The sequence below is a fragment of the Megalobrama amblycephala genome, linkage group LG5 (genome assembly GCF_018812025.1).
Source record: "Megalobrama amblycephala isolate DHTTF-2021 linkage group LG5, ASM1881202v1, whole genome shotgun sequence".
NCBI classification, from domain to species: domain Eukaryota; kingdom Metazoa; phylum Chordata; class Actinopteri; order Cypriniformes; family Xenocyprididae; genus Megalobrama; species Megalobrama amblycephala.
In genome coordinates, this window is record NC_063048.1 from 22,461,814 (window position 1) to 22,519,556 (window position 57,743).

General features: G+C 36.4%; 1 protein-coding gene and 1 long non-coding RNA gene across 2 annotated transcripts; one reads left to right on the forward strand and one right to left on the reverse strand.

Annotated features, from left to right (window-relative positions):
• Nucleotides 1–3,382: 3,382 nt before the first annotated feature.
• On the reverse strand, nucleotides 3,383–36,608 carry chst15 (carbohydrate (N-acetylgalactosamine 4-sulfate 6-O) sulfotransferase 15). Its single transcript, XM_048191262.1, has 8 exons — nucleotides 36,448–36,608; nucleotides 10,840–11,673; nucleotides 7,863–8,202; nucleotides 7,447–7,590; nucleotides 6,646–6,802; nucleotides 6,335–6,491; nucleotides 4,456–4,603; nucleotides 3,383–4,294 (listed from the first exon to the last, which is right to left on the reverse strand). Exons 2-8 carry the CDS (start codon nucleotides 11,266–11,268, stop codon nucleotides 4,110–4,112), a joined length of 1,560 nt encoding a protein of 519 aa, XP_048047219.1. The 5' UTR covers nucleotides 11,269–11,673; nucleotides 36,448–36,608; the 3' UTR covers nucleotides 3,383–4,109.
• Nucleotides 36,609–39,834: 3,226 nt separating this feature from the next.
• Nucleotides 39,835–41,073, forward strand: LOC125268219. Its single transcript, XR_007184838.1, has 2 exons — nucleotides 39,835–40,222; nucleotides 40,851–41,073. It is a non-coding gene; the product is annotated as an uncharacterized LOC125268219 (long non-coding RNA).
• The last annotated feature ends 16,670 nt before the right edge of the window (nucleotides 41,074–57,743 follow it).

Here is a 57,743-nt window from a genome sequence, read left to right on the forward strand (position 1 = left end):
AGTTGAAGTCGGCCGCGTGCCGCCATCTTGTAGCAGAACTTCACTTGCGTTAGCATCCCATTGACTCCCATTCATTTTGGCGTCACTTTGACAGCGAATAACTTTACATCTGAGGCGTTTAAAGACTCCATTTGTCCATTATTTATTTCTAAAGATACACGACAATGTATAAAGGGCTCCATTACCTTCTATGTTACATTATGGCCCCGTAGAAACAGTTTTTGTAAAAATAGGCTAACGATTGCGTCATAACCACTCGACTCTCTGTCGCACAGTAGAGAAATTACCGTACAGACAGGAGGAGAAGCTCGCAGGCAATAGTATGCATTAACTTAATATGGCGTACTGGCGTTACATTTTAAAATACTATACAAAATAATTAATCAGAATACTTACTCCTGCTCACTCACGCCAAAGAACTCCCCGCTCAAGCTCGCCGTCTCTGCAAGATTAACGATGGCAGTTTGTACGCACAGCTACTAGAAGATTTACATCTGTCAGACAGGTTGCTGACGTCATCAAGCTTAGTTTGAGTCTGCGTGTCAGAAACGGAAGTGCTAAAAATCGCTAAAAATGGGCTTCACTTGTCTCAATTGAGTTCCAATGGGGTCGCTGTGTCCATTTCTTTTACTGTCTATGTTCAGAACTCTATGGGTGACGTCACGGACGCTACGTCCATATTTTTTTTACAGTCTATGGACAGAACACGTAACACGCATGACGTGTGTTGTGTAGACGCCCCCGTCGAGAATACCAAGTATGTTTTGTTTATGGCCCGTCCAACTACAGTACAATTTTTGAATAGGAAACTTGTCTTTACGATCATTTCTCACCCAAAAATAAACATTCTGTCATCATTAGGCCACTCACCAGTCAGTCCAGTTTCTTCACTGGAATGGCAATGAATGCATTGTCATTCTAAAGCCATACTTTTGAGCAACCAAAGGAAATGTATCGTGGTTCACTTAAAATCTGGCATAGCTTTCAAATCTTGCACACTATAACACACGCATATTTAAATTATCCGCCACAGCAGTGAAAACGTATTCTATGTATGTCTACTATTGTATAGTAAGCAAATGAGTCAAATGAGTAGGCTATGTCCAAATACACAGTAGTGATGGGAAGTTCGGATCATTTTACTGACTCTGACTTTTGAGTCTCGTTCAACAAAATGAACGAATCTTTTTTCGAGTCATTTCGTTCATTTTAGCAAAATGTAATTAAAATATTACGTGTTACTTCCCCAACACATCTACTACTTATGCAAACATTGATCCCACTACAAACAATACAAAACTACAATGCTATAAGATTCAGAAATTATTAATTCATTACCTGGGTCTTCAGTTTATGACAAGCTTATTAAGCTCACCTCACCTCTTGTCTGACAAGTCTTCGGGTTTAAGTCATTCCTTAATGACATGACAGGCAGTCCCATGCTAAACCAATGCATTCTGAGCCGGAAAGAGAACTGATTAGTTCATTTCAAAGTCTTTCGGGTTTTGAGTCGTTCCTTAAACACGTGACAGACCCATACGCTATTTCTGACATTTCTGTCACTGTTTTTGTTACTGTTTCTTGAGGATCTGTGGTGTGTTATTATAAATAAATAAAGCCCTGTTATAAATAAAATATTGATTAATTTATCTTTTTGACTGTCTATCTGTAAATAAACACTAGGCTATATAATAATATAATAATCCAAGCCTACAATACAAAGTATTTATAGCCTAGTTTGTTCATTTTTACTCCAATTTTGAGTTTGCTGTTATAATAATTGCTTTTCCTAGGCAGACTTGACATATTGGTCTAATATAAGAAGATTGCTCAAAAAGGACATAATGACATAAATTAAAAGCAAATAACATTTTGAATTTGAATTATTAATGTTAGTTTAAAACATCAAGGTTATGATAACTTCAGCTTTAACAGTTGTAACACAAACTCAAACAAAACTGGAGAGTTAACGTTATTTACTAATAAATATAATGTGCTTGGGTCACACAGCATAGTGTATGGGTATGTCACGTGATTAAGGAACGACTCAAAAACCCGAAAGACTCATAAAAAGAACTAATCAATTCTCTTTCCGGCTCAGAATGCATTGGTGTATGGGTCTGTCACGTGATTAAGGAACGACTCAAAAACCCGAAAGACTCATAAAAAGAACTAATCAATTCTCTTTCCGGCTCAGAATGCATTGGTAGCGTATGGGTCTGTCACGTGATTAAGGAACGACTCAAAACCCGAAAGACTCATGAAATGAACTAATCAATTGAATCATCAGGTGAACTACTTCTAGCAGTACAGAACCTGTAGAATATTGCACATGCGCGACTGAACGAATCACCCCCCGAGACGACTCGTTCTTCCCGAGTCACATTAAAGATTCGTTCAAAATGAACGAATCATTCAAGAACGACACATCACTAATACACAGTACTCACGAATACGTGTTCTTATCAAGATGGCCGCCGCGTGCCCGTGAACTCCACGAGGCCGTAGAGCGTTCAGGAACGCCGCCCTTGCGGCCACGACGTCACCTCTGCCGATAACGCAGTGATACCCATCGTCTATCTATATTCTTCATTCACAAACAAAAGTGGCTTAAATCTCCCTTAAGCTTTCCTCTTTTTCTTGCTGAATTTAACTCCTTTATTTTATCCCTCAGACTTCTATAAATAACAAAAAAAGTAAAAAATTTTGGATGCATTATGATGGTTTATATAAAGATGTGATTTAACCTAATTAATGTGTTCTTCTTTTCTTTATTATTTCATATTGATGTATGCAAACTCAGGATATTTGTTTTCTGTTCTTTTAATGTATGATTATTCATTGTAACAGACACAACCACATTTTATTCCTGTGAAAGAGATTTTTGATCTCAGTGAGTGTTTTCCTGGTTAAATAAGGGTTAAATAATAAAAATAAAAAAATAAAAAAATATTTCTCTGATCCTGTATGTATATTCAAATTTTGCAATAAAAAACAAACAAAAAATCTATCTATGCGGCATTGCATCACCAAAGTGGATTTGGAGAAGGGCCGCAAAGGGCATCATATGAATCATAATTGTTGATGTTCCTAAGCCCTTCATCCTCCAGCCCCATCCGAAAATAAACATTTAATTATTTTTTAGTAGATTTTCACCAGCAACCATTTTTAAAAGCTCTTAACATTCACAGTTTTTGTTAGGGTACTTTACAAATAATCTTACACCAACATTTCTGAAATATAGCATATGACCGAAAACTTATTGTAATCTACTGACAGGCCGGGAGAAGTGTTTTATTAAGTATTCATTAAAATTAATTAAAAGTGTTAATTAGTTTCCATGTATATTATCAGTGACTTCAGTGTATCTAAGACACTTACATAAAAATATTTTTCATTTATTTTTGATTTATCTTACTATTACCAGTTCATGTGACAAATTGAGTTAAAGAAACACTATTTATTGCAATTCAATCAGAAGATATCAAAGTTGAATTAAGTGGGAATGGATGTATTCTTGCCCTTGTCTCTGTACAGTCACAATAACAGATTACAACATTAAAATTACATTACATTGACACCAGATGTCATTCACCCAGTACAATGTCCACGATGGCTTTTGTGTTCTGTTTCCACAATCCTTTATATTGTCTTTTATATCTAGTTCTGACCTTTCAGGCAACAACTGGCCCTCTCACATTTTTCTCAGAGCTAAACTCTTAAAGCTGTAACAGCCACATTGACAGCACTTTTATTATTTAATATTAGTTGTGTTTAGTGTATATTAATTCTGACTGCTGCCTTTTCTGTTTATTTGTTGAAACACCTTCCAGATCCATATGAATTGTCTTTCTCAGTGGTCATTCTGACCAAATACCCTCTGAGTATCAAAGTGCAATAATGAAAGTGTCCAGCACCAAATAACCAAAGAAAAAATAAAAAAATAAAGTCAGTGGTATCACTATATAGAAAAAGTTTGCTTTAATTTAAATTCTGGCCAAAGGTGATACCAGCCACCCAGTACTGGCCTAACAAATCTAATAGTGTTAAATTTGTATCACTTTGTCTATTACAATTATATATGTCTGTTCATTCCCTCTTCCTCAGGGCTACGTCCAGAGAAAGGCAGAGTCCTTTAGAACCAGTGCCAGGCGCTGGTTAAACGGCCTGTAGAAGTTCTGCAGGATCTCCTTGGTTATGGATAGCATTGGACCAAGATTTCGATTGGCTGGTCGTCTTGTGTTGGAGGCAGGGCTCTTCGTGATGTCTGCTTCCTTCTGCAGAGTTAGAGGACCTGAAGGGTCGATGAAGCACAAACCCACGGTCATTGAAATAATAAATTCTTGCACTTATTTGCACATAATGACAAATTTATGAAGACTTCAGGAGGTTAAACAAACAGACACACGTTTTCGTACTTTATGTATGTAGAAGCATGAAAACTACGTAACTTACCCAACTGAAGAAATTCAAAGACTCTCCGCATTGTGATTTTCCGGTTGGCAGCATGATCCTCCAGTCGTAGGATGAGTATCTGCTCTCTGCTGAAAACACTTAGCCAGTCTAGCAGGTACATGACATACAGTCCCACATGAAGCCTCACCTACAAAAAGGAGAAATACAGTGCCACTATGTTTTTATATAATACTATAATTTAAGAGCCATCTGTGGCCCCCAGGGAAGTTAGTTGAAGTGAATGCATGAGTTTCATGTGTTCCCCCAACAGAGGGACCCAAAGGTTCAGTATAACATTTAGCAGTGAGACAATCCTTCCTTTTTTCCGTTTTATAACAGATTTTATGTACTGCTATATATCACGGTGATATAGTTACTATATATTGTTAAAAATAGCTTCTGATGTAAACATCAGGTATACTTTGTATTTAATATATTATATTATAATACCAGGATTAGACAACATTCTTTTTCAATTTTCAATTCAGAGACAAATTTCAACTATTTTGCTTGATATGTAGATATGAATAATAATCTTATACAAATAAAAATCTATTGATTATATATTATATTCTGGGAAATGCTGTAAATAGGTTACTATGGTCCACAAAATGACAATTAATTTAGTTATAGTGAAATAACAATTCAATTGATACCTTCAGAATATAACAGACATTCTCAATTCGATTGGTGGCGCAACAATGGTGCAACAACCCTCTATTTGCATTTATTCATTGTTGGGTAAGTTACTCTTTTAAAAATGTAATACATTACTAGCTACTACTTACATCTTCAACAGTATAATTAGATTACTGGACTAATTACTCTCTCTAAAAAGTAATGCATTACTTATAGGTTATTACTAATAACTTTCTAAATCCAATATCAACCTCAGTTAGTTACAAGGATAGACATGAAACTGCTCTTTTAATATAATAAATAATATAAAATTGAATAAATTATTCTTGAACTGACTAAAGTATTTAAATGCAGAATGTTAAAATTAAAAACATACATTTTAACATTAAACGTTACATTTTTGATGTTAAATCCACTATTATTTTATGTAGAATTGTTCTATATAGTATTTAATGCAGTTACATCCAAAGTACCTAATTAAATTACAGAAAAATTAAGAGTGATCCATTACTTTACTGTTTCAAGGGAAAAGTAATTAAATAACAGTATATAATTACTTGAGTATCTCTGATTATATTACATCCAATTTACTGTAACAGACTAAGCAGCAATGATGCAGCAATCCATAGTTTTGCTGCTTCATCAACCAGCTTTACCAGCATCACAGCCATAAATCATTCATGACTTTGATCCCCAGATCAGTGCAGCAAAACAATGTACTTTTCAAAACACATTTAGTTTTTTCTAAAACTGCTTTCATTTCACCTTCCAACAGCTTTCTCCAGAGGTGAAGATCATCTACTGGCTGCACAGCTTTGGGGAAGAGCCAGAACAGCTCATCCCCTGGTGGGTATATCTTATCTACAAGGCTGCACCTGGTGGCTGAACCAATTACATCATATCACACTGAACGAAATCTGACTCTGACTCACACCAGCCGCCTTTGGTGGCCATCCCTAATGAGAATTACCAACTGTGATGCTTTGGGGAGAAATATCCATCTATCGTTCAGAAGATAACATTTTAAGGAGTTGAAAGAATTGTTTTAGAAACTTGACAACCCCTGTTTTCAATTCACTTTCAGTGCATCATTACTACATCTCTTTTAAATCACACAGGTTTGGAACGACACGAGGTTGAGTAAACGATGACGGAATTTTCATTTTTAGGTGTACTATCTCTTCAAGATAGCAATATCATATTAAATATTCACATCTGAGGTGATTCATGTTGCACTCACAGGCATCAGGTTGTTGAGAGTGGTGTTGTAAATGCAGGAACGGATGGACCTCTCAGCCAAGCAGCCCTCAAACAGATGCAGCGATTCTGATACTCGCTCATGAAAATCCTCCACAGATTTATTAGCCATGCCAAAGTACAGATAGTCTGAGTAAAGCCTGCTCTCTCACACGCAAATACACACAGTGGACAAACACAATAAAAGGTAAGAGGACGATATAAAGAGCATCTCTCACACAGTAGTCTACTGGTTATGATATCTGAACCAGAGAGATAAATATACCTAATCTTATTTGAAAAGTGGATTAGTACCTCTCTACTGGGTCTCTGAGCATCACAATGAATCTGGCATCTGGTTGGACAGCATGAATGAAGTCTTGCACCAGAATAGGAGGCTCCACCCCCTTTCCATTGTCGTAGAAATAAACCCAAGCGTTATTGTCCCACATTGTTGATGCGCTCGCTTCACCTGTCAATCAAAAATGTATATGAAATTATTAAAGTTTATAACCCTGCTTGATCCCAATCAACTTAATATTTCATTTGAAGACAGGAATAATCTGATGAATGATATTCGTTATTCTTTTTGACTGTGTTGTAATTTCCCAGGCCTCTAATTTTATTTTAATACTTCTGGTATGAGTCATAACAAGAGGACAGACCTTAACTATAACATCTGGCACCCCTAATGAGAACGTCTGTGTTTCTAGATGATGTGAATTTAATTGGAGATTTGTTTGCCTCTTTCAGCAGCCACATCAAAAACTATAGGCCTACAATACCTAAAACTGGGGTTCATGAGGGAACTGCATGGAGTTTGTGAGTTGATGGAAAGCTAATCATTAATTGAATTGTAAAATAAATCATTTTAAAATAAAGAAAAATATTTATTTGTTTACTGTACATGCATGTCATGTGACATCAGATAACCATGAACGTGCCGATGTGTTGTTAAATATTTGAAATATTATCTTAAAATCTCAGGGGGTACTTTAAATAAATATTTTATGTCAGAGAGACTCAGCTTACAAATAGTTTGGGAATCCCTGCCTTAAAGAAAGGGCCTACACAAGTAACTAAACCTAAAACACAATTAAAATGAATAAATATTACCAATTATGCTGTCAACTTTTTTGAGGCTTTTGGAGGAGTTGCTCATCAAGTGATCTTGAATCTGATTGGATGCTTGGTCAAAAAGGTCCAGGTAGTCATTCAGTGGATAGGGGTTATTAAGACCATTACTCAACGTGATGATACCTTAAACCAGGGGAAAACAAAGTACAATTATTTCAGTTGTAAAAGAGCTTGCAAACAGAATTACAGGGCATCTGTTCTGCAGCTGTAAAATTTGTGAAATAAACTAAATGTGATAGAACCCAATGATCTGTCTAACATTAAGCAGATGCTTCGCATTGTAAGAAAATGGGAGTGATGCGAGGGATGAACATTTTGCTGGCAAAAAGACCAACCAGCATCATAAATTCACATTTTAAACCATAGGGTTGATTTCTCTTTTTTGTGAAACTCACCAAACCTCTTTCGTGTCCACCAGTGTGGTTCCTTCATAGTGGTGAAATGGACCTCTGGATGTAGCCGTAACCGGTCGTAGAGATCTGTGGTGCCGCACTTAGGCTGACCGATGATGTAAAAGAAGGGCAGGCAGCGCAGGCGGTAATATCTACCTGCATGCTGATGCAGGTGAGCTGGAAACGCCCTGCGCAGGTGGTCATATATTGCTTGGAAGCGCTTTGAGTAAAGGGCATACAAGTTTTTCCCATATGGATCGGCTGTGATATTCCCAAAGAATTCTTCATACCAGCAGGGGTTCTTGAGATGGGGGAGAAATTTCCGAGGAATTGCAGTGAATATCTGTGGATGAGAAAGACCAGAAGGCTTATAATAGTAAACTAAGATGTAAGTGTATTTACTTTATATACACTACTATTCAAAAGTTTGGGGTTAGTAAGTTTTTATTGATCTTAATTGAAATTGTATTAATTAAAAAATTAATACATTTAATTAAATTGATCACAAGTGACAAAACAAAAATGGTGTTTGAACTTTCCAATTCAACTCATGAAGAATTACTGATATATCCTTTGACTTTAAAACTCTCTATAAATATACCCATTTTTATAAAAATGATATGGCATTATCATGAGCTATGAAACTGTTTAAATTTGGTTTGGCATGATATTATTTAGTAGGGATTCTGCAATATCAAAGGGTTAGTTCACCCAAAAATGAAAATTCTGTCATTACTCACCCTCATGTCGTTCCAAACCCGTAAGACTTTCATTCATTTTCAAAACACAAATGAAGATATTTTTGATGAAATCCGAGAGCTTTCTGTCCCTCCATAGACAGCTACGTGACTACCAATTTGACACATTAAAAAGTTCATAAAAAGATCGTAAAACTAATCTAGGCTGGGTTTCCCAATAACGATGTATCTTAGCTCTTAAGAGCGCTTTCTATGAGTGAGGTTACGAACGCTCGCTGCAATTCCACGAGCATTTCCCCGAAAATGCACTTAACATGAATGCGTGAGAACGCGTGAGAACGCGTGCTACTTAAGAGTCGCTGTCCGTTTCTCAAGTGCTTAAATATTACCTTATAAAATCGTATCCTTTAACGTTTAACCTAATAATCGTCACCTGATGTGGATTAGAAAATTGTTCTTCTGGAGGAGGTAGAGCGAAACAAAGATGTAATTTTCAGAAGATTTCTTTAAATTATACATAGGCTATATATATATACAGTCAAACCAACATTTATTCAGACACCTTGAACATTTCATTCATTAATACAGTTTATTCACTATAGTTTAAAAAAAATGGAAATAAAATATGACAAGATCTCATAGTTAAACTAAAACTAACTAAAACTAACTTAAGCAAAACCATGGTCAGGTCAAAGTGTCTGAATAATTTTTGGTCCCAAATTTTTATCAATTTTACTGGTAGTCCACTGTATGAAGAGTTTTTGGGTATAATATGTCAGTTTATTTTGCTATCCTCACTTGCTATCCAGTGTGTGTGTGTGTGTGTGTGTGTGTGTGTGTGTGTGTGTGTGTGTGTGTGTGTGTGTGTGTGTGTGTGTGTGTGTGTGTGTGTGTGTGTGTGTGTGTGTGTGTGTGTGTGTGTGTGTGAAATCAAACTGTGATTCAGTGTTTTTGATGTCCATGTGTTTGCTGAACCACCCAAGGCCTAAGGCCCTATGAAATACTGTAGGAATTCTTATGAGTTTTTCCAAGGGTTTCTGAAGTGAATGACTTTTTTTCAACCATAAACTAAATTTTAAAACATAAACATGCATATCAATAGGCCTATATAAAGGGTATATATTAAGGGTGACAGTAGCACAAATTATGTACTTCATCTAGCCAATTTCTACAGGTGTACAGACAAACTTTTTAGTGCAGACATGTTTTATCAGCACTATTCTACATATTTATGTATATGTATTTTTTTTTTCTTCTTAATGATTTAATTTATAAATTCATTTAAACAAAAAAAGAGTATAAGAGAAAAACAGTCAAAACCCTAGCTATGTTATACACATTGCACTTGAATAAAGTTAAAGGTGTAATCTGCCGGTTGTCCTGTGACCTCATAATCCTGTCTTCTTACGATGCACTTAGGGCTTTACGATTACTCCAGAGCACTCGTAGATCTACGATCATTTTCAGGTGCTACTTAAGTTACAATGCTTTGGGAAACAGACCGTAATATTAAGAATAGTCGTACGATCATTTTTACGAACTTCTTAGGCTTACGATGCTTTTGGGAAACGCAGCCCTGTATGAATTGAGTGGTTTAGTCCAAATTTTCTGAAGAGACACAATCGTTTTATATGATGAACAGATTGAATTTAGGCTTATATTCACATAAACATTCATCAGTTCACACGATGGAAGCTCAAGCATGTTTGCTTGATGTGTGCGAGAACCAATGAGGTTCATTCTCGTGTGTTACACAGCACATTTGAGCTTCCGGAAGAGGTTTGTTCTCGCGCATCAAGCAGGTTCGGTTGAGCTTTTGTTTATGTTTGCTGATCAAAGTTTATATGTGAATAAAAACCTAAAACAAATCTGTTGATCATATAAAGCGATCGAGTCTCTTCAGAAAATTTGGACTAAACCGCTTGATTATGGATTCGTGTTAGTCGCGTAGCTGTCTATGGAGGAACAGAAAGCTCTCCGATTTCATAAAAAGATCTTCATTTATGTTTCGAAGATGAACGAAAGTCTGTTGGGTTTGGAACGACATGAGGGTGAGTAATTAATGATAGAATTTTCATTTTTTTGGGTGAACTAACCCTTTAAAGTTCTGATATTCTTTATTTAAAACACCCACACTCAAGGGTTAAATCTTTAATATAATTGCTATCTATAATCTAAAGCTTAAAATTCAAATGTTATTTATGATTTTTTTTTATTAATTGTTAAAAAAAATCCAGTATATTTTGCAATTGTATATAACAATGTAACTCAAATGCACATACGTTTGCCTCTTTCTCTCTCACTTCTCCCAGGTCAGGCACTTTTCTACGACTGAAATCCACTTTGGCCACAATGCTCCTCACCACCTCTCTCACCACTGTGTAGTCAGTAGTGAAGGACAGATTAAGGGGATGCTGTGCCGGACGAGACACTACGGTAAGGTGATACGGTGACGGCGTTAAAAAGAGCCCTTTCTGATCCCTCGTCAAGATGTAGGATGCCATGATTAGAACAGTTACCGTAAGTCCAAAAAGGAAGCTTAAGATTTTGATTTTCCGTACAGACCCGAGTGTCGGCGGGCCCCATGCCTGATGTTGTGCTCTGTTGTTTTCTATGACAGTCCATACACTCGTCCACCTGTTGCTGGGCTTGTTTTTGCAGTACTCCAGGTTTTTTTCAGGGGCGTTTAGAAGGCCATACTTGTGGTCCATTTTTGTGTGTTACATTAGATGTGTTTTCTTTGCATATAAAGTGAATCCCATCAATGTGAGTTATTGTACAAGGTCTGCTCCATCATAGCGCCATAACCCAAAAGATCTGTGTTTTGCCAATGAAATCAACATCTTTCATGCAGCAGATGCTGTGTGGCTTCAGGTCATTGTTTATGATGGGATGTTTGTGGGCATGAAGACAGACAGCGGAATGAGCAGGGCTTCCCGCACACGTGGCGAGGGGCAAGACGTGTGGGAGACGACTGGAGCACTCCTTCAATTTAGCTGCCACAAATGACACAGCGGCAGCGGGGTTGACAGCGCACCAGCACAAACACACTGCAGATTTAGTTGTCAAGGTCATAAACGACCCAACAGCAGCTCAGATAACAGAAAGATCTATTCCTGCAAGACAAAAAAAAACAATAAACCGTAAATACACAAAGTTGATTCATTGATTTAAATCTTGGAGGGTGGATGTTGGTTTCTGTCTTTCACATATGCCAGTAACTCTGTGATGGGGTTTGGATAAGCATCAGAGTAAGAATGGCAGGAAGATCACACAGGCCACAGACTGCGTGGCATATGGTGTGTGTGGGTATGTATGTACGGCTGCACAGTGTATGTGTGTTGTTTGTGTTTTGGAGAGTTTAATCCATTTAGACATGATAGCCTAAGGACATGCCTAATTAAGAACATAGTAGACCAGCTGCATGCTAATAGGTACATTTATTTGACAACCTCCACGCCTTCTCTTTCTCTGTTCTGCTCTCTGTGTCTTTCTTACTTACTGTTTCTTTCATTCCTGCACTCTCAGAAAAAAAGGTACAAAAGTCACTGGGGCAGTACCCATTCAAAACGTACATATTGGTACCAAAAGTGGAAGTATTATTACCTAAATGGTACATATAGACCCTTTTCACGGACTATGATGATAGTTTTAACGGTCATCAATATCGTAAATCCTGCAAAGTTTTTTATAGTTTCATTTTTTTTAAAACGTATGTACATTTATAACACTATACTTAGTATTTATATTACCTTTACATCAAATGACAAAAACCTAGTTAACGCTGCTGTGAGGGTGTTTCTAATGCAGCAGCTATGGGACAGTAAAAATGACATCTTTCTGTATTCTGACTGCCGTTATCAATCGCTCTCTCTATTTTTTTGTGAAAACACTATTGTGGAGTTTTTCTTTTGCTATTTGAGAAAATGGAAACACACAAAAAAAAAAAAATGTATTGAAGTATTCTCTCATTCACCACTAGAGAATTTTACCCAACTATGATGACTTCCGCTTCTGAGAAATGTGGAAAGGGTCTATTAGAACCTTTTTAAAGGGTACTGTCTCAGCTTTTTTTTTTTTTTTTTTTTTTTTTTTTTCAAGAGTGTGGCAATGACACAAATGATAAAAGAAATAGAATTTCAGAGAAAAGAGGTGGCAAAGGGTGTGGAGGAGATGGAAATGCAGGGTTTGACCTGCCCTAATCAAGACCTGAAAACACCAAATGAAGTCAAAAACAAAAGCCTTAGTGTCTTAAGGCCAATTCACAACGCACAGACAAACACCAACAAACACATTTGTTGGGTTTTTCTCTGATCCAGTGTGTTACCCCCAGGGGCGCAGGAGACTGAGCGGAATGCGAGAAATGATGTATAACAGGGCCCTAAATTGTAATGGACTGGAGCTCACGGTTCACATCGAGAGAAATGGGAACGCGGGGGCACCGCGATGCGACCGCAAAGGGACATTTTCACTTTCGCGATCAAAGTTCATAGATATCTCTTTTATAGATGCCGTCAATGCTTTTAACTTTCTAGATGTAATTACCGAAATCAAAACAAGCCAGCTCGCGCGTCAACCTGAGAGATCAGCCTCCTTACCTTAAAGTGTCAAATTTCTCGGTTTCTAAATGACCGGTTTGGCTTGATTGACAAACGCTAACGTTCGGCCACAATTTATATACCATCGACCTGTCCTAAAACGTTAGCACGCTGTGATCGATTGCTTGGAGATCGCGTGTTTATCCGTTCGAGAGCACATTTCCTGTTCACATCTGCGACAAAACAGTTGAATATTTACGAACAAAAGTTCACAGAAACGTGAAAATGGTCTCATTTGAAAGAAAATATCCTAAGCAAAAAAGATGATATATTGTGACTTATTGAAGCAGCCCTTATCAAAAGTGCGGGGGTCGATTTCTGTCTTTTCAAAACTGCGGGGGTCCTGACCCCCCTGTCCCCCGTGCCAACGGCGCACCTGGTTACCCCTGTTGGCGTCTGGAGTTGGTTGGAGTTTTCGCCTGACTGACAATGTTCAATCAGTGTTTGTTGGTGTCTGTTGGGGTAGAGTTATTTTTCATAAAATTCTAAAATCCAACTGCCAACTTGTTTGCTTGGCGTTTGTTGGTTTTTGTCTGTGAATTGGCCTTTAGAAGTTTCTATACATACAGAAGTTGTATAGATAGAATTATTTATTCATACAATTAAACGTTATTTACACTACTGTTTGGGTTGTAACTGTTTTCTATCTTATTATATTTTAAGATGTAAGGTATTCCTGTGATTGCAAAGCTGAATTTTCAGCATCATTACTGCAGTCTTCAGTGTCACATGATCCTTCAGAAATCATTGTATATATGCTTCGGTTTGTTTCGGGTTGTTTTTCTAAAACTAATGGCTTCATTCTTGATAAATATCTGCAAGTGAATATTTAGGACCAGCATGCTCTAATTACTTCCTTGTAATTGTGTGTTTGTATCAAACTCAAGGACACTTCCTTCCCATCTCTTCCTACAAACTTCACAAGTCAAGCTTGGGCACAAAAATGAACAACAAATCATTTCTCCTCAATGTAGACCTATGGCTCGTTTATCGCTGAATATGCAGGGTTGGAAATTCTAGAGCAGGGCTTTTTTTTTTTTAAATCCTTTTATTTTGGCAAATTAAAGGGCCTGCGGGATCCTCTGGTGGACGGTTTGCCTTCATAATTTCAACAGACAGTTCAGGGCTGTTATTTACCGCCTAATTGTGGTTAAATTTACCTTGGGGAGATCATTAACAGAAATGTGACTCTACCGAAGCCCACACAGACCACAGTATTCCATGCTGAACTAATAAATAGATGTGGGTCTCATAAATTATAGATAATTTCCTATTTATGCATGAAAATAAATGGTTTGTATAACGCTCAGAGAGAGAGAGACAGAGAAATAGGGAGAGATTAATGAAAGAAAAAGAGAGGGAAGGTAGTCAAAGGAGGACATGTGCGTTCCCATGGAGATGAAGGCAGGTGTCATTGATCTGTGTTGCTATGGAAAATAGACTCTGGGATTGTTTGTATGTGTACGCTGACCTTAAATGACATCCTAGTGACAGATTGTGTGCCCTGAGTCACGTTGATTGAAAATAATTGAGGTCTCGCTATCTGTGCCGAAAATAAGAGTTTGAGGTAAACCGTAGCAATGAGGACCTTCGTCGCTGTCAGCGTGGGTGTTTATTTTAAGCAGAAGCGTTCATTTCTGATGACTTTAACATGGAGTTGGGCTGACGTGTGCTGCCACTTTAAATATATTTCGGAATAACAAACCCAGCTCTAAGTGTGGGGAGGTGAGACATCTGCGTGCGTGTTTTCATTATGGATCTGACTGAAGTAGAGGAGGAGCCCGGGACAGTGAGAGGATGCGTTAGTGTTGAAATGAGCACTCGCTGCGGGAATGCCACAGCAGTCCACAGCTCAATGATTCATTACTGAGAAGCTCCATCATTATGCTTGTCAATCAAAACGACAAGTGAGGAGCTGTACAAAGTGCTTGCCTATTGATGCTTTTGATGTTGTTTATGCAAAACTGGCACAGTCCAAAGCTTCTTACAGGTTAAAGGGATAGTTCACCTAAAAATAAACTATCCCTTCTGTTATCATTTACAAAGTTATCTGTTTTAGAGTGTAATTTGTGCACAACAAGTGTCATTTTAAAAAAAATACTTACAGTTTAGAAACTTTAAAGGCATGGTTCACACAAAAGAATGGAAATAACTGCATCATTTATTCACCCTCATGACGTTTCAAACCTGTATGATGTTCTTTCTTCTGTGAAAAGTGATATTTTGTAGAATGTTTCAACTAGTTTTGTCCATACAATGAAAGTCAGTGGGGTCCAAACAACATTGGACTGCAATGACTTTTATTGGATGGACACATTTTTTTTTTATTTTTCAAATGATCTTCTTTTGTGTTCCACAGAAGAAAGAAAGTCATACAAATTCATTGGTGGTGGTTGAGGAGATTCCCCCTTCAATATGTAAAGCACTTTGAGTGCCCAGAAAAGCGCTATATAAATGTAAGGAATTATTAATTATTATTATTATTATTATACAGGTTAGAAATGACATGAGGGTGACTAAATGATGACAGATTTCACATTATTTTTTGATTGAACATTCGATTTTCAATTTTTCTTTTCAAGTTAAACAAATTTTCATTAGTGCTGCCTATGTCATTGTTATTTTTAGTTTAGTTGTAGTTTTATAGTGTTCTAGTTAGTTAAATTAGATGCACCGATTGATCGGCCAGGGATCGGATTCCGATTCCGAGCCGATCTTTTTTGTTACCAGCGGCACAGGCAATAACGTCAAATGCGCGTTCCTGCTTTCTTCTCTGTCACGGTGAAGTGACACACATCCGCGCGGGCGCCTCTTCTCTCTCACTCGCCTCATTCGCTCCGGTTAAACAGTGCTTACTGCGCATAAATTTTAGTCATTCCCGCAGGTTTCGCGCTCACACCGAAAGCGCGCGCCCCACTGATCTATATTAGTGAAGCGAACAAGCCACGCTCAGTCTCAAACAGAGACAGAAGCCAAACAGACTCACAAGTACCAAAACGAGTAGCATAATGCGCTTAAACTGTCAAATACATACAAAAGTATGTCAAAACCAGCGGCACAGGCAATCTTGGCGAGTATACAGATAAATACAGTCAGTTTTTAATCGTTAAATAGCTAAGAAAGTGAACCCATGTTGTGTGTAACAGTATTGGGTCCGTTAAACACCGTTCATAAACTCTTAAAGGGACAGCAGTCCAATATTCCTGCTGCTGTCTGTCATGTCAATCAAAGAACAAAAGACAAAGAAAATCAATTTCAGCTCTTGACTGAATAACTTTAATGGTAAGAATTGATCTGTATTAATATTTAATAAAGACTACAGAAATTAATGTAACCAATGTAAAATAACACTGAATGTGTCTTTTCTTACCTGAATAGAAACCCAGTTAACCCAAAAAAAACTTCATAGTTTCATAGCTCTCTTTATTCTATTGCATTCATTTAAGCTGTTTATATTTTATTACTGACTTTTACTTTTTTTTTTTTTTTTTAATGAAAATAAAACTTTGCATTGAAGAAAAGTATTTTTTGAAAAGTAAATTTTTGTTTGTATATGTTGTCAATTATAGTTCTTAGAAAGAAAATAGGAATCGGCAAAAATCGGTATCGGCCGATCACACTAACAAAAAATCGGAAATCGGAATCGGCCAAGAAAAATGCAGTCGGTGCATCTCTATTAATTTTTATTTCAATTTTAATTTTAGTTCTCAAAGTTATGGCTAACTGGTAGGTTTTTATTTATTTTTTTTTAATCCAATGATTTTAAAGTTACATTTTCTTGCATTTTCATGTTAAATGCAGGCAGGTTATATATGTTTAAAGTGTACAATTAATTGTAATTATTTTAGTATAGATGGAGACATGAAAAGTCAAAACTTCGTCGTTTGTCCAAAAAAAAGTTTTTATTGAAACCAAGCTCAGAAAACGACTAGTTATTATGTCACTATGCGACAAAAGACCCCCCTCAGCAGAAGATCAGAAGGGATCTTCTACATCATTTCCTGTTTAGCCCCCCGAATCACGCATGTCGTGAAGTAGTAAATACGAGAGAGACGCAAACACAGGATTACTCCAGCAACAAAACAATAGAGATGAGAGATTACAAAACATTTTGCAATGCCATGCTGTGGAAAATAACAGTTTTGCATTGCCTTCATTGTGATCCTAACATTAAGAAAGCATGGATGAACTTTATTTTTAATGAAGTTCCAGATTGCATCAGTAAGACATGGTTCATGTTCGCTTAATTTTACTGCAGATTCATTTTTAAAACAGTTCGACACAGGCTTTTCAGAGAGACTGAAAATAAAAGATGATGCAGTACCGACTATATTGGATCATAATGTCGCAACACACAAGTGTAATGTTTTAACCATGTGTCACTATTGCTTTGTCTGTTACAGATCATTTGATATCTTTACTAAGAGTCTCTACTTTTACTTTACTGAGAATGATGAACAATGGATATAAGAATGACAGTGCGACAAACAATGGTCATTAATTCATAATTTGTTTACACAAAACACTTGAAGTAAACTTTAAACTTATGTGCCACAACCAAGACTTAAAAAGCATATGTAATATGCATAAATGTTTCACAGTTTCAACTATGTAACAAGATGAACACCTTTCTATAGCGTCTTCGTTTCAACACTAATATAATATCAAAAAATACAACACTACCACACAAATCCATAAGGAATAAATATAAATATTTATTTATATTTGAAAATTATTTTAATTTGCAAAACTGTTACCCATTTACAGCAATGGGCGTTTACTTCCAAGTCTTGAATGTGGTACGCCTATCAAAATGGAGTGTTTCAAAGAGAGGGTCAAAAACAGGATAGAAAATAGCCTAGTACTTGTAAATTAGGATGTTTTTAACATTTAGGATGTTTAAAAATTAACATTATAAGCGGACCTCAGAGAACATTATAAAAAAGTTTTAGAAAAAATGCAGTTCATGACCCCTTAGCACTGTTTCAAACAGGTTTTTTAGTTTAGTTTTATTTATTTTTTTGTGAAAGCCATGGTAACCCATACTCTGAATTTGTCCTCTGCAATTAATCCATCCAAGTTAGTGCACACACACATTAGCAGTAGTGAGTAGTGAACACACACACCCGGAGAAGGAGTCAGCCATTTTGCTGTGGCGTCTCGGGAGCGATTGGGGGTTAAGTGCCTTGCTCAAAGGCACCTCAGTCATTTCCTGCCGGTATTGAGAATCGAACCCGCAACCTTCGGGTAGGGCTGGGACAATAAATCGATGCATCACTCAATTCTGAGATTTTCCGAATGCATCGCAATTCCTTCTCAAAACAATTATGAGCTTAGTTAGTTTTTAACAGCAGATGCCACTCGAGGCTAGTTTTAACCAAACGCTCAAATGCTCACAAAGAGCTCTGAAGAGCGCTTGTGCGTTCGACTGAGTCTGAGAATGTACTTCCACGTCAGAATGATTTTATGATGCGAGATTAATGTAAACAGTCCACTGAAAACCCACTTGTAATTGTAAACCTTTTCAAACTTTATGAATTATTATTTTATAGAAGGTTCAAGTGGTGTAAGGTTCAAGCAAGCAGAGTACAGCTGTTTCTAAAGTACACAGTGACACCTGCTGTTAAAAACTAAGCTCAGAATCAATTTGAGAGGGAATCGTTTTGCATTCAGAAAACCTCAGAATCGATCCAGAATCATTTCTCGATTTACGATGCATCGACTTCCAGCCCTACCTTCGGGTTACCAGTCTGACTCTCTAACCCCAAACTCACACCACTACAACAACAACAACAACAACATTTATTTATAAAGCACATTTAAACACAATGTAGATTGTTCCAAAGTGCTGTACAAAGTCCAAAACAGATCTACACAAGAATAATTAACAAGTTTCCAAATGCTGATTAAGCCATTGTTGCTATGTTGGGTTGGTAATCATACTCTTGAAGTAGTGTTTGGTGTCAGGATGCTGTGATGGGCTGCAGGACATTTTTCACATACGTCTCTCTGAGCCCCCTTCCTCACCCATTTCCAGAGTCATAAAAAGAGGGTGGCAGAACTGTCAAGACCACTGCCTCCGAACACAGAGGCTACTCTGTCCGTGCCAGCCAGTGCCATGACTAACTGATCAGAGTATGCAGAAATGGATCCGGGTGGATGGAAGGGAATGCCAAGGATCCGGGGGGAATGTCATAGCTTAAGCTGCAGCCCACAATACACCACGGGAAAACAATACTTAAGTTGGTATATTGTGAGGAGAAGCATAGCAGTAGGAGGGGCAGAAGATCTGTGGATGCCTGTGCATACACAGTGGTCATAAAAAAATTTGTACAATCAAGCAACACAAAAAAGAATGAATGTCATTGCATTAGATAACAAAATATCAAACCAAGTGACATTTCCGGACAAACATACTTTCAAAGTAAAAGGTTTTGAATGATAAAACAATAGATATACACTGCTAAAAACACTGCTAGATATACACTGCTATCTATCTATCTATCTATCTATCTATCTATCTATCTATCTATCTATCTATCTATCTATCTATCTGTCTGACTGTGTCTGTCTGTCTGTCTATCTATCTATCTGTTTGTTTGTCTGTCTGTCTGACTGTGTCTATCTATCTCTCTATCTATCTATCTCAGCTCTCCATCTCAAAGAAGACACAGAAAACAAAATGCTCGCTATCATCTCTTCCTGAGTTAATCTAAATTCTCCTCTAATACACACACGCTCAAAGACACACACATACGGACTAACAAGTACACATTCCATTTGTGCAGTGTCAATAGAGGGAAAACATGCAGGGATAACATCTATTCCACAGTCAGTACAAGTGAGAGGAAATGAATGCATGCAGCAACCATAGAGATGGATAATGAAGCTCAGTGAGGCCGATTCTGAAATGGCATCAGTCAGTTATATTAATATATTGATTACATCAAACTGAATAATCTGTAATGGATGTACTTGATTATATATTCATTGAAGTCACCTATTCAAAATAATACTCTCACTCATCATGAAAGGAGAATCAGGCTTATTATGCGATGATTATTAATGTGTTAAAGCTGGGCTGAAATATCAGGAAATATCCAAAAATGCTCAACAAAAGCATTTTGACAACTACCGTACATAGCCAAATTCAGAGGTCAAAAATTCTTATATTTTTCTTTTTTAAAATAATTTACCACATTTTTCATCAGCTTAACATGAAATCTTATTATTCTGTTTGAATTAAATATTAAAAATATTAAAAAATTAAATATTGTTTTTTTGTTTGTTTGTTTTTTTTTTTAATCAATTTATTTCCAGGTTTAAGTAAAAAAAAAACACTTTTAAACTTTACTGTATTATCTGGCAATGTTTAAACGCAATTATACATAATGTTAGAGAATAGCAAATACTTTCAAATACTTATCATTTAAAGTCTGGTTGCATGTTGCATGTCTTCAATACTAATGCATTAAATTTGTTTCCCGAATGAAAATGACAAGTGTTGATTAAATGCCCTGCAAATGAAATGGAAAAGAAAGACAAAGGACATTATGAGTGAAGGCTCTGAATACAAGGATGTGACATCTGATAAACACAAACCAAAAAAAGCTATGAGAATGACAGTTCAATTAATATAGTCACAGTGTGAAAAACCTCAGACGTTCTAGTCCCCTTGTCAACACTAGACAGCATTTGAAAATGTCTCTTCTGAAGAGAATGGTGAAAATTCAAAGACATATAAAAATATATATGAATTAAGTCAGGGTAAAGGGTTAAGTCATTAAATCAGCGTAAAAATAGAGTAATAAATTTAATAGATATTACCATAATTCCCAGTTGATTGATTGCATTTTGTATTACAAGTTTTCTGAAATGTTTATATATGCAAATGAAGCATTATATTATTAAATATGCACTATTTTAGTTTCATTACATATATTTTCTTTTAGTTTCATATAGAATCATTTCCTTTTTTCCAGCATTTCATATTTCTGTATTCAAAATGTTATATTTAGAACATTAATCTCAGAACTCTATGTAGGCAATTCATTGCAATGTAAATGTTTTTTAATAAATGGTAAGATGGATTTTGTTGATACTGATTTCATTTAATTGGTATAACAGCCCCATAGTTGTTAAATAGTGTAATTAAAATATGATAACAACAATACGTACGTTTTACTTTTTATAAATAATTATAGGAGGAGTGTTTTTTTTTTTTTTTACTTGAGCACCTGCCCTCCAAAATGTCTGTGCATGGCCCTCAATGTTTTTGCCTGTTGTGTCTTGCCTTAAAAGAACAGTTCACCCAAAATGATGCTGTTCAAAACCAGTATGACTTTAAGCTACTTTGAAAAATGTCTCATTTTGTTTTGTGTGCATGTGCGTGCATGCCTGCGTGTGTGTGTGTGTGTGTATTTTTGTGTGTATGCTTGTTTTTGTGATTTATGAGGACACAAATTTGTATAATGACATAGGTATTACACTGGTATTATGACGTAAACATGAAATATGAGGACATTTCATAAGTCTTCATATTTAAAATAGCTTTAAAAACATACTAAACAATGTTTTATGTAAAAATGCAGAGTGTTTTCTGTGATGGGTAGGTTTAGAGCTAGGGGTAGTGTAGGGGGATAGAATATACAGTTTGTGCAGTATAAAAACCATTACGCCCATGGAGAGTCCCCATAAAACCACATATACAAGTATATGTGTGTGTTTGTGTTGTTTGCATGTATATTGAATGTCATTGTATGGGCAAAAACAGTTGGAGCATTTTTTTAAATCTCTTAATTTTTGTTTTGTTTTGGGGTGAACTATCTTTTTAATATCATGTAATTTTAGCAAAAACTGCTCCCGTGCCATCTATCACTGCATTTTTCTTAGAGATATAATGTGCTTTATATTTACTGCATTACATTCAGTGATAATTTTGTGTGATAAATGTAATTTTGAATAAAACAATTGCATAGAAATAAATTTGTATCGCATTAATCCGTTCTAGCAGCACTGGGTATATCTGTGTCTCTGTTTTATCATAGTGACAGCAGCCAATGCATAACCCGAATCAGATTAATACCTACCATTCAGTCATGTTAATTTGCACACGCAGTTTCCGAAATTACTTTCAGACTTGACAGATTACTTTGCAGGTACAATGTAATTTGTTTGCATTGACACTGTCCTTGATTGTGAACTTTTATGGAGACACCCCCCAAATTACATATTCAATCAAAGAAAATCTACACCAATTGACACTGTAAAGAGCTTTTAAGTTTACATGTTTTTATTTACACAAACCTTTACTAAATCAGAGCCTAAATTATTATTATTTGTCACTAAAAACCATGTGACACTAATTTATAGCACTGTGCACTTGGTATTTATCATTGCAGTAGTTCAGTAAAGCCTGAACTTTTCTCATTAAAATGCTACTTGTCTTTTCCCAAGCTGATAAATTCAAGGGCATAAATAATATAGCAGTTATTATTAGAGACATCTTGTATAACTTGGGACCCATCTGGCAGACAGATGCGCTTATCGGTGATGTTATGTGAACTCCTGCTAAAGCAGGCCTTTCTCAGTGCCCCTTTATTCCCTCTCTGATACTCCAGCATGCATATATGTGATGACAGGCTCACGTTCAGTTTGGCAGATTTGTTTTGCGGTTTGAAGAAGATGTTTGCGTCTCAGTGTTTGAAACATGTGGCATGTGGTTTGCTGTTGATTTCAGGCTGTCAGTGCATTGATGGAAGGCTTTATTGTCTTATTCTGTGCAGCGTGTGTAGCACCACAGCAAGGAAGCTGGGGAGAAGTGTTTATGTAATCCATGCTGAAAAGAGCAGTAGCGCAGAAGAAAAAAGTGTAATTAAACAACAGAGATGAGAGAAGAGAAGTTCCCGCAGGTGCTTCACTCAGCAGCCTATGTGAATAAACATTTCTCAGATATGAAAGAAAGAAAGAAAGAAAGAAAGAAAGAAAGAAAGAAAGAAAGAACAAACTCTTTTAAGATGATTCCACCCTTATACATCAGTATCTTTCACACATATTAGAATTGTGAGATATAAACTAGCAATTGTGAGAGAAAAAAGTCAGAATTGAGAATCTCTCACAATTTAGACTATTTATCAGAATTGTGACTTTATTTTTCAGAATTGCAAGTTTGTATCGCACAATTTGGAATTTATATCTCGCAGTTGTGAATAGGGTTGCACGATTTATCGCACACGATTTGGCAAAGGCTGCGATTATTTTATGCACAGCTTGTCAGAGCTTTACGGCTCTGTGATCAGTAGTAAATGCTTCTCCATCTGAAAGCCAGAGGGCGCTCTTGCGCAGAAACTCTAAATTTGCCCAGCCGCAGAAGAAGATAACACACGTCATAGCTGAATAAACAGAAGATTGAAATGCTTTGATTGATTAACCCTTTGAGCGGTACGGTCCCACATATGGGATTTTTATTTCAGTGCCCCTGGGTGTACGGTCCCACATATGGGATTTCGAACGTTCAGCGACGTCACATAACTGCCAGATTCAAACTGTGCTTTCGCGCTTTGGCTGTGAGACGGACGCGCGCAGCTCTTGTCATATATCACAGCTATGCAGTGTTTTCAGCCACATAATGTTTCTTTTAAGGTTTCAGACATTTAAATACGCATAAGCACCATTAAAACAATACATTTAGAGTTTATAAAATACACACTGATGTCAGACATCAGCGGAAGCAGCAATAACAGTGAATTCAAATATAATTTGCCGACATCTATTCATATCATACACACATAATGGGCCTAAGTAACTATAAAGTTTACTCTATTATTCTTCCAGTTCACCAGCCACTTACTTGCATATATTTCAGGAGAAACTGATGAATTCACCTGCTGTAAATCCGACTGAAAGGGCTCTGTGAACTGCAGCGCAAACTAAGATGTCGGCGCCCATCTCGCATTATAGATCAAGAAAAAGATCATTTATAAAGGTTTTAAAACAACAAAACACACTCACTTACACATATTTGAAAATCGGAATATCATATAGTTGATGACATGGTAAGCAATTTTGCGAATATTTTAAATAAACAAAGAAAAACAAAATAATAGCGATCCATCTGTCATACAGTGTTATTGTGGCTGCGTTCAGCGCTCGTGACACGCATGACGCGTCGCTATGGAAACATTAAAGGCAAACGTTCTAAAATAACGGTCGCCTTAAAAAAACTCACTCTGGGGGGACAGTTAGAATATTTTAAACTCACGCTCGAAAGGGTTGGCTAATAAACACAACTGCCTTATTCTGTGTAAGAAGCCACATCATCTCACAGAAGGATGCTCAACTGTCAAAGTGTTATGAAGTGAGTTTAGAGTAAAAACATGTTATTAAATGTTGTCTTTTGTTGGACAAGTTGTTGATAAATGCTTCTCTTGTCTGGAAAGATGTTTGACGCGTGTTGCTTTTTCAAATGTACATTATAAGCGACTCAAACTCACTTGGAGCATTTGGAGCCATACTTCATTGACAAGCTGCGCATAAAAAAAATAATTGCAGCCTTTGCGATTTCATAATCGCACTAGGAATCGCGTTTAAGCGATAATTTCGTTTAAGTTCAATGTTATTTTTCATATTGTGCGATAAATCGTGCAGCCCTAGTTGTGAATGTATATTTCACAATTCTGAGAAAAAAAATTAGAACTGTGAGATGCAAACTCGCAATCAGAAAAAGTTGGTAACACTTTATTTTACAGTGTCATAGTTACACATTACTACATGTATTTACTATAGTAATAACAGTAAATTATGCATAATTACAAGTAGCTAACCCTAAACCAAACCCTAACCCTAACTGTAACACTATAGTAAATACATGCAGTTAATTAATATTACTCAGTACTTATTTGAGTAATTACAATGTAACTACGGCACTGTAAAATAAAGTGTAACCGTCCATACAAATATAATCATATATATATATATATATATATATATATATATATATATATATTATTTTTATTTTTATTTTATTTTTTTTTATAAATATATAGTATGGTCATGAAACTCTTCCGAGCAGCTGATTGGTTCACTTAAAGCCAATGGGTCGTCCAATAGTTCCGTTTTGTTCTATCTACGTAACCTGTTTATTCCTGACTTCAAATCGGATTAATTCATTGCAGCACACCATTGGATTTGGCTTGCCCTTCACCTTCCCCAGCACCACCTGCCTAGATCTGCTCGGGGGTTTCTCCCTATGTTTCCTTGCAGCAGCCTAAATTCACTTCAGTGTTTTCATGTGCATTTCATCCAGCAGCGTAGCAGATCCAAGACCAAACCTATGTACATTCCATGTATATAAATAAATGCTGTTTAAATTCATTCTGAGAGTTGTCATGACTGAACTAATATAATTTGTTTTATTTTATTTATTTTATCAAAAATCTTCTCAGAGAATTATCAGAATCAATTCATGAAGATACTCGTGGTGTAATTACTTTACTTACTCTACTACTAGAGACTTTTTTAAAATCTACTACTTGCTAACATCTACAACATTTGCTATTAATTAACAGCTCCATGGTTGTGTATTCAACTGTTATGTGTTTCCTGACAATGCACTGTTGAAATACTATTGTGTGCTTGATGGGCAACTCAGGACACCTCTTCCCAGATCTTTTATGTCCCAGATACACACACAGTACAACAATAGATCCAAGTTCTTCTTGCCATTTAATCAATAGCCTGTTCTTTGTTACCTTCCACAAGGAAAATTCACAAGGATAATATGTAGCAAATGTCAGCAGTGCAGTTGTGCATAAAAATGCGAAGTCACGTAGATTCTATACCGTCAGATAACAGCCACTTGAATTTATCTCATAAATAAATGATATATTAGACTGGGTTCTTAATTAAATCTGCTGCCTGGGACTTGTGATATAAAGAGTTGAGATACAAACTGAAAATAGAGGGAAGGGAGATTCATTATAGAGCATCCGTTGTGCGAATGAACAGACGTGTGCTACAAATAACTCCCAGAATCCTTTTTCATTTGTTTTATTTTTTCTCTCTCTCATCCTATTCTTTTATGTTTCTCCACCCCCGAATGCAGGTTATGGAAGGCAGCTTTCATTTTTCTTAACACAAGGTTTTGCCTATCACAATATATTCTTGTTTTTTTTCCCCTTCCTTGTTATGTTTCTATTGATCCTTTTGTTTTTTATAGTTTAGTCAAAACTTCACTCTTTAAACCAGGGTTTTTCATATACCTTTTGTTGCCAAAGAACTCTAAATATGTGTTCCTTGAGATTCCTTTGCTGAAATATAAAGGCTGTATAAAGTATTTTCATGTGCAGTATAAAGCCCCATTAATGTTATAAAAACAACATGTTGTTATTTAAATAATTTGTAAAATGCTATTTATTTTCAAGTCAAAAGACACAATTAAAATATTATCTTGGAAGTTCTTTTATTTTATTTTTTTATATTATTTTTTTTTCTACCAACTGCTGCATGTATAATTATTTTTTTTTATCACAAAACTATTTGCAATTTTTTACTGAATAATCATAAATATAATCATTATTTATTATTGGATTATCTCTCTATCTATCTATCTATGCTCTCCTGGTGTAAATACACTATATACATGATTAAAAAACTATGTGAAATAAACCTGTATGTACTGTATCTATATTTCCTCTAACACCATATGCTTTCCCATCACTCCATGCATGGCAGAAATGTGCTTGAATATAAAAGACCTTGAAATGTAATTTGTGGCAATCACAAATTACGATTGCGGCTACAAATTTTCATAACAAACTCGACAGACAGCACACTTTGTTCTTCCCTTTCTCAGTAGACCATGCTCTTCTGAACCCAAACAATGCAGCCTCTTTTGACCAGAGAATGCCATCGGCCTCGTCCTATCTTTGGATAGTGGCTGGCTAATGTTCCATGCATCATTAAAGAGGGCAGCAGACCAATGCTCCTGGCACACATGACCAGAAGAGAGAGGGGGAGAAGTGAACTCACTCAGCCCAGCATTCAGAGGCTGTCCTCCCTCCATTGATACTAGTGCACAATGTTTATGTTTCTGCTTCAAACAGCCATGAAAGCAGAACTTAGAACTGAGCCTCAGGGGGCCTGACGCTTCAAGTAAAATCATATTAGGACTTAATCTGATCTAATTCTGTGCCTGTTGATAATACCTATTCACTAGTGCAGTTGCTAAAAATAAACTATATTGGGGGAAGGGGACACTGGCAAGGCCAGTGCCTCGCTGTTTGTGGTTTGCATAGTCTTGTGCAGCCAGATCTCTGATTAAAGAAAGGTCTGGTCCTTATTGCAGCTTATTCCAGCGAAGAACAGTCTAATAAGACAGGAAGAGACGACTTTGGAAAAAATATTGAAAACAAATGTATTAAATATTTAATTGTTCATTCTTACACGTTTCTCTATTCTTGCATTAGTTTACCATTACCATCCTCAAATAATCACTTATTTAATCTTTTATTACACTAATGTTATGTTAGATAACACATTCATTGGTTACTTTGTATTTACTCAAATAAGTACTGAGTAATATTAATTAAGTACATGTATTGAGTTAGGGTTAGGGTTTGGTTTAGGGTTAGTTACTTTAATTATGCAATTATAATTATTTAATTATAAGTAATTATGCATGATTTACATGTTTTTATAGTAAGTACATGTAGTGTTACCATTATTTTACTGTCCTTGTTATGTTACATGTAGATACTATAGTAATAACAGTAAATTAAGCATAATTACATGCAACTAACCCTCAACCAAACTCTAATCCTAAGTACATCTACTTAATATTACTAACATACTTAAATGTGTAATTACACTGTAATAAGGACAACTTAAAATAAAGGGTTATTTTAAGGTGTCTTTGTTACACTGTAATTTAAGTATTGAGTAATGTTAAGTAACTACATGTTTTTACTCTAGGTTTAAGATTAGAGTTTGGTTTGGGGTTAGTAGCATGTAATTATTCATAATTCATTTATTACAATAGTAATTACATGTAACATGTAACAATGACACTAAAATAAAGTGTTACCAAATAAAGTGTAATCTTTTGTTACAATGTCATGATGTCTACATTTTCATTTAAAGTTACATGCCTAAACTTGTAGCATTTAAAATGATTAATTTAGTTTTTTTATTTGTATTTTTAAAACAAAATAGAATATTGATATTAATATTGAAGTTTTGATACTAACCTGGCAAACTTTGGCAAATCCTCAAAAGCACTTGCTGACTGTTTGTAGGCGGACTGAGTAAAAAAAAAATCTGTGTGCCCTGAACTGCACAAGGCCAGCCAATCAGATAATAGCTTGCCAGATTGTTAAAGTACTTTCCAGGTTTGTGTCCAGTATGCATCAGACGGTCAGTGAGCGGACTGTGGGCGATCTGTGGGTGTGCCGTCTGTGGCTGAGACTATGTTTAGGATGACAAGAGCATAGAAATGCACAGACAAACTGCAAAACAAGTTTTGTCTTTTTTATGGGGATGAAATGAAGATGGGAATTTAAGCCACTGAACCAAGCACTGGGCAAGGATATGCATAAATGATATACTTCCCTCAGATTTACTCTTATACAGAAACTTTACAGTAATGCAGCCAGGAAGTACATTACAGCAGCTCGCTAAAGTTCATTTTTTACATTTATTATCACTTATGTAAGCTTATAATATGAAAACATGTTTTTTAGGAATAGACTTGCGTAAGAGTAAATGTATCAAAAAGTAATGCAACGTAACCCTTGAGGCGCCCTGCATGATGAATCATCCTGCTGGAATGGGCCATCGTCCTGAAAATTACTTCCCCTGATACTCTGCTTCTTTCCCTCCCTCTCTCTCTCTCCATACTATCAAAGTTTTGAAGCAGTCCTTGCAAACCGCTGTCTTTGATTTAATCAGTTTAAGCCCCAAATTAGGCAATTACGCAATAAACAGGAAACAAGTATTGCTTGAGTTGAGTAGCAAGTCCATTACAGTAAATGTCACAAGGTCACTTAAGAGTTACCAGAAATATTTTATGACTGAACTCAGTGGTCCATTAACACAAGCTCACTATGGCTCACTGAAGCAGGTAGACAGATCTCCCTATTTGGCGGTTTCAGACAGGCTTACACCATTAAGACAGGCTAACACAACACAAGAGATTAATACCACTCAGGCGGACACCATTAAGACTAACAAAAATCACTCATGCAAGTTAATGCTGCATACAAATGACTCCACAATGGCACTCACGGCCTTCTGTGCTTGTAGGAATGCTGTTAGCATGTCTCAAATACACAACATGGCTGGAGGCAACACAAGATTATATTCCCACGGATGGCCAAATACATTGCTGACTAGGCTGATGTTAACAATTGGTGAAGTGTGGAGTGAAATATTTTAGTGATATATCTTCATTGTTGCTATAGAGTTCGCTTAAACTGCAGTGGCTGTGAGTCTTGCAAAGCAAAAAGGGCCTGCACAACAAAGAAGAATTCCAGTTCAAGAATTCAAGTTCACAATTTGTCATAAGGATAAAGTGTCTCATGTGACATGCATGAATTTTGACTTTAATGGTGTCATTTTTAAATTTATAGAATTGTATTATTTTATTTTTTTATATTTACTTATTTTTATTTATAAATAAAAAATACAAAATTTACAAATTTAGTAAATTTAATACATTACTTTATACACAACTGAAAAATTTGGGGTTAATGGTTTTTTAATGTTTTTGAAAAACATTATGCTCACAAAGGCGGAAATTATTTGAGCAAAAATGCGGTAAAAACTAATATTGTGAAATATTATTATAATTTAAAATAACTGTTTTCTTTTCTATATATTTTTATAATAAAATGGAATTTATTGTTATTGATGGCAGAGCAGAATTTTCAATGTGATTACTTCAGTCTTTAGTGTCACATGATCCTTTAGAAATCATTCTAATATGCTGATTTAGTGATCATGCAACATTTGTTATTTATTGTTGTAAACAGTTGCACTTCTTAATATTTATATAAAAAAAAACATGCTAAACAATTTTCAGTTTTTTTTTTCCAGAATTCTTTGATAAATAAATAAAAAATTGATTAAAAAAAACAGTATTTATTGTAACATTATAAATGTATTTACTGTTACTTTTGATCAATTTAATGTGTCCTTGCTGAATAAAAGTATTAATTTCCCCAGGGCCGCGGAAAGAGGTTTTGGGTTGGGGGTGCTGTTTTTTTTTTTTTTATGTTCACCACATTTGAATAAGAAACAATATCGAGTCTATAAAACACATCAAAACTCCATGAAGTACTACAAGCGGGCAAATTCTTTCTATGCACACTGCAACGGTCACAACATGACATCACATTCTGTGCGTATCTAATAAAGCAATAAGCCCCTAGAAGCCATGTTTTACAGTGAATTTATAACAGCTAAGGGGTGTTAGCTGTTATAAATTCACTGTAAACCACTGCTTCACAGGACTTACTGCTTTTGTAAAACGGTTACCACACAATACAAATATTAAAGGCAAAAAGTATCAATACAACTTTCATTAAAAGGCTTCCTTCTGCTGGAAAAAAAATAGACCCTGACTGTGAACAGCAACAGAAGTTACATTTATTTCGCCATTAGATGGCACTAAGACGCAAAGACTTTTATATTGAAATTTCTAGTAAACACGGAACAAGACGCAAACGCTTTGACTAGCGCTGTCAATGTCAGCAGCACACGGGAAAACCCACTAAATGTTAAAAGGACAAGATTGCAGCAGACATTCAAACTGATTTTTTATTATGAACATAGGACTGACCTGAAGGAAAATGCTAAATTTGAATGCAGGTAATACACTTGGTCACTCGATATCTCTCTCAAAATACTCTTCTACATAATGCTGTAATCTTCAGTGAACAAAATCAATAGAGAACAAACATATGTTTACGTTGCTAAGAGTGGTTGCTAAGACAGACGCAACATTCAGTGGCGCAGTGATACTTATGTAATGAGGTCAGCTGTATGTTTTCGGGAATTTTACAACGGCTTCGAACGCGGCTCAACCAATCAGAATCAAGGGCCGGAACGATCCGTTTTATAATTATGTTTTTTTTTTTATAAAAGGGATAGTTCCGTCCCTTGTGACTATGAGCTCAGTTCTTCTCCTGTATAATGTTCAAGTTACAGTACTGGATATAAACTACTTTCAAAGTTTTTAATAGATCACTCTTTCTATCACATGGAGGCCACACAATATTAAAAATTCAATGCTGTGTAATATCTGATTTGCTGGGGTATGAAATTGCAAAAAAAAAAAAGGAAAAGAATGGAGAGCCTTTATAGGGCATAAATTGTGCCAGTGAACAGATGACATGAGCCATAAATAACTGAATTCTTTCTCATTGGATTTTTTTTCCAACTTTCATCCCCTTTTATTTTCCCCCAAAGGTTATGGGAGGCAGCTTTCATTTTCTAAAAAGAAAAAAAAAATTAAAAGAGGGGTTTGCCAGGGGCTGGGCACAAACAATCCACACACACACATAAGTAGAAGGAAAGAGACATTCACATAAATACACACACACGCACAAACACATCTCCATGTCAGAAGCCAAAGGGCATCTGTCTACCTGTCTGGCCAAGTTTTGCGGCTCTCAGAAGAAAAAGAAAGAGAAATGTTAATAAAGGCCTTGTTTCCTGTAGTGTGAGGTTTGAGAGCCCCTGCTGTCTTCCACTATTGAGATTCATCTCACTGCTGAAAGCAATAGGAACAATATATAAAACACCCCCTTAATACAAAATGTGCTATTATGGTATTCCTGAATAAATTGTATAGTTTTATGTAATGTTATGATGATGGAAAATATCATGAAAGTCCAATTTATTGTATCATCACAGGCCAAGTGTAACACATACACACAAAAAATAAGAATTTGCTCAATGACCATGACATATAAAATCTGACATGTAAAAAGAAAAGCAATCAATATGATAGTTAAAATAATAAACAAGTGAATGGATGTAACATTTAGTTAGAAACACCATTCACTTACAGTTTTTTTCAACTGCTTACACACAAAATCCTTACTTGTCACACAATTTCTGAAACCTGACACTCAAACACCAGAACCACATGCCAAATCTGCAAAACCATACACTAATTCTCTTCGACTCAGTTTTCAATTTTATAAAACACTTTTTGCAAAACACAACACACAATTCTCTATGTAACACACAAAAATCTAACAGGAAGTATTTTGATTTCCTTTTTCAAACACAACAATTGTTTCTGTCCAACTACACATGGTTGATGTATTTCTTTTCTTTCATACTGTGTAATACTGTATTCACAACCACAAATGCTTACAGTAAAAAAACTGTAAAAAAAAAAACCTGTAAAAAACAAGCGCTTTTAATTGTTTTCATACACAGTTAAGATTACGGGGTCAGATTATGGATTAATAAAGACTCGTTTTCACATCTCCTTGCACAATATTATGTTCTTCCAGGATCATCAAATATGATTGATAATTGCATAGAGTTTGTATTGGTGGTATGGTTCTGTTCTGGGCAAGAACTTCCTGTGCATCCATGCAGCCTAGCATGGATAAGAGCAGGGAGAGTAGCAATAACCCCCCTAGGGTAAACAGAACAGAACCAATATATGCAGATATAATTAATGTCAATAATTTAACATGTACACATTTCAAGAATTAGTTGATTCAGGGGAATCATAAGACCGATCCTGACTGAAGAGAGGAGGAGCTGGGGATGGAGGAGGGTAATTAGCTCCTGAGAATGAAATAGCTGCTGATAATACTGAAGGTAACGGTAAAAGAGCTCAAAGAGAGATCTGAACAAGCTAAAACAGCACGATTACGGACTCTTTTTATACCAATCAAAATGCGTGTTCATTTAAATGCAATGTGTGGACTTTTTACACGGTCCCTTGCCCGCCATTTGTTCTATTTCCATTTAGCAAAACTCTTTTCTTTTTTTTTTTATTAACGACTACACCTACTCCAACCCTAAACCTACCCTGAGTGATTTATAGTGCATATACACTTTATGAGCACATGTGTTCCCTGGGATCGAACCCACAATCGCATTCAATTCAACTCAATTCATTTCACATTTATTGAATTGAATTGAAATGATCACATGATTGCATATTGTTGTATGATTTAATGCTCTACCAATTGAGCTACACAAAATCTGAAATCTGACGCAGATAAAAGGGTACAATCCATTAAAATTAAAGTGTCCTGTTGTCAATAGGGGTGCAACTTTAGTAAACGTTCCAATGGGTCATATTTCAGGGAAGTGACAAATGACCTATATGAGCGTATTGGTTGGAGGACATGTATATATTTAAAATAGCTTTAAAAACATAATAAACAATGTTTTATTAAAAGTGTAAAAATGCAGACAGTTTTCTGTGATGGTTAAGTTTAGGGGTGGGGGTTGTGTAGGAGGACAGAATGTACAGTTTATACAGTATAAAAACCATTACACCTATGGAATGTCCTCACTTTGATAGCAAAACAAACCTGTGTGTGTGTGTGTGTGTGTGTGTGTGTGTGTGTGTGTGTGTGTGTGTGTGTGTGTGTGTGTGTGTGTTTTGGTCCCCATGAAGAAAACATCTTATAAGAAACCTTTCTGTTTTCTGTAATGGGTAGGTTTAGGAGTAGGGGTAGGGTTAGTTGATAGACTATACAGTTTGTACAGTATAAAAAAACATTGTTTCTTTGGAAAGCCCCCATAAAACATGGAAACCAGTGTGTGTGTGTCTAGCCAGACAGTGGGTCAGAGCAATGAAGGGTTTAGTTGTTGGTATGGATAGCATGTTGACTCAGCATTAAGTTATATATTCTGCAGCTGTTAAGATCTGGTGAATGTCTTTCTAAGGAAGAGACTTTCCAGCCATCCAATACATACTCCTTGTGCCAACAATTACTAATACATCACAGCCTTGTAGACACTCCAGAGTGCAGTAGCCATGACAAACATGAAACCTCTCCATGGCAATTTCCTGAGGTAAAAGAGCGCTTTAATTCTCTTTAATGTCTTACAAAATAATACAAAATTTAAAGCAACTTTAAATTGTTCTGAATTCATTGGTTAGAATTAACCAGCTACAGCCTGATTAACAGGTGCTTTACAGTACAGCATGGATTTCAACAGGTTTTGACACTGTAGATGCAACCTGATGCCATAGAATAATGTAAGACTAGATCCATCTGATACCCAAGTGAGAGATGTTCTTCTATCAACAACCACTGATATTCCTAGGACAACATTCCTACCAGTCTCTTTCCCTCATTCTAAACCCTGTTCCTAAAATCCGTCCGGGGTGGAGCTTATTGGATGGGGGCAAGTGAATGCCAGAGTTCCAGAATTAGATAAAGCCCATATCAATTGACCGTTCGCAATGACCCGCCCCCTTTAGTTACTGTTGCTACGTCTGACAAGCCATGCCGATCTCTCGCCACACATCATTGTTCTCACACAGTGAAAAATACATTGCGGAGCAAAGAGGACACTGACAACGCGTTGAGATAGAACAGAGCAGGTTACTTTTGATATGAAACAAAGTCTCAAATTTCAAATTTTATCATTTTTAAAGAAATTTAAACATGTGGCTCTTTAATGTGTCATGACAGATTGCTGTGGCGCCTCAGTTCAAGCGGCTCGTGAACCGATCATCTCTTCTTAATTGTTAATTTATAGCATCAAATAAACACGAATGAACAGGAATGTTGTTTCAACTGCAGAAAGACGTCAGTACACACCATTTTTCAAGTTCACCGACGTTAATCTGCCAACTCCCCTGACTGCTTTGTCAGACAAAATGGCGGATTCTGTGTTATGATTGGTTAGATCGCCTGTCAATCAAACTCCTGGCAAAGGGTCAATTAGAAAATGACCTGAAATTGTTCATGACTGACTGATTGGCTGACTGACTTAATCACATATTCCATATGTGTACATATGTTTGCTGTACATGTATATTAATAAATCACACGAAATGATGTGTGATTATGAAAGCAAGAGTGTTTAGTGTGCTGTTGGTAGCTAAAAATAGCTCAAGAGCAACAGTCCTTCCAAAGATTTACCATGGTAGCCATAGCTTTCACAAAAATATTACTAACTTGGTATTATCACCAAAAAAGAAAAAGAAAGAAATTAAACAAAATTAAATTACAGGGTTAATTTCTGGGCCATTTGATGTCACGAAATGTTTGCACAGACTCTTTTACATTCGTTGATTTTATTAAGATTTAATTAAGATTAAGATCAAAGAAACCTGTGGAGGTGAGGACATTTTTAAACAAAAATGAATCCCATCCGCTACAAATGTTACAAAAAAATTAATGTAACCTGGAGAAATCTGTTTTGGTTATGTGAACCTTTTACATTTTGATTTAAGGTTCAGAAGCCTGCGATAAATTATGTCTAACAATAGGCTTATAGCCTACTTCTGGTCAATTTTAAAATTCTGTGAAAATGATGAATCATATCTCATAATTGTTCAAGCTTTTTTTTTTATCATGAATACAATCACATCCTGCAAATGTGTGTTGGGTGATATTAGTTTGCTTTCAAAAATATATTTGTCCTAATTGCTTATTCCTGTTTGTCTCCCTTATTTCTGTTTGCCTCTGTTTGTTTTTGTAACACTTGTTAACTATCCAACCCCTCAACCTAAATTAGGTTGGTATAAATATACAACAAAACTTTCGTCATTAATAAGGCTAACAAAAGTTATTTGGTGACACTGAAATTGTCTGTTTACCCATGAACTTATTTTAATGTTTGTTTCACAAGATATATTCAACAAAGAGCGAAAACCTTAGCCTACCAATCGACCCCTGAATGTATGGTTTTACAACAGTAACAATAACTGTAACTATGGTATTTTAGCGTAAACTGTGGTAACGATGGTAACGATGTTTGTAAGGGTAATGCAGTTGAACTTGCCCGAGGTCGTACACAGCGAATCTTCTGTCACAGCAGCATCCCATCCGTTCTGAATGAAACGTTGTGGGTGTGAAAATCCTGATGAGAGCCGCTGTATATGAAGCGCTTCTCAATGGACCAGTTTTAGAAATCATCTTTTTGACGCTTTAACATTCAGTCAGTGACAGAAGGAACATCGCTATAAAGCGCCTCGCGCTCATCTAATGTTTCGGTAAAGCCTGATTCAAACGTGTAACACGTAAACCCTCGAACAATCTTGTCAAAAATACCTTCATATTACTCGCGTAGAAAACTTACCTTGGCAACTTGTCCAGCTTTAGGCTAGCCTACTATTCCAATGAACGCTTGTGTTTGCGTTTGAGACCTCGATATAGAGAACTTTCTGAGCGACTGAGTTGATGAAAGCCTTTCTGTCTCTGTTCAAGCACAAATGTGTGTCTCTCTTTCTCTTTCGCTCTCTCTCTCTCTCTCTCTCTCTCTCTCTATCATCAGGGGTTCAGCAGAGGGGGTGGGATGCATGCTGCTACTGATGTGCTGTGCTCCGACAAATCCCTGCTATTTATGAAATCAATCTACTTGAGAATTAATAATAAAACAGAACAGAAAAGAAGAAATATTTAATGGTCTATTTCGTGAGTTTCGTTACAGTTTAGAAAACAACCTGTAGGTACACAATAAGTATTGATTGATTGAACGTGTTTTATTAATACAAACCCTTTGACCAATTCTGGGTTTTCATCATATCTAATCTCTCCTCATGTTTGTACTAACTGACTGTCATGCAGCCTAATTCAGAAAAGGATGTAATGGTTTTTTGCCAAGGAAATCAGCTTTGCACTGCACTAGTTATTTTTACACATCTTCAATCTGGTATGTGTGTAAACAGCTTTTAAATAAAATAAACATCCCCCTTGCTCCTCTTCTCTTTGATGGATTCACAAAGGTCCATGTAGAGCTTTGAGATTGATGGTGTGTGTGGTCGAGCACATGACAAAACCAAAAAGTCAAAACCTTTGGCAGACCACAGATACTTTTTCCAATGGGAGGAAATATGTTGAATGATTATACAAGATGAATTCACTGCAATAGCCAAAATAAATCAGTGGTGAAAAGAAGCATGAGCAGTTTGAATAGTAGTCGTTGCATAATATTTATTAATTCAAAATTGATGAATCTGTTTTCTAGCACTCAGACTTCTGCATGCTTGGCAATTTGTCAAATAAGACAATAACAAAGAATCAGAGTTTCTACAAAATATAGCTGTACTTTGCTGTACTATTATTTATCAAGTCCAGAAGTTATTGAGAAGAGACTTGTGGTTTGTCCTCCTCATTCAGTAACTTTACATTTGTTAAACTGAATAGGGGGATGACAATGTATACTCAGCAAAAAAAGAAACGTCTTCTCACTTTTAAAGCAGAACTAAGTAACTTTTTTACCTTCATAAATAGTTTTCTAAGACCTTACAATGGTTAATTGACTTGTAGTGGTGTGTTTGAGGCGTGCACTAACCCCAAGTTGAGCTGCGCCGACCCAACACAATCTCGCCTCATGTTCACATTCACGCGAGAGTGACAAAATGCTTTACGGTAATTCAAAATACACACAGCGACCTCACTTTATAAGACAATTTCGAAAATTACCCACCTCCATCGAGATTTCTTGTACTGTATTAGCAAAACTACTGCGCTGGTTTGCGTTGTAGTCGATGTAGTCCAGAGCTGCGCTTGGAGTATTTACGACAGTGTGATTCACTGAAGGAACCTGTAGGGGGAGCTTTGCAAAACTTACTGAGTTCCGCTTCAACTGGATTTATTTTCAGCAAATGTTTTAACGTGTAAACTTTTTTATGCAGTGTTAGGGAAAGTAATGCGTTGCAATATTGCGTTACTCCCTTAAAAAGTAATTAAAAATGTCTTCCCTTAAAAATGGTTAGTTACTTTTCAAGAAAAGTAATGTGTTACATTACTTTTGCGTTACGTTTTCTCACCTGGGCTGGGCTTGCTTGTGTTTTTAATAACAAAGAAAGTTCTATTTTTGGGCGAATGTAAAGGAACTTTCACACAACAGTTTAAATAAGGCTGAAGGTAATGCAAATTCAAGCATCTACAGAAGACAAAAATGGCAAAAACATTGTTTAAACCCTTTCCAATAAAGATCTGTAAAGCTTATTTGGATTTTACAAAATCATCGTTAAAATACAGTATCCTGAAAAAGGGACGTGTTTACATAAAGCTCCATTTGAAGGATAATAAAATCTGTGATATTTGAGGGTTGTTTTAAAATGTTAAAAGGATGAAAATGTTTTAACACACTGTGCCGTGTGTTGCCGATTAATTACTGTAATTGTAGGCCTATTTGTTTTACCATTTTAAGCCAATTAATTAAATGTAGGCCTATATGTGTATTACCGTTTTAAGCCATTTTTTTAAGTAGGCTACCTGAAAGTCTAATTCAATTTCTAGTTCAGAAAGTTACAGTTTTGTCTAGCTGAATGCTCTTGTGTCACACTTAGTCAATACTGTAGTACACAGAAAGAAAATGAGTATTTTTATTTATATAGTAAATTTTTTTGTAGAAATGTGTTACACATAAACTAACAATTCAAAGTTGTTTGTTCATTTTTACACACTCTATTATGTCTTCCCCTAACACCACCACACATTCTTACATATCTATTTGCTCTTCCATGACAAGCAACTGTGGATTTTCAGTTTACGTGTCACATTTCTACAAAAATAAATGTACAGTATAAATACAGTACTGCTGTTACTGTTGCTGTTTAGGGTTGTGACATTACTCTAATGTTTAGAACTTGTGAAGAGTTTGACAGTTTCACTGAGATTGTGATTGACTGTGAGAGAAATCTGTAAAAAAAAAAAAATATATATATATATATAATAAATATATATATTTATATATATATTAATATAAATAATATATTCATATATATATTCAATGAACAGTAAAATAATGTGTTGAGCTTTGAATTGAGCAAATCTGCTGAGCTTTTGGCAGAAATCTGTGGTCTCAGGCCTAATTATGAGTCAGTTTTTCACTGAAAGGCACTATGCTGTGTAAATTCCCATAAACTTGTCTGAAATGGAATACAGATTTTCTCCAGAATTTGCTCATCATCAGCTTGTTGAAACATGTATGTTCTGTTTTAGTTTCGTTTTCTCTCTGTTTGCTCTGTTTCTGCTTTCCTGTTTTTACTAGCTCCTGATTACTCATTCACACGCTAGATGTGCTCATATAGTTACTGATTTCATTCACCTGTTGTTTAATTAGTAGTTATAAGTTACTTGTTTGTATCAATGTGTACGCTTGTGGATTATATTAAAGTCTGGGTAACACTTTAGAATAATGTTTCTTACTTACTGCATAACTAATAAGGAATTACTGAAGAGTAATAGGTAATTCTTCATTAACACTTAACTCACTACTTTTAACTACTAAGGAAGATATTAACTAATCAGTATGTAATAGAGTAACAGTTAGCTAATTAATAAATAATGAATTCTGTCATACCTCCTGAAGAACTACTATTAATTATCTACTAATTAATGTTCAAGAAATATAACTATGAAGTAACTACTAGAAAATGATTAATTTTCAAAATTACGTGAGTAAAATTATAACTATAGCCTACTTTGTACTACTTTGTCACAGTCCACCACTTATTATTATTTTGGAAATTAAATATGCATTTATATGCTGCATAATATGCTGCACTCCCAAAAATTGTTACTACAAATTGTTCAGAAGTTTTTTCCTGTATGGTGAATAACTACTTTGTGCGCATGTTCTGTAAGAAATCAGTTTCGGAAAGGAACCCCACCCCCACTTCTTTGCCATAACTATCCAACTTACTACAGATATAAAATGTTTTATTTATTTACTTATTTACCCAAATGCTGGGATGAGGTTGTTGAGTCATTTTTGGATTATTTTTTCAGTGTTGGGTAGTTTTTGTGTTGTTGTTCCCCCGCCCCTCCCCCCTACTGAGCGCGGGCATTTTCGTTCTCTTCAGGGGAGAGCAGTTCTGGTGCATTTCTTCGCCGAAATACAGGTTTGTGTGCGTTTTATTTTATCTATAAAATCATTGCTGTGCTGTAAATCATTTTATTTTATGAATATCAACATACATGTACGCGATGTCAATCACCTAACTAACGAGTGTCGCATCGGTCTTTTTGCATGATGGCCTAATGCCTTGCATAAAACACATTATTTTATTTCTAAAGATACTAATGTCATGATCACAAATTGGAGTGCCCATGTTTAGCCACCAGAGGGCACTCCAACATGAACTTTTGTCACTTGTCTGAACTACAATTCCCATACTCACTCCTGGACTCATTATCCCACTCATTGCACTCAGCTGTTTCGTGTTTCATCATTAGTGTCTGTCTATTTATACTCAGTTGTTTCTGTCCTTGGTTGTGGTTTGTTGTATTGTCTGGCACATTTTGTATCGCTGGTTTTTTTTTCATTTTGTGGACTGTTTATCTGGATTTTGACCCCTGCCTGTTTATCTGGATTTTGACCCCTGCCTGTTTTTGGATGTACGACTGTGGATTGCCCAATAAAGGCTGCGATTGGATCTTACCATCTTGTTCTTGTGCACCCGTGACAACTAAATCTAATTACTTAAGATGTTAAAATATGTTCTCAGAGCTATGTTTGTTTATGGGCAGGTTATGGAGTCTGTCACAGCATCTTTCGGCAATGAGTGAAACACACGGCGGCGGTCCGAAGTTAGCAATTTCTCCGCCGAACACGAGCCCAGCTCCTGCACGAGATCCAGCACCGCTACCCTATGGAAACGGGATAAAAGGGGCTGGTTGATTACACTTGAATTGCTTTGAAATGCAAATATTGTGTACATGTCAAAATTAAAATGGAATAAAATATTGTGAATTATGTGGGAGTTGTTTATTAATTACTAATGGGTTCCTTAAATCTTCACTTTAGAATACTGTTTCAGGTTCTAAGTAATTACTGCAGAATTATCTAATAATTCTTTATTAATTACTAATGGGTTCTTACTAATGGGTATTTTCAGTTTCCTTCAGTCATTGCCTCACATACTGGAATTTACTCAATGGTAATGTGATATGCTGAGGGAAACAGACACACTTACAGTACTAATCTGAGGCAAGTTGGCAATGACAAGGCATTTAGAGTGGGGGTTGGGTTCCTTTCCGAAGTTGATTTCTTACAGAACACACTCACAAAATAATTATTTACCAAACAGGCAAAAACCTCTATAAAATTTATTGTATTTTATTAATATTGCATTTTCATAATACTACTACTGATAACATTAGTAAATAAGAAAGGGCCACAACTCAATGTAATTGTGTTTGTTCATTAGTAGTTACTTCATAGTTATTGTTCTTGAACATTAATTAGTAGATAATTAATACTAGTTCTTCAGGAGGTATGACAGAATTCATTAGTTATTGTTTAGCTAACTGTTACTTAACAAAATCATAAAATTCTATTACATACTGATTAGTTAATACATCTTCCTTAGTAGTTAACAGTAGTGACTTAAGTGTTAATGAAAAATTACCTATTAGTTCTTCAGTAATATCTTATTAGTTATGCAGTAAGTAAGAAACTAGTATTCTAAAGTGTTACCAAAGTCTGTTTTCCCGTCTACTCCATCGTTTGATTACTTGCAACATCCAAACTTGTGTGTTTCACTATTTATTCTGGAACTTTTTTAGCATGATACATTTTGTATGAAGCAATTTTCAAATATGGATATACACACTGACATACCCCCCCCGACATAGAGTGAATGTGTAGCAAAAGCACAGTCATTCACAGACGACTGTGATGAAGACTGGAAAATGAGTCAGAGTTCAAACTTGAGTCCTAAGGCAGAGCATCAACTATAATTTCTGTAAAAGTTCTGCTTTTTGTAAACCTCAGAAGTGTAAATATGGAATATTAATTTGCATATTTTTTTTGAAAGCTACTCTGTAGGCCTACCTTACTTTCTCATATTTCAGTCATTTGGTGTGTTTGTTACAGCAGTATGCTCTAGATTCCGATGCCATGTCTCAGAGCTAATCACTCTCTCTCTCTCTCTCTCTCTCTCTCTCTCTCTCTCTCTCTCTGTCTATCTCCCCGTGTCGCCATCAGTGCCAGCAGCCCACCTCTTCAAAGAGAGATTCCCTCTGGGAAATCAAAATTTAATTCGCCGTAACGAATGGGATTTGACTAACACTGTCACATCCTCGTGTTTGTTCAATGGTCTGTTCTCAACTCAGAATCAGACATTGAACAACTTGGTCTTGTCTTGATGCAGAAACAGATAAAATTGATTGTGGCCAGGGCCCACTAGAAGGCCTTAACCAGGGGTGGAAAGAGTACTGAAAAAATACACTCAAGTAAAAGTATCATTACTTTCAAAAAAAGTGTAGTGTGAGTAAAAGTACGTTTCAAAAAACGACTTGAATAAGAGTAAAAGAGAAGCTTATTTGAAAGTACTCATGAGTAGTGAGTACTGAGTTGCGGATTCTACCCCCTTATAATAAACACAGTACACTGCAAAAAAAGGGGGGGTTTGACGTCAAAAAGGTTGAAATCCACTGTGATAGATCTTATTATTTGGTTATTTTAATGACGAATATACATTTTTCTGTATGCCAAGCTCTAATTTTTTTATTGGGTATAGAAATTGTGGATTGTGAGTGAGGGAGGGCCTTCAAATATTGTTGTGGACATTTTTGACAGGTTGGTTGGTTGGTTGGTTGGTTGGTTGGTTGGTTGGCTGGCTGGTTGGTTGGATGGATGGATGGTTGGATGGATGGATGGATGGATGGATGGATGGAAGGATGGATGGATGGATGGATGGATGGATGGATGGATGGATGGATGGATGGATGGATGGATGGATGGATGGATGGATGGATGGATGGATGGATCGATGGATGGATGGATCGATGGATCGATGGATGGATGGATGGACATCTGTTTGAGAGTCTGTGGAGATGTTTTCACCTAGATTCCCCTCTCTCCCTTTGTTAATAAAATCCCTCAGAAATTTTGAAAGTAATACCCTGTTAAGAAATTCAATTTAAGTAAGAAGAACTTTTTTATTGTTCTTAACCTGAAATGTTGGTAACACTTTACAATAAGGTTCATGTACAGTAGAGGTCAATAAATGTTAAAACAAAGTAACTTGTGTTACTTATTTGAAAAAGTAACTCATATTTTGTTGTAAATTTTAAGGGTAATGCTTTACTTTACTTGTTACTTTAAAAAGTAATCTGATTAGTTACATGTAATGTTACCCCCAACACTGCAAACTGTAGGGTTTCACCAGAGAACAAAATAACAGATTCAAGCATCCTCAAATGGTTCCAAAAATATGTGTAATCATCCAAACCCAGCTGGATTATTCTGCCAGTTTGACACAGTTGGTGAGTCAACAGGGGAATGTAGCAAAATTGCGATAAAGAATAAATTAATCTGTTTTTTAAATGTTGCTCTTGGTAATTGTGTGATAAGATAAACGAGGGCTGTTGTCCATGGCTTGTTATCTATGAAATTCTTTCCATATTGTCTAAATCATTGTTATATGTTTGAAAACCTGGGGGACTGGGGGAGACATTGGGAATGCAACACAACAAATCTATAAAGCAAGCAATCTTTTCTGAAATAAATCTTCGATCAGTCCCAAAGTGCTTGTCTCTTAGAAAATACGTTTTCTTTTTTCTGTTTTGAGTGGAAATGTTCATTGAAAAAGCCAATTGTTCTTCATCCATATTCATGACAGAGACATGGATGGGTGAGTTGTGTTTATAAACATCTCATCTGAATGCTGATCAACTCGCCACTCTACTCTGAGAAATCCTTCATGTCTTGATGAAGCTGATGATGTTAATCAAGTCGATGAGGAATATCAAATTACTTTTTGATATTTTATTCAGGTCATATCTTTAATTTGTCATCAGGCAGGCAGCCCACTCATTGCAAATGTTACCTGGGTGCTTGATGAAATGTCAAAATAGGACACCAGTAGAGACGACTGAATAAATCTCATCAAACCAACCTATATTTTTGCTCCTGCAAATGTATGACCAGAATTCATTTTTTAGCCTTTCTACATATTTCAGACAGTCCTCATTTAAAACCTGCAACATATGAATTCCAGTAGATTTACCATACAGTACCATTTCTTTAGCAAACCACAGTTTCAGGGAATATATAGATGTCAATATTCCCCTTTAGTTTTTGAAGATGTTTTTTTGTGATATGAGTGTTGTCTTTTATCCATTATTCCTAATGAGTCTCTTGTCAAGCTGTTACAGATCTCAGTTGGGAGATATTTGTTTGGGGGCTGGAAAAGCAAAAAAATGTCTTGAATCTATGCTAAATTTACTTTGTTTTGAAACCTACAGCATGTTACATGCTCGTGAAAACTAAATGTCGCCAACAGTTGGGCCAAAGTGTGTCTAAATATAACAAAAGAGGAAACAAAACTTGACAGCTGTCAAGCTGAAGTATCAAGGAATCCAAATTTGCTTTTACCTAATAACAGATAATTATCAATCGAGATGCAACTTGAGATGCAACATGGCACCACATTCTTAAAGGTGCCCTAGAATTGAAAATTGAATTGACCTTGGCATAGTTAAATAATAATTAGAGTTCTGTACATGGAAATGACATACAGTGAGTCTCAAACGCCATTGTTTCCTCCTTCTTATGTAAATTAGATTTTTGCAAAAGACCTCTGACGTAACAGTCGGGATCATTAATATGTATGCCCCCAATATTTGCATATGCCAGCTCATGTTCAAGGCATTAGACATGCCAGTATTAACGTCTGGAGCTGTGCACAGCCGAATCAACAGACTTTATGTAGGTAAGCAAGCAAGGACAACAACAAAAAATGGCAGATGGAGCAATAATAACGGACATGATCCATGATATCATGATATTTTTAGTGCACTCTAAAAAATGCTGGGTTAAAAACAACCCAAGTTGGGTTGAAAATGGACAAACCCAGCAATTGGGTTGTTTTAACCCAGCGGTTGGGTTAAATGTTTGCCCAACATGCTAGGTAGTTTTATTTAACTCAACTGTTGAATAAAAATTATTGTATTGCTTGCTTAAAATGAACCCAAAATATGCTGGAAATTAACATTTATTAATATGTTTAATAAATGAGCATTTATTAATAAGATAATGAATAATAAACAATAAACATTTATTAAATTGCTTATTAATAAATGTACACCTTTTGATTATTATTGTTGCCTCTAGTAATTATGTGTCTGATTTTTAATTTCTCACCTATTTTGGATTCATTTTAAGCCAGCCATATAGTCATTTTTAATCAGTAGTTGGGTTAAATAAAACTACCAAGCAGGTTGGGCAAACATTTAACCCAACCACTGGGTTAAAACAACCCAATTGCTGGGTTTGTCCATTTTCAACCCAACTTGGGTTGTTTTTAACCAAACATTTTTTAGAGTGTGATATCTGTAAATTGTCTTTCTAAATGTTTCATTAGCATGTTGCTAATGTACTGTTAAATGTGGTTAAACTTACCATTGTTTCTTACTGTATTCACGGAGACCAAAGCCATGTCGTTATTTTCATTATTAAACACTTGCAGTCTGTATAATTCATAAACACAAATTCATTCTTTATAAATCTCTCCAACAGTGTAGCATTAGCCCCGTTAGCCACGGAGCATAGCCTCAAACTCATTCAGAATCAAATGTAAACATCTAAATAAATACCATACTTACATGATCTGATATGTTGCATCACGAACACTTTGTAAAGATCCATTTTGAGAGTTATATTAGCTGTGTGAACTTTGTTTATGCAATGTATTATAGAGTTGTGAGCTTGGGGGCGGGGAGCGCAAGCATTTAAAGGGGACACGCACAGAAATTTGCGCATTTCTAATTATGCCCAAAAATAGGCAGTTAAAAATTGAATAATAAAAAATGTATGGGGTATTTTGAGCTGAAACTTCACAGACACATTCAGGGGACACCTTAGACTTATATTACATCTTGTAAAAAAAAGGGTTCTAGGGCACCTTTAAAAATAAAGGTTTCAATGTACAAAAGTTTTTTTTCATAATGGAAAAAAAGGTTATTTTTCACTATAAGAAAAAAATGTGTTACTTTAAGAATTGTTCATTGAAAGGTTCTTTGGGGAATTGAAAATATTTCTTCTATGGCATCACTGCAAAAACTACCTTTTGGAACCTTTATTTTTAATGCTGCGTTTGCGTTTGAATGAAACAAAAGAAATCAAGTCTGCAAAGAGAAATCAAGGTAGTGCTGGATTTAGTTACTTTTCTTAGGATGACAGTCAATAGTAGAAAATATCTGACCACTGAATTCCACGACTGATCAATCAGAGTCAAGTATTCCAGAGAGCCGTGTAATAAAATGCAATAATTATACTTTCTTCTGTGTGGTAATTATTCTTTCTTTCAGAGCTGTCCTTTTGAAAAATAGATATTTAACAGAGCAGTGACAAACACCAAAGAAAATGAAAAAATGTGGTCATAAAGATAACCCCATCCTCTCTTCATACTCAGGGCATGGTGGAGTGTGCCAAAGAGCTGAGAATATATGTACAGCTGGGATGGAATAGTTCAGCAGTATTCCAGAAAACATTCCTGTGTGCTGTCACTATGAGAGAGTAAAGACAAAGTGTGGGTATAAATATTTCAAGGACTAATGCATTGACGCACATACGCTATATGGGCCTATACGTGAAGCAAGAATATGACTTGACAGTCGCTCTGTACTTTGTCAAACGGGTGGTTAAAGGGTTAGTTCACCCAAAAATGAAAATTACAGCATAATTTACTCACCCTCAAGCCATCCTAGGTGTATATGACTTTCTTCTTTCAGCCAAACACAATCAGAGTTATATTAAAAAATCCTGGCTCTTCCAAGCTTTACAATGGGAGTGAATGTACCCTAGATTTTGCCCAAAAAAGCACATCCATCTATCATAAAAGTAATCCATACAGCTCCAGGGGGTTAATAACGAATTTCTGAAGCAAAGTAAAGCGTTTTTAGTATATAAAGCTAAAAATATCCATATTTATAATTTTGCAAACTGTAATCACTAGCTTCCGGTAAGTCCTTCATTTTGCAGGCAATGAAAGATACAACGGATGGATCCTACCCCAGTTTTCATTGCGCGCCTGTAACGACGAGGAGAGAAATTGCCGGATTACACTTTTAAATGTAAGTATTGGGTTTCATCTTAATCTAATCTACAATCTAATCTAAGATACAAATGTAAATATGATGTATATATATATATATATATATATATATATATATATATATATATATATATATATATATATATATTTGAACATCAACATTTTAATTGCTTTTATTTTATATAGTTTATATTCTTTATTATGTACATAAATTGACCAAGGTGAACATATTTTGAATGCTGTTTAGTTTTTAGGCATTTGAATATAACTTTTAGAAAAGTCCAGTTCAAACGTTAGGCCTACTTCCGCTAGTCACCGGCAGCTGTCATAGATGCTTGGCAACAAGAACAGTTCTCTGTAGGCTAGACTGTACCATTTGACAACTCCCATTCCAACCTTCATGAACTTTGAAGGTGTGGCCTTTGAAAGTCCTTCAAAGGATCCAGCCTTTGAATTAGGATTCAGCTCTACAGTTTCATGACAGAACTTTGTATTTTACTCATGCTAGAGCAAAGAAACATGTAAATATTTTTTTTATTAATATCACTTTTTAAAATATTTTATGTCCATGTTTTTAAGTGAAACAGTTAAAGGTGGAGTATGTAGGATTTCTGTCCGCTAGAGGTCGCTAGAGGCCTATTCAAAACAAAAACGTAGCTTGATGACGCCAAGTTTGAGTGGATGTGGTCTTCACCTCAACGGACGGTGCAAAACAATAGGGACTCTCAAGGGAGAGGACTCGGGAAGAAATCATGTTCATGGATGCGATTATTAACATTACTATAGTATGAAGCAGAGCAGGACTGAGTGTTGTGGGAGCTGAACGAGGCCGCTGGAGCGATTGCGCAACACACGCCGCGAGCAGCAGAACTTTTATTATGACACAGTCGCTGGTGCCGCTTCCGCTATTCCAGTCATGAGTATGAGGTAACGCAGCTCTGTTTATCATATCAGATACATTTGAGTGTGTTGAAAATTATGTTATAACATTACTCTGTGCGTTCGCTCGGCGGCTGCTGTGAGACACTTGTTTGAGACACACTGCAGTAAGATAGATGGATTTTAGAATATCATGTTAAATGCTGGATGGCTTGTGTTGATAGATGGCATGCAATTCATTTTAAAACGTATTGTATGATGGAGAAAATTCTGTATTACTGTTACTAAAAATAAAGCTGCATCTGATTATGCTATGTTAGCTACTTCACAAAATAGTGTTTTTCTCTGAGGCCTGGTAAAGCATGGTACTCGCAAAAAATCAAGAAAATTAGATTTAAACAATAAGACTAAACGTGTTGAGCTATATAACAACAATTAGTTTTTTATCTATAAATATATCAAAACAGTTGTTCCCTTGTCTATTAAAATGTGTAAATATTAAAGCGTCTTTAATGTTTCCATGGTTTCTACAAAATAAAACCAGAAACCGAGGCAGACCGAGGGTAACGCGGGTATGACGCAATTGACAGGCGACTCCTCACACGTCACGGAGCCTTGGTTAAAATTGCAATTTTCCTCACGATTTACAAGTAGTTGGAAACATTTGGGATATTGTAAGTACTCAAGTGAACAAAATATATAACACTGGCCTAGTGGTTTTTGGATATTTTACTGCAAAAAATCTTACATATTGCACCTTTAACTTCTGCACATGAAAAACTTAAAATTCTATCTTTTTTTTTTTTTTTATTATTTTAGAAATGTTACATTTTATGAGAAAGCTGGCCATTCTTGATCCACTTGAGCTTTTTTGTAAGGTCTCAGAATTAATTGACTTGGTAAACCTTAATCTAAGTCAGGTGATGACAATTCCAGAGCTTAATAAACACTGTTAGTCTGAGTCCCTCAGGATGTTGTGGATACGCTCAACAACCCTGGGCTCCTCTAAGGGGCTGGCAGAGGATGAGAAAAACAGGCTCGTACAGAGCAGAGGAAGCCCATCTATGTGCTTCCTGCTTGCAATTTTCATGGTTTTAATGTAATTAAAGAAATGGACTTTAAAAGGAATTTGTTCAAGTCGATACAAAATCTGATAGAAAAAATTAAACTGCTTGTACATTTATCAAGAACAGTATATATAATCTCTACATCAATGCAAAGGACATGCAGGAAGATTTAATGGTTTATGAAAAGGAAAAGCATGTAGAAAACCAAATGCCAGGTAATAGCAATGGGGGAAGTTTGGTTATGCTTGGCAGTTGCATGGTAGCCTGTAGCAGAAGATATGGGGGAGGAAGGAATGAGTGGATTCTCCATCAACATATTCAGGAAGTACTGATAAGAAGCAAGAAATAACAACACAAAAATCCAAAACATACCTCAACTATGAACTACCTCACAAAATGAAAGATTACAACAGTGCATGGCCCTATTATTGTGAATCTATAAGGAGATCTTACGTATGCAGTCAGTGGATGAAGGATGATCGTAATAAATATTTTAAAATAGAAGCAGCAAGAATAGAAACATTTCTGTATAAAAGAAATGTTGGAGGTTAAGATGTCTGCTAAAATGGGTGTTACTAAAGCTAGTATTCAAACATTTGCCCATGCCACACTAAAAAAATTGCTGCTTGTTTAAATTACTTAATTAAAGGTGCCCAAGATTCAAAAATTGAATTTACCTCGGCATAGTTAAATAACAAGAGTTCAGTACATGGAAAAGACATACAGTGAGTCTCAAACTCCATTGTTTCCTCCTTCTTATGTAAATCTCATTTGTTTAAAAGACCTCCGAAGAACAGACGAATCTCAACATAACACTGACTGTTACGTAACAGTCGGGGTGTACGCCCCCAATATTTGCATATGCCAGCCCATGTTCCCAACATTATGAAAGGCATTAGACAAGGGCAGAACGTCTGGATGTGCAGAGTTGAATCAACAGACTAGGTAAGCAAGCAAGGACAATAGCAAAAAATGGCAGATGGAGCAATAATAACTGACATGATCCATGATAACATGATATTTTTAGCGATATTTGTAAATTGTCTTTCTAAATGTTTCGTTAGCATGTTGCTAATGTACTGTTAAATGTGGTTAAAGTTACCATCGTTTCTTACTGTATTCACGGAGACAAGAGCCGTCGCTATTTTCATTTTTAAACACTTGCAGTCTGTATAATGCATAAACACAACTTCATTCTTTATAAATCTCTCCAACAGTGTGTAATGTTAGCTTTAGCCACGGAGCACTATCAAACTCATTCAGAATCAATGTAAACATCAAAATAAACACTGTACTTACGTGATTAGACATGCTGCATGACGAACACTTTGTAAAGATCCATTTTGAGGGTTATATTAGCTGTTTGAACTTTTTTTTATGTTGTTTAAGGCAAGCGCGAGCTCTTGGGGCGTGGAGCATGAGACTTAAAGGGCCACACACCCTGAATCGGCTCATTTCTAATTATGCTCCAAAATAGGCAGTTAAAAAAATTAATTTAAAAAAATCTATGGGGTATTTTGAGCTGAAACTTCACAGACACATTCAGGGGACACCTTAGACTTATATTACATCTTTTTTTAAAAAGTTCTAGGGCACCTTTAAAAACCAAGCAACGCAATTACAATACATTTTGTATTTACTTAATTTCATTATGTTCAATCTACTTAAATAAATGATACTGAAGTTTACTTGAAGTCTTCATGAAAATTTTTTGTTGTATTAAGTGAACAGCAGTGGATCGGGAGAGTAAATGTTGAAACTAAGTGTTATTACACAGAATGTGTTTTTGAGTGAAGGGAAAGATCTGTTAATCTATTTAATGCTGATTTATATTTGACATTTAAAAGAGTGTCTGTTAAGTTGAAGTACAGCGTATGGTTAGGTTGTAGGTGACTACATGTATTAAAGGGATAGTTCACCCTAAAATGAAAATATAAGTCATCATTTACTCTGCTGTTGTAGTCCAAAAAAGAAAGAAGGGCACAGCATTAGAACACCTGACAAAGGGTAAGTAAATTATGTCTTAGGGTGAACTGTTTCTTTAAGACAATAATGTTGCTTTATTAAATGAGCAATAGCTGAGGTAATGTCAATCCAAATCTCCTATTTGTGCTATATAGTTGCAGAAAGTCTTAATATTTATTTAAAACACAGACTTGAATTTATTCAAAATAACTGAGCTTTATATAACTAAAAAACATTGACTAAATATAAATAAAAATGTATGTAAAATTAAGATAAATTAATAAATTAATAATCTTGCCTTAAAATGTATATATAATTTGTTATATTTTTATTTATATATTATTTATTTTAATATATTTTTACTACGTTTTCCAATAACGGCATAGTTTTTGTTAGCATGCAGAGGAAAAATAATTGTCAAAAGAAAATGTCAAAAGTGGTACCAAAAGTAGTTCAAATGATGATGAGTTGCAGTCGCAATCCTCTCTGGCGTCAATAGTTTTTTATAGGGTACAGAGCAGAATTTAACTTATTAATCCATAAAAATATCGCAATCTGTGACAAAGCAGGTGAGAACCAATGAGCGTTCGATATCAGTGCCGTAAACCATGTCGTAAAGGTTCTCGAGGGCACAACTTTCAAATTTGAATCATAACGAGCGCATACAGGCTTTAACTGTGACGGTCGCTGCTGAGAATGAAGATAAAGATCGCCGGATAAAGGGCTAAAGTGTAGTCTTGTTTAACATTGTGTAATCCTCCGAAATGAGTTTGCAGCACTAGTCACAAACATAAATGTTATTTCATATTAAGTAATGTTAGATGAGTGAACTGCATTCATAAATTCGACTAAAACATGTATTGATATGACAGTTGAATACAACATATTTAAAACATTAATGCCACGATTTTAATATTAAAACATGGGAATTCATTCACATTTGGATACTTAAATGATATTACGTTTTATTGCTTTTAATACGTAAGTATTTTTAAGTTTTAAAGCTATAAATACTTCAATATTGTACGTTTTTGTGTGTATGAAAACGTAAGTAAATGTATGTGTGGTAGAACCACAATTTACGTAAAAATACAAACGTTTTCTCATGAGATCACGTTGGTTAAATACAGCGCAGCCTAAAACCATCTAACACAGATGATTGTCGCTGTTTATGTTTTGAATTATAGTCTCACTTTTTTTTTTAACAGTCTATTCCAGGATGCATCCCATCTGCAAGATGATAGACCCCACGGCATTTTTGCTAAGCATGAAATTTTCATATTGGAATATATGAAAGAACATTTGCAGATGTTGTAAGGTCACAGAGATGTCTGTGTTCTAGAGAGCAATAACTCCTCAGACTTTGACTCAGTTCATGGTGAGGTCCAAGTTGAGAATAAGGACACCAAACATATTCATTCGTCCCTCCCTCTCTTGAGATCTCCATCCATTTTCATTCTCTTGCCCATCTGCCTTTTTAAAAACACTTGTTTACCATCCTGCTGCCCTCATTTCTCTCGCTCAAGCTCATACCCACCACCTCATTAATCTCATCTTCTTTTCCATTCTCTCTTCATTCTTGTGGTTCCATCCTCAGATGAGACGTCATGTTCATTTTCCCACAGACTCCAGTCATCATGACTGTTTCTCCCCTCGGCTGCAGTTTTCCATCAAACCAGAGGGCCAGGAGGCAAATGCTCATCTCAAACCAAAATCACCTCTTCCTGTCTGCACAAAACGCCACCACTGTGGAAGAGAGATGGGTTGTGAACAGAAAATGACCCCATGCACGGGTCAGATGGCATTTCATCACTTCACAACACTGTCCTCTGTTCACATTCTCTCTTAACGGCACTTTTTGTGCTCAAATTAGCTTTATTGACCTCAGTGTATTTCTAAACTATTTTGAAAAGGAACCACAAAACTGGGTCTTGGTTTAATATTGCTATTTCAGTCCTACATTAAATTAAATGCTTGATTATCAGAGCATGGTAACCCTGCTGTTCTATATATTATGCATGCATGCATTTCCATAATATATCCAGCAAAGTGAATGAAGGCATGAACGAATGTTCATTATTGACATGGAAGTCCACAGCAGTGAAGAAAATAATTATGTTAATCTTTATTATCTTTATGTTAAAGTGTGTTAATTCAGCTTGTGTTCCAATAAAAATATGTAAACATCCATAAAACAAGTGTGTGTGTGTGTGTGTGTGTGTGTGTGTGTGTGTGTGTGTGTGTGTGTGTGTGTGTGTGTGTGTGTGTGTGTGTGTGTGTGTGTGTGTGTGTGTGTGTGTGTGTGTGTGATGAAGAGTTTTAATGTTTTTGAAAGACGTCTCACCAAGGCTGCGTTTATTTGATGACAAAAAATAGTAAAACTGTAATATTAGGTGCGTCCCAATTCACGTACTTATGCACTATTCTGTGACGTTTTTAAGTACAAATAGTGCAAGTAGTGCGTTCACACTGAAAATTCCAAAAAGAAAAAGTGCACTTTAAATACCCGGATGATGCACTAAATTAACGGAAAAAATGAAGTGTGGAATGTTGGACACTTCATGCACTCAACTGTCGCAGCTTTAATTACGTAGCGGTGGGGAAGGGGTTATTGGATTCTGTTGTTAAATGACAAAATAACCTTATAAAATTCACACACTACATGGATGAGTACATAGTGCATAAGGACATAGTGTATAAGTGCATAGTGTATAGTGCGTAGTTTGGGACGCAACTATTGTGAAATATTATTAAAATTTAAAATAACTCTTTTCTATTTTAAATGATTTTCGTTTTACTGTATTTATTCCTGTGATGACCAAGCTGAATATTCAGCATTAAAGGGTTAGTTCACCCAAAAATGAAAATTCTGTCATTTATTACTTACCCTATATGCCGTTCCACACCCGTAAGACCTTCGTTAAAGTCCCTGTAAAGTCATTTTAAGGTGTGTTCTGAGTTTGTCACACCACAGAAAAATGTGTTATTAACCACCCAGCCAAATTTGAATGATTAAAAAATCTGCAAGTAAATGAAATAAGTTATCAAAATCTCGAAAAAATAGGCAGCGCTCTCTGCTCTCAAACGCTGGGGGTGTGTCCGCTGTCGGCGCTGAAACCACACCCACTCGCGAGAGCTGCCGTCTCAATTTACTTGTCTAATGAGTCAAACATACTGATGCATAAACAAAAGAATCACGTTAGAGGGTTGCACATTTTAGTAGAGTTACTGTGGACTACCTACTAATTATAACATAAGCACACACGACAACTTACACTCATTGGGCACGTACTGCCGGACTGTTGTCGAGTCGACAAATGACGGTGCCGCGAGACGGGAGGATGAAGGCCGGGACGGGAGAGATTCTGTCCGGCCCCTAATATCATCGGTTATCGGTGGGACGGTAGGAAGGCCGAGGCGGGAGGGGGGTCGAGGTCTGTTCAGTCACATTCACCCAAAACAGCGGATTATCTGTGAATCCCAGCTGTCTGATGAAAGTTTGTAAAAATTATCCGGTGTAGAACGATCACTTTAGAATCCTTCATATCATCGTTTTAGAAAATTTAAACAAGGAGACCGAGCATATTGTATATTATAACAACCATGTAATATGCATTTGCGTGACGAAGGCATTACTAGCTAAATGTGCAAAGGGCTGTATGACTGTAATGACACTCGAGATTGAGCGAGTGAACCGCTTTAGAGTCTGTGCCCAAGGAAGTCGACTGGAAGTTGAAGTCGGCCGCGTGCCGCCATCTTGTAGCAGAACTTCACTTGCGTTAGCATCCCATTGACTCCCATTCATTTTGGCGTCACTTTGACAGAGAATAACTTTACATCTGAGGCGTTTAAAGACTCCATTTGTCCATTATTTATTTCTAAAGATACAGGACAATGTATAAAGGGCTCCATTACCTTCTATGTTACATTATGGCCCCGTAGAAACAGTTTTTGTAAAAATAGGCTAACGATTGCGTCATAACCACTCGACTCTCTGTCGCACAGTAGAGAAATTACCGTACAGACAGGAGGAGAAGCTCGCAGGCAATAGTATGCATTAACTTAATATGGCGTACTGGCGTTACATTTTAAAATACTATACAAAATAATTAATCAGAATACTTACTCCTGCTCACTCACGCCAAAGAACTCCCCGCTCAAGCTCGCCGTCTCTGCAAGATTAACGATGGCAGTTTGCACGCACAGCTACTAGAAGATTTACATCTGTCAGACAGGTTGCTGACGTCATCAAGCTTAGTTTGAGTCTGCGCGTCAGAAACGGAAGTGCTAAAAATCGCTAAAAATGGGCTTCACTTGTCTCAATTGAGTTCCAATGGGGTCGCTGTGTCCATTTCTTTTACTGTCTATGATTAGAGTTTTAGAGGCGGCGCCACGTTCGATGCGTCATCGACAGTTATATAGTGTTAGGGGCGGGGCTATGCTCGGGGGTCCAAGTGCGTCATCAGACCCCCGTTTTAGCTCCGCCCAAAAAGTCCTGAGCAGAGACTTGGTGAAAAACTGTTTAACGCTCTAACTTCACAATTAAGCATTACACAATTCATAGACTTTGTAATGTGTTTCAGCAATACATTTGTAACATTTATAAAGTGTTTAGAAAGAATTCTCAGAATTGACTTTAAGTAAAAAAAAAATTTTAAATTAACAATTTAATAAATTTTATACCAAAATACCAATTCTTTGTGTTGAATGAATTTTAAGTATTTAAAATCAATGTTTACTGGCACAAATATGTAGCACAAACACGTTTTGGGTAAAATAGTTAATTATTTAAAAAAAAATAAAAATGTTATAAATACCAATTATATCAAAGTGTGTTCAGATGCGAATTCGCGTCATGGGAGGGGCTTTCATCTCTTTCTGCACAGATCCTCTGAATAAACACATAATCTCGTCAGTTGGAAACCGTCTCAGGTTACGTATGTAACCATGGTTCCCTGAGAACAGGGAACGAGACTCTGCGCTGACTGCGCTATGGGGAACGTCCTCCGTGACCCGTGCTCGAAATGCCAAAAATCACCACACTCCAATCCTATTGGCCGGCGACAGCCTATCACGTCAAACGGCACGAACCGTGACATATAAAGGGAGCGCCTGGGGAAACAGCCGACATCATCTTGTCTTTGAGCGACTGTAGCAGGCATCCCGCAGCATGGCATGAAGCGCAGAGTCTCGTTCCCTGTTCTCAGGGAACCATGGTTACATACGTAACCTGAGATGTTCCCTTTCGAAAGGGAACTTCTACTCTGCGCTGACTGCGCTATGGGGAACGATATACCCATTCCGCCATGCTAGAGGAGAATGCCAGTCCAAATGTCTGGACACACATCCAGCAGTTCCAGGGAAAAACCGGGGGCAGAACTCCAAGGCTGTCAGTGACAGCATTCCCTACGGCCAACAGCCCAAGCTGAGCCTAAAAGAGGCCTTCCGAAAAAAAGCCTACCAAGGCTGCTCGAGCATCTTGAACCAAAAGCCAGAGAGGGCGTGGTCCCTTTAAGGGAATGTGGCCAAGGAACCAAAGGAACCTCGGCCAGTCACTCGGGGGGAAAAATCCATCCCGCTGCCACCAAGGAGGCCTAGCCAAATCCAGCAGAGCTAAATCTGGCCTAGCCAACCTTGTCTGATATACAGAATCTCCAAGCGCAAACTCCAGAGAGGAGAGCAGGAAAGATCGACTGCAAAAGGGCAGTAAGCAACTCAAACCCACACGCAGAGATGGGCATCCTGGAGAGCGGAACTCAGCTAAACGCTATGGACCCTCGTATGAGGGGAGTACAACCACTCATCCAAGGATCTACTCAGCCGTTAACAAGGTGCTGAGGAGGCTGCGCGCTAAAGACCCCTGACCCAGGGGAGCACAAACCAGCCTGGGGGCCGGTCTAACGGGAGACTTCATAGAAGTCTACAACCATACCAGCTTAGGGAGCTAAGCACAATTACGCAGTTAACCCCGAAGGGAAGTACAAAGCTCAACCTAACAGACAGACCGTAAAGCGGGCACATAGTCATGGAGGCCGGGAAAAGGGCCTACAACATAACCAGAGTTCACCAGAGAACTAGAACTGAATGCAGACGGCGGTAGCCCAGGATGACCTGTAGGGCCACACCCTATTGCATATCAAGGTGGAGCAAACACCAAGACATAACAGCTGCAAGTGCCCACGAGACAGCCCGTCCAACACAAACCAACGAGCAGTGCACTCGGTGAAGTACCTTTCTACTCTTTAAGCAAGAGGAGTACAACATACGCCATCATGCGCTAAGGAAAGGCCCCATGGGCCTATAATCCCCGCAGGCACGTGGCATCAGCTCGTGGCAGTGTTATCACTAAAGGGAATAAACGCACAAAATACTCAGTAAAAACATCTTTTACTCTCAGTGAGAGGAGTACCAAGCTAAACTCCGACATGCTAGCAAAGGAAGGCCTGAAA

Coding starts and splice junctions, on each gene's coding strand:
- chst15 (XM_048191262.1), bottom strand. CDS start 11,268: ATGGACCACAAGTATGGCCTTCTAAACGCCCCTGAAAAAAACCTGGAG. Junction 7,591..7,862: donor GTGGACACGAAAGAGGTTTG/GTGAGTTTCACA, acceptor CCCTGGTTTAAG/GTATCATCACGTTGAGTAAT. Junction 6,492..6,645: donor CTCAGAGACCCAGTAGAGAG/GTACTAATCCAC, acceptor GTGAGAGAGCAG/GCTTTACTCAGACTATCTGT.